The sequence below is a fragment of the Erythranthe guttata genome, chromosome 10 (genome assembly GCF_056151865.1).
Source record: "Erythranthe guttata isolate IM_541 chromosome 10, IM_541, whole genome shotgun sequence".
Classification (NCBI taxonomy): domain Eukaryota; kingdom Viridiplantae; phylum Streptophyta; class Magnoliopsida; order Lamiales; family Phrymaceae; genus Erythranthe; species Erythranthe guttata.
Genome location: NC_142542.1, coordinates 9,860,030 through 9,932,118, shown reverse-complemented (window position 1 = coordinate 9,932,118; position 72,089 = coordinate 9,860,030). Strand labels below are relative to the sequence as shown.

Below are 72,089 nucleotides of genomic sequence, written 5' to 3'. Positions count from 1 at the left end.
AGGACATGGGGTTGTCCCGCTTACGTGAAGCGGCTAGTGGGAGATAAGTTGGATAGAAAATCCGACTTATGCTATTTTGTGGGGTATCCCGAGGATTCCATGGGATACGAATTCTACTATGTTTCCGAGGCAAAGGTATTCGCCTCGAGAAATGCTGTGTTCCTTGAGAAGGAATTTCTATCGGATAGAAAGGGCAGTGTAGTTGATCTCGAAGAAGTTTGAGAACCACAATCTGAAGTTCAAGCACAACAATCAGATAATGAACCAATTCAACAAACCACTAATATACCGCCTGAACCGTCGCTGCGTAGATCAGAAAGAATTCGGAGAGCGCCCGATAGGTTATTCCTCGTTGATGAAGTTGGCCAAGGCTGTGATCCTAGAACTTTCAACGAAGCTGTATCGGATACAGACAAGGGACATTGGCTTAATGCCATGAAATCCGAAATGGACTCTATGTACTTGAAATCCGAAATGGACTCTATGTACTCCAACAAGGTATGGACCTTGGTAGATCCACCTGAGGGAATCGTTCCCATTGGCTGCAAGTGGATCTATAAGAAGAAAATATGGAGTAGATGGAAAGGTATCGACCCACAAGGCTAGATTGGTAGCGAAGGGTTATACTCGAAATCAAGGAGTTGACTATGAGGAAACCTTCTCTCCAGTTGCTATGCTTAAGTCCATTAGGATTTTGCTGGCCATCTCTGCGTGGTATGACTACGAGATATGGCAAATGGATGTGAAGACCGCTTTCCTTAATGGGGACATTGAGGAAGAAATTTACATGGCGCAGCCGGAAGGCTTCATAACTTCTGGAAATGAGCAACAGGTTTGCAAACTCCAGCGATCCATTTACGGATTGAAACAAGCATCTTGTAGTTGGAACAAAAGGTTCGACACAACTATCAAAGAGTTTGAATTTGTGAAAAACCCGGAGGAACCTTGTGTCTACAAGAAGGTTAATGGGAGTGCAGTGACTTTCCCTGTACTTTATGTTGATGACATACTACTCATGGGGAATGATGTTGGGATGTTACAGTCAACTAAAGTATGGTTATCCACACGTTTCTCGATGAAGGATTTTGGAGAACCATCCTACGTATTGGGAATACGGATCTATAGAGATAGATCGAGGACATTACTTGGCTTGTCCCAATCCATGTACATAGACACCGTTCTTAAACGGTTTAGCATGGAAGAATCCAAGAAGGGATTCTTGCCAATGTCCCATGGGGTTCGTCTCTCGAAATCCATACGTCCTCAAACGCAAAAGAAAATCAAGGAGATGAAAAGGAGACCTTATGCATCCGCTATAGGAAGCATAATGTATGGCATGCTATGTACACGACCTGATATTGCGTATGTTGTGAGCGTCACAAGCAGATATCAGTCCGACCCCGGCCCAGCCCATGGGAAGGCTGTGAAGGACATTCTCAAGTACTTGCGAAAAACTCGAGATTTGTTTTTGGTCTATGGGGATACCGAGTTGAAATTAGAAGGCTTCACGGATTCTAGTTTTCAATCGGACGTGGATGACTTGAAGTCAAACTCGGGGTACATATTCAAAGTCAACGGGGGTGCCGTGTGTTGGAAGAGTTCCAAACAAGGCACGACAACTGATTCCACCACCGAGGCTGAATATATTGCAGCATCAGATGCTTCAAAGGAAGGGCCATGGATTAGGAAATTCATCCAAGAGTTGGGTGTATTTCCGAACGCTAGCGATCCAGTACGGCTGTACTGCGATAACAACGGAGCCGTAGCGCAAGCTAAGGAACCAAGAGCTCATCAGAAGTCGAAGCACGTGTTGAGAAAATACCATGTGATCCGAGAGATCATAGAGAGAGGTGAAGTCAGGCTAGACAGAGTCACCTCGGAGGACAATATTGCAGATCTCTTCACCAAGCCATTGTCAGGATCAGTCCACGAGAAACATCGAGAGTCGATGGGACTTAGATTTATGAGTAATTGGCTTTAGGTCAAGTGGGAGATTGTTAGAGTAGGTGACCAACAAGCCAACTTGTGGCTGTGGTTTTTCTTTTTATCTTGTAATAAAACAATCGTTTTTCGTTCGTAATAATAAAATATTTCATTTGGCATTCTATATCTCTTATCCCATGCAAGTAACATAGATATAGTCCTAACGAGTTACTCTATTACTGTGAGTTGATCTAGTAGAATCATGAGATAACTCAGCAATGTAATGTAACTGTTAAACCTTGTTCCTAGTCGATGGGTTACACCAATAATGAGGATACCGGCCTTTCCCTTTTGAGACTAGCACTTAGTGTATGTGTACTGCATCTCATCAGTCCTCGGTGTTGTGACATCGGCATACTTGAGTGGGTACTCATACTAGATGAGTTCACTGAACTCTCTCGCCCTAGAAATCTATAAGTGGTTCTCATTCATCGAGTAATAGGTTTCTAAGATATAGTTGTACACCATTAGTCCTTAAGACCCAGACATCACCGTGACTTCACTAGAGGACCAATTGTATCATGACCTATCCCTGAGTCCCACAGCGGACCACTCCAAGGGCCAACGTTCGTGCAACCCGAAATCTAGTGTGAAGTCTGTGCATTGTAGTAGGGGATTCGACGCTTGAGTAGTCATGGATGTCCTGTGTGTTCTAACGGTTTATAATCCAAGGAATCTCTGGCCAGAGTTGATAGTGGGGTGATTAGGGAAATGTGTTTCCCTAAGTCACACACGAACGGATTTATAATACCTAGAACGTTCGCACGGTTATTGAACTTTATAAGAGGTCTCGGTGAACCAATGCCTCTAGTTCAATCGGGACATGTGCTGCGAAGGGATCGTACTGTACGCTAACTATATCATAAGGTTCTTGCAAGCACTTCACTTGTATCTAGGGAATCATGATGCGTAGTTGCTAGACGCCAATCTTGATTCGTTGGGCACCGATTTGATCGGCGATTAAGTAAAATGAGTTTTACTCTAATCGGGACTCTTGGGAGGAGTTCGTATAAGAACAATGTGTTGTTCGAATCACAAAGAGTTGTGAGCCCACGGCTAGCATACACCTGAACCATTGAGGGTCACACCTCTCGTGTAATACGGATCCTTGATAACAATGAGCATAGGTTAATATGTTAATCTTTGCAAAGTTGGAGGTCAATATGATTGAGTCCAAGATTCGTGATTGTGGATTACGAGTCGGAATGAACGTAGAGAAAGAGACAAGCGGAAATTAGTGAACTTTCTAAATTGGGAAGTTTCCCGATTTAACAGGTCCACTGAAGTGGAAGTTTCCACTTTTGGAAATTGGAAATTTCGAAGAGGCACTCGTATCGACGAGGACTTTAAGCTCTTCACGAATATAATTTTGTTATAATTTTGTGGACGATCGTTTACTAGAAACGAGGCCGACGAGGGAATGGGCTTAATGCATCAGTGGGTCAAGCCCAATGACTTAACCCACAAGGGTTGAGAACCCTAGTATAAATAGACCTCAAACAAGAGTTTGAGATCAGATTTTTACTCCTAAAAACCCTAGCCGTCCTGCCCTAGCTGCCCAACCCTCTCGGCCGCCGCTGCCCCGCCACACTGGCGCCATTCGCCGGGAAACCGCCGGTTTTTCTCTTCTCTTTCTCTCGTATTTCCTTTGTTATCTAACCCCTTTGTATCTAGTGCTACAATAGGGAGAGATCGGTTTATTCGAGGTGAAACATGATTGGAGAGGAGCTGCAGTCCCGAAGGCATCGTTGCACCGCCGCTGCACCGCCCCACGCGCCGCTGCTTCGTCCACGCGCCGCCGCCACTGACTCGCACGCGCCGCCGTCGCCTCACCGTCGGACCAGCTGCCGTTTGGTGGTATTCCTACAGCCCTTAGGTGTGGTATAACGCAGCTTGTACGGGTTTGAGTTCGGATTTCGATTCGTCGAAATCTCACGCTACAAGAGGAAATTAAATCGGAACTTTCGTAAATTTGATTCGAACATGTTTGTGTGAATTTTAATTTACGAGCATGAGTAATATGTGATTACGTGTTTCGATTTTTGTAATATGATGAACAAGCATGTTTTATATTTTTCGGTTTTACATGTTTTAATAAAATCGTAAATTACCATGTGTATGGCGGAAGCGTTAAGGTACGTTGACTATGTGATTAGTTCATGTATGTAATCGAAACTAGTTCGATCTAAAAAAAATTATATTCCGCTGCGTATACATGCTCGATCCCCAACAGTGGTATCAGAGCCACGGGTTAATCGTTTATTTGTCAACGTGTTTATCGCTTTCGAAAGCATGCTTCGATTTGTTGAATTGTTGAATTTTTGGTGTTATCAAATTGGGTGGTTTAATATTAATTAAATATTTTGAATATTTTCAGAAGATATAAATTTTTTTTTTTGAAAAATTCGGATTTTTTCCTGCACTTTTAATGTTGATTTTTTCTGCTGTTTTTATCGGCCTTCAGCTGACCGGTCGGATCGGTCTGACCGGTACGGTTAGCACACACAAAAAAAGAAAAAAAAAATTGATTTTCAAGTATTAATATTAAAATTAATTGATTTTTAATTTTTGAAATTATTTATCAATTGAACCCAATTAGATAATTGATCCATTAATTTAATTTGAATTCAAAGAATAGTGTTGGATTAATTATTTAATTTAATCGTTAAATTAGTTTAATTAATGGAACACAAATTAAATGGTAAATTATTAATGGACTTCATTCTTATTTGATTGATTTATGAATGAAGGGAATCCGTTAATTATATTTGTAATTAATCGTATTAATTAATTAATTCATGAGATGAATGATTGTAATTAAGTACGATGATGATCGTATGTCTCTCTTAGGATCAATATGCGTTTCCACATACCTAGAGAACATAGTTGTAGGAATCACAAACGATCATAACCTAATACTTCCGATGTGCTAATAAGATTTAATAAATAAAATCAATCAAGAATAATTATCAAGCTATAAAGAAAAACCAAATTGTTGAATTTTTCTTTCCTTCTACCAACAATTAAATTATGTGTAGCCTCTCATAATAGTGCAGTAAGCCGTGTTAGCGGGGAGTGCTATTATGGGATAAGCTGTAATTTAATTGACATTAGATGGAGATACGGTCATGGATAAAATTCTATTGGATTAATGTGGTCGGCTAGATTAACTAGGGATTGCATTAATTTGATATAGTTGGATCTATGACATCTCATATCGGTAGGCTAGACTTGACACACGAAGATTTTGATATTCGCTAGATTAACTTAGGTCATTATCAAGTGTGAGGTAAATCAAACTTTAGGGTCACATAGTGATGTGATTGATAGTACTCTACCTTTAGGCTTATGTAATCGGGATAGATTAACTACGGGTTACATTAGCGCTATTGGACCTAAAGCCCATCAAAGAAAAATAAGTTTTCTCGATTGTCTGCTAGAGGGTGGTAGAATTCGATAAAATTAGTGGGAGAACAATTAAAATATAAAAGTCCAAAATTTTAATTGTTATGATTATTACGAAATAAACTCTAATTATTGTCTTCTTAAAATTTTCTCAGCAACAATGTCCAAACATCCCCTTTCCTCTATCCTCGACCAAAACAAACTCACCGGTCCAAACTATTTGGATTGGCTTCGCAATCTGAAACTTGTGCTCCAAGTCGAGGAGCGTCTCTATGTGCTCAATGAACGCCCCCCCCCCCCCCCCCCCCCCCCTACTCTCCCTGCGACTGCTACTGCCGACGAGACTGCCACTTTCGAGGCATGGAAGAAGGACGACCTCCATGCGAGGTGCTACATGCTAGCATACATGGTGCCAAAGCTCGCGAGGAAGTATGAGTCTCACGTGCATGCTTATGATATCAAGCATCATGTTGAAAGCAAGTACAGTGAGAATACTAGGGCATCGAGGTACTCAGCTACCAAGGAGTTGATCACCATGAGGCTGCGTGAAGGGGCTTCGGTCCACGAGCACGGTCTCAAGATGATCACTCTCCTTGAGAAGTTGGTGAGCCTTGATGTCACCCTCCCGGCCGAGCTCTCGGTGGATTTGATCCTACTGTCCCTTCCTAGTTCTTATGAATCGTTCATAGTGAACTTCAACATGAACAAGCTCGATCCACCATTGGATGAGTTGTTGAACATGTTGGTCAGCTATGAGTCCACGATCAAGAAGGAGAAATTTGTTCTCCTAGTTGCTCCTTCTGCGAAGAAAGGTTCTTTCCAGAAGAAAATGAACGAAAGGAGTTTCGGCCCAAGCAAGAAACTTGAGAAGGGCGAGTCGAGCTGAGTGAAGAAGGACAAGGTCACCAAGCAAGTTGATGACGCTTGCCATCATTGTGGAAAGAAAGGCCATTGGCGACACAACTGCAAGGCTTACCTCGATCAGAAATATTCTGAAAAGGGTACGTATTTAGTTGAAGTTAATTTATCCGTTAAATCTTCTTCTTGGGTATTGGATACTGGTTGTGGCTCACATCTTTGTAATGATTTGCAGCTCATGACAAGAAGTAGGAGGCTTAATGTGGGTGAGACCTACCTAAGAATGGGCAACGGAGCAAGGGTTGCTGCTGAAGCCATTGGGACGATTTATCTAATGGTTTTGGATTCTACTTTTTCCGTTGTTCTGAACAATTGTTTATTTGTTCCGTCACTTATTCGAAACCTTATTTCTATTCCTGTTTTGGATAATGAAGGTTTTACTTTTGTTTTTGGAAATTCGATTTGCATTATACAAAAGGATCAAAATATGATTTGTAAGGGACAACTTATAAACAACATATATGAACTAAATCCAAGTGAAATACCAATTAACGTTATATCAGCAAAACGAAAAGATATAAGTCTTAACCCCGCACAACTTTGGCACGCTCGACTGGGTCATATTTCCTTGAGAAGGATGAACGAATTTGTAAGTGAAGGATTGTTCTCTTTGGAGGACGTGAAATCACTTCAAACTTGTGAATCCTGCCTTAAAGGAAAAATGACCAAAACTCCCTTCAAAGGGAAGATGAAACGAGCCGAGGGTCTTTTGGATTTGATCCATTCAGACGTGTGTGGTCCACTAAGCGTTAGTGCTAGGGGTGGTTTTAACTACTTCATTACGTTTACCGACGATTATTCTAGGTATGGTTTCGTGTACTTAATGAAGTATAAATCTGAAACTTTTGGAAAGTTCAAAGATTTTAGACACCAAGTAGAAAACCAACTCGGTAGACGTATTAAGAAACTATGATCCGATCGTGGTGGTGAATACTTAACTACTGACTTTATAGACTATCTTAAAGAGAATGGGATTCTGTCTCAATGGGCTCCTCCTGGAACTCCTCAACTTAATGGAGTTTCCGAACGTCGGAATCGAACACTGTTAGACATGGTTCGATCTATGATGGGGTTCACCGAGCTACCGGCATACCTGTGGGGTCATGCACTCCTAACTGCCGTGTATTTACTGAATAGGGTTAATACCAAATAAGTTAACTCCACACCTTATGAACTTTGGCACTCCAGGAAACCCACGTTTAAACATATTAGGACATGGGGTTTTCCCGCTTACGTGAAGCGGCTAGTGGGAGATAAGTTGGATAGAAAATCCGACTTATGCTATTTTGTGGGGTATCCCGAGGATTCCATGGGATACGAATTCTACTATGTTTCCGAGGCAAAGGTATTCGTCTCGAGAAATGCCGTGTTCCTTGAGAAGGAATTTCTATCGGATAGAAAGGGCAGTGTAGTTGATTTCGAAGAAGTTTGAGAACCACAATCTGAAGTTCAAGCACAACAATCAGATAATGAACCAATTCAACAAACCACTAATATACCTCCTGAACCGTCGCTGCGTAGATCTGAAAGAGTTCGGAGAGCGCCCGATAGGCTATTCCTCGTTGATGAAGTTGACCAAGGCTGTGATCCTAGAACTTTCAACGATGATGTATCGGATACAGACAAGGGACATTGGCTTAATGCCATGAAATCCGAAATGGACTCTATGTACTCCAACAAGGTATGGACCTTGGTAGATCCACCCGAGGGAATCGTTCCCATTGGCTGCAAGTGGATCTATAAGAAGAAAATTGGAGTAGATGGAAAGGTATCGACCCACAAGGCTAGATTGGTAGCGAAGGGTTATACTCAAAATCAAGGAGTTGACTATGAGGAAACCTTCTCTCCAGTTGCTATGCTTAAGTCCATTAGGATTTTGTTGGCCATCTCTGCGTGGTATGACTACGAGATATGGCAAATGGATGTGAAGACCGCTTTCCTTAATGGGGACATTGAGGAAGAAATTTACATGGCGCAGCCGGAAGGCTTCATATCTTCTGGAGATGAGCAAAAGGTTTGCAAACTCCAGCGATCCATTTACGGATTGAAACAAGCATCCCGTAGTTGGAACAAAAGGTTCGACACAACTATCAAAGAGTTTGGATTTGTGAAAAACCCGGAGGAACCTTGTGTCTACAAGAAGGTTAATGGGAGTGCAGTGACTTTCCCTGTACTTTATGTTGATGACATACTACACATGGGGAATGATGTTGGGATGTTACAGTCAACTAAAGTATGGTTATCCACACGTTTCTCGATGAAGGATTTGGGAGAACCATCCTACGTATTGGGAATACGGATCTATAGAGATAGATCGAGGAGATTACTTGGCTTGTCCCAATCCATGTACATAGACACCGTTCTTAAACGGTTTAGCATGGAAGAATCCAAGAAGAGATTCTTGCCAATGTCCCATGGGGTTCGTCTCTCGAAATCCATGCGCTCTCAAATGCAAAAGAAAATCGAGGAGATGAAAAGGACACCTTATGCATCCGCTATAGGAAGCATAATGTATGGCATGCTATGTACACGACCTGATATTGCGTATGTTGTGAGCGTCACAAGCAGATATCAGTCCGACCCCGGCCCAGCCCATGGGAAGCCTGTGAAGGACATTCTCAAGTACTTGCGAAGAACTCGAGATTTTTTTTTGGTCTATGGGGATACCGAGTTGAAATTAAAAGGCTTCACGGATTCTTGTTTTCAATCGGACGTGGATGACTCGAAGTCAAACTCGGGGTACATATTCAAAGTCAACGGGGGTGCCGTGTGTTGGAAGAGTTCCAAACAAGGCACGACGGCTGATTCCACCACCGAGGCTGAATATATTGCAGCATCAGATGCTTCAAAGGAAGGGTCATGGATTAGGAAATTCATCCAAGAGTTGGGTGTATTTCCGAACGCTAGCGATCCAGTACGGCTGTACTGCGATAACAACGGAGCCGTAGCGCAAGCTAAGGAACCAAGAGCTCATCAGAAGTCGAAGCACGTGTTGAGAAAATACCATGTGATCCGAGAGATCATAGAGAGAGGTGAAGTCAGGCTAGACAGAGTCACCTCGGAGGACAATATTGCAGATCTCTTCACCAAGCCATTGTCAGGATCAGTCCACGAGTTTTAAGTAAAATGAGTTTTACTCTAATCGGGACTCTTGGGAGAAGTTCGTATAAGAACAATGTGTTGTTCGAATCACAAAGAGTTGTGAGCCCACGGCTAGCATACACCTGAACCATTGAGGGTCACACTTCTCGTGTAATACGGATCCTTGATAACAATGAGCATAGGTTAATATGTTAATCTTTGCAAAGTTGGAGGTCAATATGATTGAGTCCAAGATTCGTGATTGTGGATTACGAGTCGGAATGAACGTAGAGAAAGAGACATGCGGAAATTAGTGAACTTTCTAAATTGGGAAGTTTCCACTTTTGGAAATTTGAAATTTCGAAGAGGCACTCGTATCGACGAGGACTTTAAGCTCGTCACAAATATAATTTTGTTATAATTTTGTGGACGATCGTTTACTAGAAACGAGGCCGACGAGGGAATGGGCTTAATGCATCAGTGGGTTAAGCCCAATGACTTAAACCCACAAGGGTTGAGAACCCTAGTATAAATAGACCTCAAACAAGAGTTTGAGATCAGATTTTTACTCCTAAAAACCCTAGCCGTCCAGCCCTAGCTGCCCAAGCCTCTCGGCCGCCGCTGCCCCGCCACACTGGCGCCATTCGCCGCCGGAAACCGCCGGTTTTTCTCTTCTCTTTCTCTCGTATTTCGTTTGTTATCTAACCCCTTTGTATCTAGTGCTACAATAGGGGGAGATCGGTTTATTCGAGGTGAAACCTGATTGGAGAGGAGCTGCAGCCCCGAAGGCATCGTTGCACCGCCACTGCACCGCCCCACGCGCCGCTGCTTCGCCCACGCGCCGCCGCCACTGACTCGCACGCGCCGCCGTCGCCTCACCGTTTGACCAGCTGCCGTTTGGTGGTATTCCTACAGCCCTTAGGTGTGGTATAACGCAGCTTGTACGGGTTTGAGTTCGGATTTCGATTCGTCGAAATCTCACGCTACAAGAGGTAATTAAATCGGAACTTCCGTAAATTTGATTCGAACATGTTTGTGTGAATTTTAATTTACGAGCATGAGTAATATGTGATTATGTGTTTCGATTTTTGCAATATGATGAACAAGCATGTTTTATATTTTTCGGTTTTACATGTTTTAATAAAATCGTAAATTACCATATGTATGGCGGAAGCGTTAAGGTACGTTGACTATGTGATTAGTTCATGCATGTAATCGAAACTAGTTCGATCTAAAATTTTATATATTCCGCTGCGTATACATGCTCGATCCCCAACAGTTTTGGTACGCGAGGGGGAGCGAAGGAACCAACCTGTTAACTATGTCAGTCGCGCCCTCCGAGGAACCGAACAACAATGTTCGAGGTTAGAACGGCTCGCCTTAGCACTAGTCACCGCAGCCCGGAAGTTACGACCCTATTTTCAATCCCACCAAGCGGTGGTCTTGACAAATTTTCCTTTGAAACAAGTTTTTCGAAGCGGGATCTCCCTTGAACCTCGCATATGAAATGGAGGCAGTGGTTCCAAGCGAAATATGACAACCTTCATGGCGAATTGCGAACTACTCAATCCAGCATAACGACTCAGCAATCAGACCAGTCTAGACTTCCTTGGGGAAGTGAGGGTGGCCACGTCGACCCGAGCGGCAGCCTAAAGGCCAGGATGGCGCAACCATATAATCAACGGGTGAAGTCAAGAACATTCCAGGTCAGAAACGTAGTACTCCGAAAGGTTTGAATCTCCAAAGTCGTGGGCAAGTTGGATCCAAAATGGGAAAGACCGTACAAAATAACCCAATTTGTCTATGCAGGAGCATACCGCCTCCAACATATTGACGGACGGCACCTGCCGAGTACATGGAACGTCGTTAACTTGAAGAAATATTTTACTTTAAGGTTTCCATTTCCCAAACTTCGGTCCTGCAAGGCCCGCCACTTATTTATTTCCGCTTTTCACGAACAAGTCGGGGGCATGTCGCCCGCCGCAGTTTTCATATTATTAATGAAGCAGTTCCGGGGGGCATACCATCCCTCGTACCTTTCTCCTACTTCACTGTCTACACACACAATAAAAATAAATAAAAACTTGATCCACGGTCAAGTGCTAAAACACGGGGTAGAGGGGGAAATGTCATCGGCCATATACGCTTGGCCAGCTCGGCCCTTATTATTTCCCTCCCATAACATCCGCAATAGCAAAAGAAACAGTGGCTAAAAGTCCAAGGCGCCCCTCCCCGCCATGAATGTTCATATAGAAACTTAAGCAGTCTGATCAGCCACTAAGTAACAAGGGCATGAGAACTGCAAAATTGAAGAGCGATTAAAACAATCCATTCATATAGCAAAAGCGCGCATATTTTTTAGTTCACCTCCTAAAAAACATATATATATATGATGGCGGAGCGAAAAGTAATCCAACGGTATATCCAAGGAAACCCGACAAAATATGAGCTAGACCACGTCTTAGCAATAATACGGCTCTCATACGAGCACGTATATCAAAAATAAAGTTACTACGGCTCTCATACGATCACCTACCTCTGAAAATATAAATATACTAAGCCCTAAGTGGCGGGGTCACCCTCAATCGTAGGCGCGGTGGCATCGAAGAGCTCCTCCTGAGCGTCCACTTCGTCAAGTGCCCCAATCATCTCCCCGACCTCCAAGACACTAGGATCTATGGCCTTCAAAATCTCCTCGGCGATGCCCAAACGACGGCCTTATTGGCGGCAATGCCGGGCGATCTCATTAAAGAACTTGTCCGCATGCTCATTTTGCAAATTTGCAAAATTAGGACTCGCCTTAAATTGCTCAATCACCATGATACCCAACGTGGTCTCCAACACCCCGGCCGACCCACTATGAGCCGACAAGAAAGAGGTAGCCTCCAACTTCTCCTTCTCCAATTCGGCGTATAATTCTTTGCGCCCCGCCTCCGTATTGCGACGCTCTTTCTTCTTGCCCTCCCAAAGGGCCAATAGTTGCTTATGCTTCTTCTCCAACTTGGCCAACTTATTCTTATTTTCTTCAAGAGACCCCTTAAGGCCGCCATTTTCGACTTTAAGAGCCGCATTGTGATCTCGGGCGTCCACGTACAAGGAGTTGGTATAACGCGATTCCTCACGCAACCTTGCACATTCCTCATCAACCCCTTTGCCATGAGTACACACCGTCGTATACCAAGTCAAAGCCTATGAAAAAAGGGTACAAGCACACCAATCAAAAACACATACGGAATAATAGAATGTACATAGCAAGTTGAAATAATGATGTAATAATAAAGCAATAATGAGCCACCAACCCGGGAGAGATCTCCTCCCAATCCACCAATCATTTCATCAAACGACTTCGACGCAAGTCGGGATTTATCAAATTCCGTCGGGAAGCTTAACACCTTCTCCACCGCCAAACTATCATCAAGTGTATCGAAAACCGAGTCGCTGCCAAAGTTTCGATTGGTCCCCGAAAGAAAATACCCTTTCCCGGCTCCCATAGGCAAAGGCACCGGATCTGGGTCAATAACCGCACCCTTGACCGATAACGGAGCAACCACCTCGGCGGCACAAAGCCTTTTCTCTCTTAAGTCCGAGACCGGCCCGCCATCATCCGAAGATCGAACCCTCTTTTCCCTCGAGGAAGTGGAAGGAGTACGAGAAATGACGATGGGAGAGGGTAATATAAACCCCGCCGAATCCGTTCGAGTTCTACCCACCGTCAGCCGCCGCCCACCACCCGCGCGCCCGTCGGCCACCCCGGCCGTCGGCACACTCCGAGATCCACCCACGCAATCGGTCGGCGTCCTTTCCTTAATCCGATGATTAAATGATCCCTTTCGGTTATCATTCTCCCGCCCCGTCGATGGTTAAACAAACTTCGGCCGAGATGTCGGTAATGAGTCCCGCCGACCAACCTTGGCTAATTCTTCATCCCTCATGGCACGGTATTTCTTCAGCTCCGAGTAGCTCATCCTTTAACCTACAAAAACGAGGAAGCTAGAGCATTTTAAACGAAAGATAAATAAATAATAATAATATAATATAATGAATTAATAATAACTAAAAGCAAGGAATTAAAAAAGGGAAGGATGATGTTTCTAAGAAAAATGGTGTCAATTCTACCCCGAGGAATTAGAGTCCATGGGTCGAACAGTTTTTCAAAAAATCCGATTCCTTCGCACATCATTTGATAATCAAGCATCTCTTCCATCACCAAAACGGGGCAACCTCCGTCCTATTTCGGCGAAACCAACCCCTCAACATTTCGAGCATACAAGAACCACATCTTCCAGTCGTCCCATTTATAGCTACATTTTAGCAAAAACTTAGACAACGGCCGGGGGTAAAAATGAAAATACGGCCCTCCCGGTAGTAACGGCCTCACGATAAACAAACTATGGAACAATTTGGTGGAGACGGGAACTTGTGCAACTTCCGCTCGATGGCAAAAACCGAGGAAATATAGGTGGGCATTGGGAAATAGTTGACTAATAAAAATACCGGCGCCTCGGCATATTTCTACAAGAAGGGGATTGAGTGGTAGAGTCCTTCCAACCATGAGAGGGCCGCCACAGAAGGTAAGGAAGCCAACCGATGGAGCATAACACCTATCACCCTTGGCCGGCATTCTAATTTCCACATCTCCAACGACCCCAAGGCAAGCACGAATCTCCGTCAACTTATCCATGGCAAACAAAGTGTCAAAGTCTAACTCCTCCAAGAGCTCCCGAACAAGTCTCTCACTCGGCCCAATGGCCTCATCCGACGTCACCTTTGGCAACTCCAACTCATTCAAACTACTCCCATCATCACTACGCTCTATCCCCACATCAACCAACTCCAATGATTCCACCGACGGTGACCGCGACAGAGTAGGTACGAACAGTGAGCGCCAACCATCCATTCGGATGAAATGTTGTCGAACGATTTTTCCCTTCGAGTAATCTGATCTAAGGACATGAACGCCGTCGCCCTAATATGAGAGAAACGGGCCTATAGGCTCGGGTTCTTTGTTTTACACCGTCACCTTGTGCCTTTTTAATTTTCGCAAGTTGTGATTTGTTCTGAACACATCAATCTTTCAAAACCACGCCCAATGCTCTGGGTCTTCCAAATCAATTTAGGATCAACAACGTTGGCCGCACCACTAGCCTCTGCCGCGGGACCCGAACCCCTTGAACCCGACAGCTCCCGGGCCGGTAAAGTCTCGACCCAACGACTCACGGCCCACGAAGCTAGGAACCGACGGCTCCCGGCCCACGAGGCTTGAAACCGACAGCTCTCGGCCCACGACGCCCAAACCCGACTGCTCCCGGTCCACGACTCTTAGACCCGATGGCTCCCGGCCCACTACTCTCGGACCCGACAGCTCCCGGACCACGACGTCCGGACCCAAGGACTCTCGGCCCACTAAGCTTCGCCCCAAACACCCCCGCCCCGACACCTTTAGACCCGAAGGAGTTCGACTCAACATTCCCCGCCCCGTTGCATTTTGGCCTAAAGGGCTACGAACCGGTTCCCTTCGATATATATATATATATATATATATATATATATATATATATATATATATATATATTAGGGAAAATGAGATTTTTCCTTTGAAGTGTGAATCGAACGAAGATCGAGAAGATGGCTAGCTGTTTTTCCCACTCCTACTGATCCAACCTATTTTCTGATCTGAAATTACAGGCATGTTCCAACTTCAATATCTCCATGGTTATTGACTGCATCACCAATCTGTTGTGTGGTATTCTAGAACAATGACTCTGAAAGCTTCTATCAAAATTTCACATCCATCCGATCATTGTCTGATTTATGACGAATTTTCTCGCTGGACTGTGCAGAAAATTCGAGAGCAGTTTTTTCAGAATTGCCTTCTCACATTATCGGTTCGTGGCGGCGCGTGAAGGCAACCCTAATGGCGGCGTTGGTGGAACAAGAATCTTCCTCGTCTTAATTTCCACCTCGTATATTCAATCTACTATCCACGCAGCACTAGATACGTGATAGGCTAAGTACAACGAAGAAAACGAGGACTCAATGGGATACGAATTCTATTCTGTCAAGTAAGCAAAGACGTTTGTTTCGAGAAATGCCACATTTTTAGAAAGGGAGTTTCTATCCGATAGAAAAGGCAGCATGATAGAACTTGAAGTAGTTCAAGAACCGCAAAGTGAAGTTCAAGCACAAGAACAAGTAATCGAATCAATACAACAATCCACTAATATACCTCATAAACCTTCAGTGCATAGATCCGAAAGAGTTCGGAAAATGCCTGATAGGTTATTCTTCCTCGAAAATGATGAAGATCATGTTGATCTTGGACAAGATCCAAGAACATACAATGAGGCCGTATCGGATGCGGACATGGGACATTGGCTAACTGCCATGAAATCCGAAATGGACTCCATGTACTCCAACAAGGTGTGGACCGTGGTAGATCCACCTAAGGGAATAGGTCTCATAGGCTGCAAGTGGATCTATAAGAAGAAAATTGGAGTAGATAGAAAGGTATCGACCTATAAAGCTAGATTGGTAGCGAAAGGATATACTCAAATGCAAGGTGTTGACTATGAGGAAACCTTTTCACCAGTCGCGATGCTGAAGTCCATTAGGATTTTGCTGGCCATAGCTGCGTGGTACGACTACGAGATATGGCAAATGGATGTGAAGACCGCATTCCTTAATGGAGACATTGAGGAATAAATTTACATGGCGCAGCCGGAAGGCTTCATATCTACTGGAAGTTAGCAAAAGGTTTGCAAACTCCAGCGATCCATTTATGGATTGAAACAAGCATCCCATAGTTGGAACATTAGGTTCGACTCAACTATCAAAGAGTTTGATTTTGAGAAGAACCCGGAGGAACCTTGTGTATACAAGAAGGTTAGTGGGAGGGTAGTGATATTTTTGGTGCTTTATGTTGATGACATTCTTCTCATTGGGAATGACGTTGGAATGTTGCAACAAACGAAAGCATGGTTATCCACAATTTTCTCAATGAAGGATTTAGGAGAAGCATCTTACGTATTAGGAATACGGATCTATAGAGATAGAGCAAGAAAGATGCTTGGCTTATCCCAAAGCCTGTACATAGACACCGTTATGAAACGATTTAGAATGGAAGAATCCAAGAAGGGATTCTTGACAATGTCCCATGGGGTTCGTCTCTCGAAATCCATGTGTCCTCAGACACCTAGTGAAATCGAGGAGATGAAAAGGACGTCTTATGCTTCTGCCATATGAAGCATAATGTATGGCATGCTGTGTACAAGACCCGATACTGCGTATGTTGTGAGTGTCACAAGCCGATATCAATCTAACCCCGGTCCAGCTCACTAGAAGGCCGTGAAAGATATCCTCAAGTACTTGCGAAGGACTAAGGATATATTTTTCGTCTACGGGGGTGCCGAGTTAAAATTAGAGGGCTTTACCGACTCTAGTTTTCAATCAGATGTGGATGACTCAAAGTCGAACTCGGGATTTATATTCACGCTTAATGGTGGTGCCGTGTGTTGGAAGAGTTCCAAGAAAAGCACAATGGCCGATTCCACTACCGAAGCTGAATACATTGCAGCGTCCGAAGCTGCAAAACAAGGGACTTGGATAAGGAAATTCATCCAAGAGTTGGGTGTCATTTCTAATGCTAATGATCCAGTACCGTTGTACTGTGATAACACCGGAGCCGTGGCGCAAGCTAAGGAGCCGAGATCTCATGAGAAGTCCAAGCATATTCAGAGGTAGTATCATGTGATCCGAGAGATCATTGATAGAGGTGAAGTTAAAGTAGAATGAGTCACCTCGGAAGAGAACGTTGTAGACCCCTTCACGAAGCCTTTACCAAGGTCGGTCCATGAGAAACATCGAGAGTCGATGGGATTGCGATTCATAGATAGTTGGCTTTAGGTCAAGTGGGAGATATTTAGAGTAGGTGACCAACAAGCCAACTTGTGGTTGTGGTCTTTCCATTCATTCTTGTAATAAATAAACCTTTTTCGTATTAATGATAAAAACACCTTGGCATTCTATATCTTTGTCCATTTGTCTCAAACATAGATATAGTCCTTACAGTTATTACAAGTACTAGTAATTGATGTTTAGAATCGTGAGATATTTACTTTAGTATTATAACTGTTAAACGTGTTCCTAGTCGAAGGGTTACGCCACCAATGAGGATATCGGCCTTTCCCATTAAGAGACTAGCACTTAGTGTATGTGTACTGCATCTCATCAGTAAACGGTATTGGGATATCGGCATGCATAAGTGTGTGCTCGTAAATTGACGAGTTCACTAAACTCCCTCACCCTAGAAATCTCTAAGTGGTCCTCAATAATCGAGTAGAGATATCTATGGTATAGTTGTACACAATTAGTCCTTATGACCTAGACATCACCGTGACTTCACTAGAGGACCAGCTGTATCGTGACCTGTCCCTGAGTTTGTGGGAGTAGGTGACCAACAAGCCAACTTGTGGCTGTGGTCTTTATCTTATTTTTTGTAATAAAACAATCGTTTTTCGTTCGTAATAATAAAATATTTCATTTGGCATTCTATATTTGTTATCCCATGCAAGCAGCATAGATATAGTCCTAACGAGTTACTCTATTACTGTGAGTTGATCTAGTAGAATCGTGAGATAACTCAGCAATGTAATGTAACTGTTAAACCTTGTTCCTAGTCGATGGGTTACGCCAATAATGAGGATACCGGCCTTTCCCTTTTGAGACTAGCACTTAGTGTATGTGTACTGTGTGTCATCAGTCCTCGGTGTTGTGACATAGACATACTTGAGTGGGTGCTCATACTGGATGAGTTCACTGAAATCCCTCGCCCTAGAAATCTATAAGTGGTTCTCATTCATCGAGTAATAGGTTTCTAAGATATAGTTGTACACCATTAGTCCTTAAGACCCAGACATCACCGTGACTTCACTAGAGGACCGATTGTATCGTGACCTGTCCCTGAGTCCCACAGCGGACCACTCCAAGGGCCAACGTTCGTGCAATCCGAAATCTAGTGTGAAGTCTGTGCATTGTAGTAGGGGATTCGAGCGCTTGAGTAGTCATGGATGTCCTGTGTGTTCTAACGCTTTATAATCCAAGGAATCTCTGGCCAGAGTTGATAGTGGAGTGATTAGGGAAATGTGTTTTCCTAAGTCGCACACGAACGGATTTATAATACCTAGAACGTTCGCACGGTTATTGAAATTTATAAGAGGTCTCGGTGAACCAATGCCTCTAGTTCAATCGGGACATGTGCTGCGAAAGGATCGTACTGTACGCTAACTATATCATAAGGTTCTTGCAGGCACTTCACTTGTATCTAGGGAATCATGATGCGTAGTTGCTAGACGCCAATCTTGATTCGTTGGGCACTGATTTGATCGGGGATTAGGTAAAATGAGTTTTACTCTAATCGGGACTCTTGGGAAGAGTTCGTATAAGAACAATGTGTTGTTCGAATCACAAAGAGTTGTGAGCCCACGGCTAGCATACACCTGAACCATTGAGGGTCACACTTCTCGTGTAATATAGATCCTTGATAACAACAAGCATAGATTAATGTGTTAATCTTTGAACAATTGGATGTCGATATGATTGAATCCAAGATTCGTAATTGTGAATTGCGAATCGGAATAAACGTGGAGAAAGAGAGAAATGTGGAATTTAGTAAACTTTCTAAATTGGGAAGTTTCCCGATTTAGCAAGTCCACTAAAGTGGAAGTTTCCAATTTTGGAAATTGGAAATTTCGAAGAGGCACTCGTATCGACGAGGACTTTGAGCTCGTCACAAATATAATTTTGTTATAATTTTGTGAACGATCGTTTATTAGAAACTAGGCCGACGAGGGAATGGGCTTAATGCATCAGTGGGTCAAGCCCAATGACTTAAACCCACTAGGGTTGAAAACCCTAAGTATAAATAGACCTCAAACAAGAGTTTGAGATCAGATTTTTAGCACCAAACCCTAGCCGCCCAAACCCTAGCCGCTCATCCTCTTCGGCCGTTGCTGCCCCGCCGCGCCACCGCCGATCACCGCCGGAAACCGCCGGTTTTCTCCTCTCGTCTCCTTCGTTTTATTCTTGTTGTTTATCTAACTCGTTTACATCTATTGTTGTAGTTCGAGTGGGTCGAAAATACGAGGTGAAACCTAATTGGAGAGGAGCTGCTGCCCCGACGAATCCACGCACCGCCGCTGCACCGCCGCACGCGCCGTTACGCCGCCGCTGCTGCTGCCACGCGCCGCCGTTCGTCGCTTGCTGGATCAGCTTGTTCCAGCCGTGAGTTGCAGCCCTGAGGATTGGTAATTTGCAGCTTGTACGTGATTGGTTCTAGGTTTCGATTCGTCGAAATCTCACGCTACAAGAGGTAAATAAATCGAAACTTTCGTAAATTAATTCGAGCATGTTTGTATGAATTATAATTTATGATTATGAGTAATATGTGATTACGTGTTTCGATTTTATTGAATGATGAACAAGCATGTTTCGTAATTTTCGGTTTTACGTGTTTTTCAATTAAATCGATAATTACCATATGTATGGCGGAAGCGTTAAGGTACGTTGACTATGTGATTAGTTTATGCATGTAATCGAAACTAGTTCGATCTAAAAATTTTAAATTCCGCTGCGTATACATGCACGATCCCCAACAGTGGTATCAGAGCCACGGGTTAATCGTTTATTTGTCAACGTGTTTATCGTTTTCGAAAGCATGCTTCGATTTGTTGAATTGTTGATTTTTTTGTGTTATCAAATTGGGTGGTTTAATATTAATAAATATTTTGAATATTTCAGAAAATATAAAAAAAAAAATTAATTTATAAAATCGTTTTTTTGCTGCTGCTTTTCAGCTGACCGAACCGGTCCGGTCTGACCGGTCCGACCGGTCCGGTCAGCACACAACAAAAAAAAAATTAATTTAATTTTCTGAGATTAATATTAAAATTAATTGATTTTTAATTTTTGAAATTATTTATCAATTAAACCCAATTAGATAATTGATCCATTAATTTAATTTGAATTCAAAGAATAGTGTTGGATTAATTATTTAATTTAATCGTTAAATTAGTTTAATTAATGGAACACAAATTAGATGGCAAATAATTAATGGACTTCATTCTTATTTGATTGATTTATGAATGAAGGGAGTCCGTTAATTATATTTGCAATTAATCATATTTATTAATTAATTCATGAGATGAATAATTGTGATTAAGAACGATGATGATCGTGTGTCTCTCTTAGGATCAATATGCGTTTCCACATACCTAGAGAACATAGTTGTAGGAATCACAAACGATCATAACCTAAAACTTCCGATGAGCTAATAAGATTTAATAAATAAAATCCCTCATTCTTAATCAAGAATAATTATCAAGCTATAAAGAAAAATCAAATTGTTGAATTTTTTCTTTCCTTCTACCAACAATTAAATTATGTGTAGCCTCTCATAATAGTGCAGTAAGCCATGTTAGCGGGGAGTGCTATTGTGGGATAAGCTGTAATTGAATTGACATTAGATGGAGATACGGTCATAGATAAAATTATATTAGATTAATGTGGTCGGCTAGATTAACTAGGGATTGCATTAGTTTGATATAGTTGGATCTATGACATCTCATATTGGTAGGCTAGACTTGACACACGAAGATTTTGATATTCGCTAGATTAACTTAGGTCATTATCAAGTGTGAGGTAAATCGAACTTTAGGGTCACATAGTGATGTGATTGATAGTACTCTACCTTTAGGCTTATGTAATCGGGATAGATTAACTACGGGTTACATTAGCGCTATTGGACCTAAAGCCCATTAAAGAAAAATAAGTTTTCTCGATTGTCTGCTAGAGGGTGGTGGAATTCGATAAAATTAGTGGGAGAACAGTTAAAACATAAAAGTCCAAAATTTTAATTGTAACGATTATTACGAACTAAACTCTAATTATTGTCTTCTAAAAATTTTCTCAGCAACAATGTCCAAACATCCCCTTTCCTCAATCCTCGACCAAAACAAACTCACCGGTCCAAACTATTTGGATTGGCTTCGCAATCTGAAACTTGTGCTCCAAGTCGAGGAGCGTCTCTATGTGCTCAATGAACGTCCCCCCGCTGCTCTTCCTGCGACTGCTAGTGCTGACGAGACTGCCACTTTCGAGGCATGGAAGAAGGACGACTTCCATGCGAGGTGCTACATGCTAGCATCCATGGTGCCAGAGCTCGCGAGGAAGTATGAGTCTCACGTGCATGCTTACGATATCAAGCATCATCTTGAAAGCATGTACAGTGAGAATACTAGGGCATCGAGGTACTCAGCTACCAAGGAGTTGATCACCATGAGGCTGCGTGAAGGGGCTTCGGTCCACGAGCACGGTCTCAAGATGATCACTCTCCTTAAGAAGTTGGTGAGCCTTGATGTCACCCTCCCGGCCGAGCTCTCGGTGGATTTGATCCTACTGTCCCTTCCTAGTTCATATGAATCGTTCATAGTGAACTTCAACATGAACAAGCTCGATCCACCATTGGATGAGTTGTTAAACATGCTGGTCAGCTATGAGTCCACGATCAAGAAGGAGAAATTTGTTCTCCTAGTTGCTCCTTCTGCGAAGAAAGGTTCTTTCCAGAAGAAAAGGAAAGAAAGAAGTTTCGGCCCGAGCAAGAAACTTGAGAAGGGCGAGTCGAGCGGAGTGAAGAATGACAAGGTCACCAAGCAAGTTGATGACGCTTGCCATCATTGTGGAAAGAAGGGCCATTGGCGACACAACTGCAAGGCTTACCTCGATCAGAAACGTTCTGAAAAGGGTACGTATTTAGTTGAAGTTAATTTGTCCGTTAAATCTTCTGCTTGGGTATTGGATACCGGTTGTGGCTCATATCTTTGTAATGATTTGCAGCTCATGACAAGAAGTAGGAAGCTTAATGTGGGTGAGACCTACCTAAGAATGGGCAACGGAGCAAGGGTTGCTGCTGAAGCCATTGGGACAATTTATCTTTCTGTTTTGAATTCTAGTTTTTCCATTGTTTTGAACAATTGTTTATTTGTTCCGTCACTTATTCGAAACCTTATTTCTATTCCTGTTTTGGATAATGAAGGTTTTACTTTTGTTTTTGGAAATTCGATTTGCATTATACAAAAGGATCAAAATATGATTTGTAAGGGACAACTTATAAACAACTTATATGAACTAGATCCAAATGAAATACCTATTAACGTTATATCAGCAAAACGAAAAGATATAAGTCTTAACCCCGCACAAACTTTGGCACGCTCGACTGGGTCATATTTCCTTGAGAAGGATGAACGAGTTTGTAAGTGAAGGATTGTTCTCCTTGGAGGACGTGAAATCACTTCAAACTTGTGTGTCCTGCCTTAAAGGAAAAATGACCAAGACTCCCTTCAAAGGGAAGATGGAACGAGTCGAGGGTCTTTTGGATTTGATCCATTCAGACGTGTATGGTTCACTAAGCGTTGGTGCTAGGGGTGGTTTTAACTACTTCGTTACCTTTACCGATGATTATTCTAGGTATGGTTTCGTGTACTTAATGAAGTATAAGTCTGAAACTTTTGAAAAGTTCAAAGATTTTAGACACCAAGTAGAAAACCAACTCGGTAGACTTATTAAGAAACTACGATCCGATCGTGGTGGCGAATACTTAAGTACTGAGTTTATAGACTATCTTAAAGAGAATGGGATTCTGTCTCAGTGGACTCCTCCTGGAACTCCTCAACTTAATGGAGTTTCCGAACATCGGAATCGAACACTGTTAGACATGGTTCGATCTATGATGGGGTTCACCGAGCTACCGGCATACCTGTGGGGTCATGCACTCCTAACTGTCGTGTATTTGCTGAATAGGGTTAATACCAAAGCAGTTAACTCCACACCTTATGAACTTTGGCACTCCAAGAAACCCACGTTTAAACATATAAGGATATGGGGTTGTCCCGCTTACGTGAAGTGGCTAGTGGGAGATAAGTTGGATAGGAAATCCGACCTATGCTATTTTGTGGGGTATCCCGAGGATTCCATGGGGATACGAATTCTACTATGTTTCCGAGGCAAAGGTGTTCGTCTCGAGAAATGCCGTGTTCCTTGAGAAGGAATTTCTATCGGATAGAAAGGGCAGTGTAGTTGATCTCGAAGAAGTTCGAGAACCACAATCTGAAGTTCAAGCACAACAATCAGATAATGAACCAATTCAACAAACCACTAATATACTTCCTGAACCGTCGCTGCGTAGATCCGAAAGAGTTCGGAGAGCGCCCGATAGGTTATTCCTCGTTGATGAAGTTGACCAAGGATGTGATCCTAGAACTTTCAACGAAGCTGTATCGGATACAGACAAGGGACATTGGCTTAATGCCATGAAATCCGAAATGGACTCTATGTACTCCAACAAGGTATGGACCTTGGTAGATCCACCCGAAGGAATTGTTCCAATAGGCTGCAAGTGGATCTATAAGAAGAAAATTGGAGTAGATGGAAAGGTATGGACCTACAAGGCTAGATTGGTAGCGAAGGGTTATACTCAAAAGCAAGGAGTTGACTATGAGGAAACCTTCTCTCCAGTTGCTATGCTTAAGTCCATTAGGATTTTGCTGGCCATCTCTGCGTGGTATGACTACAAGATATGGCAAATGGATGTGAAGAACGCTTTCCTTAATGGGGACATTGAGGAAGAAATTTACATGGCGCAGCCGGAAGGCTTCATATCTTCTGGAGATGAGCAAAAGGTTTGCAAACTCCAGCGATCCATTTACGGATTGAAACAAGCATCCCGTAGTTGGAACAAAAGGTTCGACACAACTATCAAAGAGTTTGAATTTGTGAAAAACCCGGAGGAACCTTGTGTCTACAAGAAGGTTAATGGGAGTGCAGTGACTTTCCCTGTACTTTATGTTGATGACATACTACACATGGGGAATGATGTTGGGATGTTACAGTCAACTAAAGTATGGTTATCCACACGTTTCTCGATGAAGGATTTGGGAGAACCATCCTACGTATTGGGAATACGGATCTATAGAGATAGATCGAGGAGATTACTTGGCTTGTCCCAATCCATGTACATAGACACCGTTCTTAAACGGTTTAGCATGGAAGAATCCAAGAAGAGATTCTTGCCAATGTCCCATGGGGTTCGTCTCTCGAAATCCATGCGTCCTCAAATGCAAAAGAAAATCGAGGAGATGAAAAGGACACCTTATGCATCCGCTATAGGAAGCATAATGTATGGCATGCTGTGTACACGACCTGATATTGCGTATGATGTGAGCGTCACAAGCAGATATCAGTCCGACCCCGGCCCAGCCCATTGGAAGGCTGTGAAGGACATTCTCAAGTACTTGCGAAGAACTCGAGATTTGTTTTTGGTCTATGGGGATACCGAGTTGAAATTAGAAGGCTTCACGGATTCTAGTTTTCAATCGGACGTGGATGACTCGAAGTCAAACTCGGGGTATATATTCAAAGTCAACGGGGGTGCCGTGTGTTGGAAGAGTTCCAAACAAGGCACGACGGCTAATTCCACCACCAAGGCTGAATATATTGCAGCATCAGATGCTTCAAAGGAAGGGTCATGGATTAGGAAATTCATCCAAGAGTTGGGTGTATTTTCAAACGCTAGCGATCCAGTACGGTTGTACTGCGATAACAACGGAGCCGTAGCGCAAGCTAAGGAACCAAGAGCTCATCAGAAGTCGAAGCACATGTTGAGAAAATACCATGTGATCCGAGAGATCATAGAGAGAGGTAAAGTCAAGCTAGACAGAGTCACCTCGGAGGACAATATTGCGGATCCCTTCACCAAGCCATTGTCAGGATCAGTCCACGAGAAACATCGAGAGTCGATGGGACTTAGATTTATGAGTAGTTGGCTTTAGGTCAAGTGGGAGATTGTTGGAGTAGGTGACCAACAAGCCAACTTGTGGCTGTGGTCTTTATCTTATTTCTTGTAATAAAACAATCGTTTTTCGTTCATAATAATAAAATATTTCATTTGGCATTCTATATCTGTTATCCCATGCAAGCAGCATAGATATAGTCCTAACGAGTTACACTATTACTGTGAGTTGATCTAGTAGAATCGTGAGATAACTCAGCAATGTAATGTAACTGTTAAACCTTGTTCCTAGTCGATGGGTTACGCCAATAATGAGGATACCGGCCTTTCCCTTTTGAGACTAGCACTTAGTGTATGTGTACTGCATCTCATCAGTCCTCGGTGTTGTGACATCGTCATACTTGAGTGGGTGCTCATACTGGATGAGTTCACTGAACTCCCTCGCCCTAGAAATCTATAAGTGGTTCTCATTCATCGAGTAATAGGTTTCTAAGATATAGTTGTACACCATTAGTCCTTAAGACCCAGACATCACCGTGACTTCACTAGAAGACCGATTGTATCGTGACCTGTCCCTGAGTCCCACAGCGGACCACTCCAAGGGCCAACGTTCGTGCAATCCGAAATCTAGTGTGAAGTCTGTGCATTGTAGTAGGGGATTCGAGCGCTTGAGTAGTCATGGATGTCCTCTGTGTTCTGACGCTTTATAATCCAAGGAATCTCTGGCCAGAGTTGATAGTGGGGTGATTAGGGAAATGTGTTTCCCTAAGTCGCACACGAACGGATTTATAATACCTAGAACGTTCGCACGGTTATTGAACTTTATAAGAGGTCTCGGTGAACCAATAACTCTAGTTCAATCGGGACATGTGCTGCGAAAGGATCGTACTGTACGCTAACTATATCATAAGGTTCTTGCAGGCACTTCACTTGTATCTAGGGAATCATGATGCGTAGTTGCTAGACGCCAATCTTGATTCGTTGGGCACCGATTTGATCGGGGATTAGGTAAAATGAGTTTTACTCTAATCGGGACTCTTGGGAAGAGTTCGTATAAGAACAATGTGTTGTTCGAATCACAAAGAGTTGTGAGCCCACGGCTAGCATACACCTGAACCATTGAGGGTCACACTTCTCGTGTAATATAGATCCTTGATAACAACAAGCATAGATTAATGTGTTAATCTTTGAACGACTGGATGTCGATATGTTTTAATCCAAGATTCGTAATTGTGAATTGCGAATCGGAATAAACGTGGAGAAAGAGAGAAATGCGGAATTTTGTAAACTTTCTAAATTGGGAAGTTTCCCGATTTAGCAAGTCCACTAAAGTGGAAGTTTCTAATTTTGGAAATTGGAAATTTCGAAGAGGCACTCGTATCGACGAGGACTTTGAGCTCGTCACAAATATAATTTTGTTATAATTTTGTGAACGATCGTTTATTAGAAACGAGGCCGACGAGGGAATGGGCTTAATGCATCAGTGGGTCAAGCCCAATGACTTAAACCCACTAGGGTTGAAAACCCTAAGTATAAATAGACCTCAAACAAGAGTTTGAGATCAGATTTTTAGCACCAAACCCTAGCCGCTCATCCTCTTCGGCCGTTGCTGCCCCGCCGCGCCACCGCCGATCACCGCCGGAAACCGCCGGTTTTCTCCTCTCGTCTCCTTCGTTTTATTCTTGTTGTTTATCTAACTCGTTTACATCTAGTGTTGTAGTTCGAGTGGGTCGAAAATACGAGGTGAAACCTAATTGGAGAGGAGTTGCTGCCCCGACGAATCCACGCACCGCCGCTGCACCGCCGCACGCGCCGTTACGCCGCTCACGCACCGCCGCTGCTGCTGCCACGCGCCGCCGTTCGTCGCTTGCTCGATCAGCTTGCTCCAGCTGTAAGTTGCAGCCCCGAGGATTGGTAATTTGCAGCTTGTACGTGATTGGTTCTAGGTTTCGATTCGTCGAAATCTCACGCTACAAGAGGTAAATAAATTGAAACTTTCGTAAATTAATTCGAGCATGTTTGTATGAATTATAATTTATGATTATGAGTAATATGTGATTACGTGTTTCGATTTTATTGAATGATGAACAAGCATGTTTCGTAATTTTCGGTTTTACGTGTTTTTCAATTAAATCGATAATTACCATATGTATGGCGGAAGCGTTAAGGTACGTTGACTATGTGATTAGTTTATGCATGTAATCGAAACTAGTTCGATCTAAAAATTTTAAATTCCGCTGCGTATACATGCACGATCCCCAACAGAGTTCCACCGAGGACCGCCCCAAGGGCCAGTGTTCGTGCAGTCCGAAATATAGTGGGAGGTCTGTGCATTGTAGTCGGGGATTCGATCGCTAGAATAGTCTTGGATGTCCTGTGTGTTCTCATAGTTTGTAATCTCTAAGTCTCTGGCCAGAGCTGACTAAGTGATGATTAGAGAATTCGATTCTCTAATTCATGCACGTACCGGTTACAACACTTAGAACGATCGCACAGTCATTGAACTAATAAGGAGGTCTCGATGAACCAATGCCTCTAATTCGATCTGGACATATGAATCGAAGGGATCGTACTGTACGTTAACTATATCAAAAGGTTCTTACAGGCACTTCATTTGTATTTAGGGAATCATGACGCGTAGTTGCTAGACGCCAATCTTGATTCGTTGGGTGATTAAGGTGAAACGAGCTTCATCTTAATCGTAACTCTAAGGGACGAGTTTAGACCACAAAGGGTTGTGGACCCACGGCTAGCTTACAGCTGAATCATCGAGGGTCAGAGAAAAAAATATTTTATCTTTGCATGATTGGAAGTCAATATGATTGGGTCCAACATTCGTAATTTAGAATTATGAATGAGAACAAGAAAAGGAAAAGAATAGGCGAACATCTTAGTGAACTTTCTAAATCGGGAAGTTTCCAAATTTAGAAAGTGCACTGAATTAGGGTTTCCCCTTTTAGAAATTGGAAATCGAGAATTGGCACTCGTAACGACGAGGACATTACAATGAATCCGAAAATGTAATCGTTACAATTTTCCGATCATTGAGTTGTGAGAGACGAGTGAGTAAATAACTAACGAACTTAAGTTGTTGGGTCCGGTCCAACTTAAGCCCGTTAGGGCTTTTATACAAGACACTATAAATACATGATTTATAGGTCTTGCACAAAATACAACACATCTCACAAACCCTAGCCGCTCGTCTCTGTCTCTCTCGGCCGATATCACCCACGGCCACTACCGCCGTTGCCGTCGTTTTGTCGCCGGAATCGGCCTCCTTTGGCCGATCTCTTGGTAGTTATTTTCTTCTTTTCTTTTCTTCCGTATATTCTAACTTTTGCGTGTCTAGTGCCACGTATTTAGTAGATCGAAGTATACGAGGTGAAATCCGAGAGGAGGAAGATCAAAGATTCGAATAACAGAGGAGCAGCCCCGATCCGACGACGCACATGCTCTCACGCGCCACCCGAAGACAGCGCGTGAGGATCACGCGCTGGCCATCGCTTGCACCGCCGCCGCCGCTGCTTCGCCGTCGCCGCTCCCCGATTGCACGGATTGGTTTCCGTGGCAGTCTTGCTTCGATTCGTCCGCAACCTCATGCTTCAAGAGGTAAATTCTCGAATCCGGTATTCGTTAGGTTTTTAATTTAATTAGATTAAATTATCCATGTTCGTAGTATGTTTCGTGAAGTAATATGTATTTTATATTTATATGAAATTCATTATTTACTGCGAGCATGCTAAATGATTTACTGCGAGCATGCTAATTGATTTATTGTCGATTAAATTAATTCGCATGATTGTCGTTTTTAATTTTCGCTGGAACCGCAAAGGTACGCAATTAATTGTTTAATAAATGTCGGGCATGTGATTATGTGATTTAAATTCGTTTAATTCGCATAAAATTTTTGTTTTCCGCTGCGTACACGTGCCTGATTCCCAACATATAAATTCTATTTATATGGTCCTTTTAAAAACCGTAACATGCCTTAAGTTAGGCTAGACCCAACAGCTTAAGTCCACTCTCTTTCTCGGCACGTTTTTAACAAACGAATGCTCGCAAAAATATAACAATTATATTTTGATGACGAGCACAAATTCTCGTCGATACGAGCACCACTTTGCAATTTACTATTTTTGAAATTGGAAACCCTAATTTAGGACTTGCCTAATCGGGAAACTTCCCAATGTAGAAAGTTCACAAACTTTCCGTTGAATTCTTTTCGTCTACTTATTCTTATCCGTAATTACAATTACGAATGTTGGACTCAATCACATTGACTTCCAATTACACTAAGATTAGCTAATTAATCTTAGCTCGTTGCATTAAGGATCTCAAGTACACGAGCAGTGTGACCCTCAATGGTTCAGGTGTAAGCTAGCCGTGGGCCCGCAACCCATTGTGGTTTAAGTTGAAGCTAGTTTCAACTTAACTACCCAATGAATCAAGATTGGCGTCTAGCAACTACGCGTCATGATTCCCTAAATACAAATGAATTGCCTGCAAGAACCATGTGATATAGTTAACGTACAGTACGATCCCTTCGATACATATATCCCGATTGAACTAGAGGCTTTGGTTCATCAAGACCTCTTTATGAGTTCAATAACTGTGTACATTCTCGATTATATAATCCGTTCGTGTTTGATTAGAGAAACATATTTCTCTAATCACGACACTTTCAGCTATGATCGCAGACTTCATGGAGTATAAATCGCAAGAACACACAGGATATCCATGACTAATCAAGTGATCGAATCTCCTACTACAATGCACAGACCTCCCACTAGATTTCGGACTGCACGAACACTGGCCCTTGGGGCGATCTTCGGTAGAACTCAGGGACAGGTCACAATACAGTTGGTCCTCTAGTGAAGTCACGGTGATGTCTGGGTCTTTAAGCATTAATGGTGTACAACTATATGATAGAAACCTCTACTCGATTATTGGGAACCACTTAGAGATCTCTAGATTGAGGGAGTTCGGTGAACCCATCAACTTATGAGCACCCACTTATGTATGCTGATATCACAACACCGTTTACTGATGAGACGCAATACACATAAACGAAGCACTAGTCTCGAATGGGAAAGGCCGATATCCTCATTAGTGGCGTAGCCCGTTGACTAGGAACTATGTTTAACAGTTACTATCTTAAATAAATAATCTCACGATTCTACTAGATCTATTTACAGTAATTAAGTAACTGTAAGGACTACATCTATGCTTATGCAAAGGACAAAGATATAGAATGCCAAATGGGGTATTTATCATTAATACGAAATAGATTATTTTCGAGTAGCGTGAGAAAACACAACAATTAGTTGTCTCTTCGGTCACCTACTCTAACACTACCTCCACCAACTCATCACTTGGCTCGCCAACAACGTCCAACCCATTCAACTCCAAAAAAAATTAAAAAAAAAATAAAAGGATATATAGCAAGAGGGGAGGGGAAAGTGTGAAGAACTAAAAAAAGAAAAAGATGAGAAGAGAGGAGAGAGATGAGGGAAAAGAATAATTAAAGAAAGAAAGGAGATTTTCTCTTACCTTAGTCAAAGTCTTCAAAGTGAAAAATTATCTACTTACAAATATGCTCTCCTTCAAAACTCAAGTCAAATGCTACTTAATGCAAGTGCACCAACCACTTCTATTTATACTACTCCCAATATTATTACGTTACTCCGTGAATAACTCAAACAAACAAAAAAATCCAAACAAAATAATAATATTGATGTGGTTGACAGCAATATTACTGTAACAACAGTAATATTACCGTCAACCACAGTAATATTATTGTGTTTACAATAATATTAAAATAATAGACAGTAATATTATTACGTTACTCCGTGAATAACTCAAACAAAACAAAAAACTCAAAATAATAATAATATTGATGTTGTTGACAGTAATATTATTGTGTTTACAGTTATTTTACTGTCAACGACAGTAATATAATTACGTTAACTTGTCAACAAATCAAACAAAATTAAAAAAATAGCAAAAAATAAAAAATGATAATAGTACGTTAATTTACTGTCAACGGCAGAACAATTACATAAATGTATTGTCAACGGCAGTACAATTACGTTAATTAACTGTCATTAACAGTATAATTACGTTAATTTACTGTCAGTGACAGCACAATTACGGTCAACGTTTAGCGGCGGACGTAAAAAAAACGAAAAAAAAATAAATAAATAAATAAACCTTAAAAAAACACTAAAAAAAAATCAACGCCAGAAACCGGCAAAAAAATCCTAAAGAAAAAAAATAAAAATAAAAATAAAATTCAAAAAGTCAACGCCGGAGACCGGCGGCAAAAAAAGTTTGAAAAAAAAAAGTCGAAATTGGATTTTTATGGTCAAAATTGATTAAATTGGGGTTACAATTAAGAATTGTGTATAAAAGATTGGGGGTAATATTGTCATATACACGAATGTTTCATTTATTTATAATAAATATTAAAGGGATGGGCTTATTGGTGAAAGAGATATAGCCCATAAATCTAGAATAATAAAGATGTTTGGTTAGGGACTTGGGCACAAAAATCCCTCAATTATTCACGTTCAACGCACATGTCCCTTTCTAGTTTTTTGAAAACGCTATATACCTCATTTTGGGAGGCTCGTTTTGGTAGGGTGATAGATAGGTATACTTTCCGATTTTATTTTCATTTTGCGGGGTACTCTTTCATTGTGAAGACCCATAAGATTTTTAACGAGGCCCGTGTAATCATTTTATGGAATAAAAATCGGACTTTGGCCTAAAAAAATTTAAAACTTTTTTTAAAAATTTAAAAAAAAAATAATAAAATTAAATAAAAATAAAGTTTAAAAAAACACATTACTAAATCACCTATAATACACAAATATATAAAAAATGGGTCTTCCTATCCTAACACATGAGAGGTTGTAACCTCCATATTCCACTATAGATTCTCAACTTCTCACTATCCCATTATCCTCACACTTTGTAGTGGTTGTAACTCCTTTGTAACTTCCAGTGGATTACACCAATATAAATGAGAATTTCCATTCCCCTAAACATCCACAATTATCTCTCTACAGAGCTTGTTCACTTGTGTTCTCTCATTCTCTCTCTATTATTGTTATTACGTTGTTATGTATGTCCACAATCACAAACCAAAGAGCTATTTTAAATAAGTCATTTTACAACACGTTATTAGCACAAAGTGCTCGCCGTTATCGTGGAAAGACAATCGTTCGTGTGGAGAGGATACTCGAAGAATTCGAGGTGCTCGTGGAAAGGTAATTGTTCGTAGGACAAGGTTACTTGGAGAACTTGTGATCCGGGTTTGTATGTGAAACGTTAATCTCGGAAGAATGCATAATATAATATCCTTCGTAATATTTGGATTTAAGTGTTTCAAATAAACTTTAATCGCCTTGCAATTTTGATTTCGTAAGATATGCATGATAGATCTATTTAATGGCATGAAATATATGAAGTATATATTTATGTTCAAGTCATTACTTCATTTATACCCTGGATAATTTGAAAATATGATCTGATTGGTAATCTTTATTCTATAGTGTGATTAAAATGTCTTCATATTTCGTATATTAATTGCTCTGAGCATGTGAAATGATATCTTATTATTGGGCAAAAGTATTGCATGTTCAAGTATGAAATATTGTCATTAATTTGGCCGTCTCAATCACGTTATATGATTCTCTGTTTGCTATACATGATGATGTCAATGTTTGAGATTCAAAGTGATGAAATCTGGTGACATATATATTCTTTTATCTCATGCTCTTTACGTATTATCACTTATTCTCAATGTGATTGTATGAATTTCACATTATGAATCTATTTAGTTAATAGTAACTAACTATCTCAGTCATTTCAAATTGGTTCATAGCATTTGTATTAGTTATATATACATGATAATTATGATTTATATCATGACAAGCTATACGGTTTTGATTATCTTTTATACCAATACTATTGAGCATCATGATATGTCTTTGATGTTTGACAAATTTTCATTGTTTTAATTGGATGAAGACATTGATCCATCTCTAATTGAGAATTCTATTCAATTGATCCATTGTTTATCTGTTATATGTAATTTTGTGACATAAGTGCGATTTTGGTTCTTCGTTATGGTTTATCTTATGAAGTTCATGAATGTGTATGAACATGTGGTGTATGAATTATTAAACCGAAAGTTCTAATAAGTTGAAATATTCATGAAATTATCTATGGAGGTTATATTCCCATAAAACACTAATATTCCATACAATATTTGATTCAAGACGAAACACATCAGCAAACTCGAGTTCACCTATCTCAATGTATCTGATGAAAATTGTATTAGGTGAAAAATGGATGTTAAGGTCTATCTACTCAGTATGAAATTAAGAAAACATGTTTAAAGTACTCCAACTTTTAGACTAAGTTTTGTTTAAAGTCAACTTTTGAAAACATGTTAGGTCATTGACTTCAGTAGATTATCCGAGCTTACTCCCTTGTACGTATCTGGGAGAGTTAACTTGTGGGGGAGTACCGTGTAGATACTCAGTTCAGAATAATCGGGTGCTTTGTTGTGCTCTTTTTCCTTCGTTCGTTACTCGCCAAGGTTTTAACGAGGTGACACATGCAGATTGGAAAGATTGTGCGTTTTACTCTTTTCCTAACCGATTTTATTTTTTCCCACTGAATTTTTATTAATCGAACAGTTTGAACGAGACAGCATGAACAACACAGTAGTATTTTGATAGGAATACCCAAGGGAGGTGTTGTAAATAACATGTAAAAATGGGTCTTCCTATCCTACCACATGAGAGGTTGTAACCTCCAAATTCCACTATGAATTCGCAACTTTTCACTACCCCATTATCCCCACACTTTGTAGTAGTTGTAACTCTTTTGTAACTTCCGGTGAATTACACCTCTATAAATAAGAATTTTCCCTCCCCTAAACACCCACAATTATCTCTCTACGGATCTTGTTCACTTGTGTTCTCTCATTCTCTCTCTATTATTGTTATTACGTTCTTATGTATTTCCACAATCACAAACCAAAGAGTTAGATTAAATAGGGCATTTTACAAAAATAACTAAACAAAAGAACACATATTTCCTGTCAAATCCAAACATATGCGGCTATATGCGACTTGAACGAAGGTATCAACTCGGGAACTTTTGGCCCACCCGGCCAAGCTCCATCCAAGGTTTCTGGCCCGAGAAAGTCTGGAATTTTACGGCAGGACTGTGATAAGAAACACCCTCAACCTCAGCCACTATCCGCCTAGCATCATCATTGCCCATAAAATCCTCAGCACCATGATTTCCGACAAAATGATCATAATCACCACCAATATCAACGAGAACATATGGTCCTATCTCGGTTGCCATGGCTTCCTGTCGCGTCCTCTCCCTCTCCAAACATCCCCTTTCCTCTATCCTCGACCAAAACAAACTCACCGGTCCAAACTATTTGGATTGGCTTCGCAATCTGAAACTTGTGCTCCAAGTCGAGGAGCGTCTCTATGTGCTCAATGAACGCCCCCCCCCCCCCCCCCCCCCCCCCCCCCCCCCCGCTACTCTCCCTGCGACTGCTACTGCCGACGAGACTGCCACTTTCGAGGCATGGAAGAAGGACGACCTCCATGCGAGGTGCTACATGCTAGCATACATGGTGCCAAAGCTCGCGAGGAAGTATGAGTCTCACGTGCATGCTTATGATATCAAGCATCATGTTGAAAGCAAGTACAGTGAGAATACTAGGGCATCGAGGTACTCAGCTACCAAGGAGTTGATCACCATGAGGCTGCGTGAAGGGGCTTCGGTCCACGAGCACGGTCTCAAGATGATCACTCTCCTTGAGAAGTTGGTGAGCCTTGATGTCACCCTCCCGGCCGAGCTCTCGGTGGATTTGATCCTACTGTCCCTTCCTAGTTCTTATGAATCGTTCATAGTGAACTTCAACATGAACAAGCTCGATCCACCATTGGATGAGTTGTTGAACATGTTGGTCAGCTATGAGTCCACGATCAAGAAGGAGAAATTTGTTCTCCTAGTTGCTCCTTCTGCGAAGAAAGGTTCTTTCCAGAAGAAAATGAACGAAAGGAGTTTCGGCCCAAGCAAGAAACTTGAGAAGGGCGAGTCGAGCTGGGTGAAGAAGGACAAGGTCACCAAGCAAGTTGATGACGCTTGCCATCATTGTGGAAAGAAAGGCCATTGGCGACACAACTGCAAGGCTTACCTCGATCAGAAATATTCTGAAAAGGGTACGTATTTAGTTGAAGTTAATTTATCCGTTAAATCTTCTTCTTGGGTATTGGATACTGGTTGTGGCTCACATCTTTGTAATGATTTGCAGCTCATGACAAGAAGTAGGAGGCTTAATGTGGGTGAGACCTACCTAAGAATGGGCAACGGAGCAAGGGTTGCTGCTGAAGCCATTGGGATGATTTATCTAATGGTTTTGGATTCTACTTTTTCCGTTGTTTTGAACAATTGTTTATTTGTTCCGTCACTTATTCGAAACCTTATTTCTATTCCTGTTTTGGATAATGAAGGTTTTACTTTTGTTTTTGGAAATTCGATTTGCATTATACAAAAGGATCAAAATATGATTTGTAAGGGACAACTTATAAACAACATATATGAACTAAATCCAAGTGAAATACCAATTAACGTTATATCAGCAAAACGAAAAGATATAAGTCTTAACCCCGCACAACTTTGGCACGCTCGACTGGGTCATATTTCCTTGAGAAGGATGAACGAATTTGTAAGTGAAGGATTGTTCTCTTTGGAGGACGTGAAATCACTTCAAACTTGTGAATCCTGCCTTAAAGGAAAAATGACCAAAACTCCCTTCAAAGGGAAGATGAAACGAGCCGAGGGTCTTTTGGATTTGATCCATTCAGACGTGTGTGGTCCACTAAGCGTTAGTGCTAGGGGTGGTTTTAACTACTTCATTACGTTTACCGACGATTATTCTAGGTATGGTTTCGTGTACTTAATGAAGTATAAATCTGAAACTTTTGGAAAGTTCAAAGATTTTAGACACCAAGTAGAAAACCAACTCGGTAGACGTATTAAGAAACTATGATCCGATCGTGGTGGTGAATACTTAACTACTGACTTTATAGACTATCTTAAAGAGAATGGGATTCTGTCTCAATGGGCTCCTCCTGGAACTCCTCAACTTAATGGAGTTTCCGAACGTCGGAATCGAACACTGTTAGACATGGTTCGATCTATGATGGGGTTCACCGAGCTACCGGCATACCTGTGGGGTCATGCACTCCTAACTGCCGTGTATTTACTGAATAGGGTTAATACCAAATAAGTTAACTCCACACCTTATGAACTTTGGCACTCCAGGAAACCCACGTTTAAACATATTAGGACATGGGGTTTTCCCGCTTACGTGAAGCGGCTAATGGGAGATAAGTTGGATAGAAAATCCGACTTATGCTATTTTGTGGGGTATCCCGAGGATTCCATGGGATACGAATTCTACTATGTTTCCGAGGCAAAGGTATTCGTCTCGAGAAATGCCGTGTTCCTTGAGAAGGAATTTCTATCGGATAGAAAGGGCAGTGTAGTTGATTTCGAAGAAGTTTGAGAACCACAATCTGAAGTTCAAGCACAACAATCAGATAATGAACCAATTCAACAAACCACTAATATACCTCCTGAACCGTCGCTGCGTAGATCCGAAAGAGTTCGGAGAGCGCCCGATAGGCTATTCCTCGTTGATGAAGTTGACCAAGGCTGTGATCCTAGAACTTTCAACGATGATGTATCGGATACAGACAAGGGACATTGGCTTAATGCCATGAAATCCGAAATGGACTCTATGTACTCCAACAAGGTATGGACCTTGGTAGATCCACCCGAGGGAATCGTTCCCATTGGCTGCAAGTGGATCTATAAGAAGAAAATTGGAGTAGATGGAAAGGTATCGACCCACAAGGCTAGATTGGTAGCGAAGGGTTATACTCAAAATCAAGGAGTTGACTATGAGGAAACCTTCTCTCCAGTTGCTATGCTTAAGTCCATTAGGATTTTGTTGGCCATCTCTGCGTGGTATGACTACGAGATATGGCAAATGGATGTGAAGACCGCTTTCCTTAATGGGGACATTGAGGAAGAAATTTACATGGCGCAGCCGGAAGGCTTCATATCTTCTGGAGATGAGCAAAAGGTTTGCAAACTCCAGCGATCCATTTACGGATTGAAACAAGCATCCCGTAGTTGGAACAAAAGGTTCGACACAACTATCAAAGAGTTTGGATTTGTGAAAAACCCGGAGGAACCTTGTGTCTACAAGAAGGTTAATGGGAGTGCAGTGACTTTCCCTGTACTTTATGTTGATGACATACTACACATGGGGAATGATGTTGGGATGTTACAGTCAACTAAAGTATGGTTATCCACACGTTTCTCGATGAAGGATTTGGGAGAACCATCCTACGTATTGGGAATACGGATCTATAGAGATAGATCGAGGAGATTACTTGGCTTGTCCCAATCCATGTACATAGACACCGTTCTTAAACGGTTTAGCATGGAAGAATCCAAGAAGAGATTCTTGCCAATGTCCCATGGGGTTCGTCTCTCGAAATCCATGCGCTCTCAAATGCAAAAGAAAATCGAGGAGATGAAAAGGACACCTTATGCATCCGCTATAGGAAGCATAATGTATGGCATGCTATGTACACGACCTGATATTGCGTATGTTGTGAGCGTCACAAGCAGATATCAGTCCGACCCCGGCCCAGCCCATGGGAAGGCTGTGAAGGACATTCTCAAGTACTTGCGAAGAACTCGAGATTTTTTTTTGGTCTATGGGGATACCGAGTTGAAATTAAAAGGCTTCACGGATTCTTGTTTTCAATCGGACGTGGATGACTCGAAGTCAAACTCGGGGTACATATTCAAAGTCAACGGGGGTGCCGTGTGTTGGAAGAGTTCCAAACAAGGCACGACGGCTGATTCCACCACCGAGGCTGAATATATTGCAGCATCAGATGCTTCAAAGGAAGGGTCATGGATTAGGAAATTCATCCAAGAGTTGGGTGTATTTCCGAACGCTAGCGATCCAGTACGGCTGTACTGCGATAACAACGGAGCCGTAGCGCAAGCTAAGGAACCAAGAGCTCATCAGAAGTCGAAGCACGTGTTGAGAAAATACCATGTGATCCGAGAGATCATAGAGAGAGGTGAAGTCAGGCTAGACAGAGTCACCTCGGAGGACAATATTGCAGATCTCTTCACCAAGCCATTGTCAGGATCAGTCCACGAGTTTTAAGTAAAATGAGTTTTACTCTAATCGGGACTCTTGGGAGAAGTTCGTATAAGAACAATGTGTTGTTCGAATCACAAAGAGTTGTGAGCCCACGGCTAGCATACACCTGAACCATTGAGGGTCACACTTCTCGTGTAATACGGATCCTTGATAACAATGAGCATAGGTTAATATGTTAATCTTTGCAAAGTTGGAGGTCAATATGATTGAGTCCAAGATTCGTGATTGTGGATTACGAGTCGGAATGAACGTAGAGAAAGAGACATGCGGAAATTAGTGAACTTTCTAAATTGGGAAGTTTCCACTTTTGGAAATTTGAAATTTCGAAGAGGCACTCGTATCGACGAGGACTTTAAGCTCGTCACAAATATAATTTTGTTATAATTTTGTGGACGATCGTTTACTAGAAACGAGGCCGACGAGGGAATGGGCTTAATGCATCAGTGGGTTAAGCCCAATGACTTAAACCCACAAGGGTTGAGAACCCTAGTATAAATAGACCTCAAACAAGAGTTTGAGATCAGATTTTTACTCCTAAAAACCCTAGCCGTCCAGCCCTAGCTGCCCAAGCCTCTCGGCCGCCGCTGCCCCGCCACACTGGCGCCATTCGCCGCCGGAAACCGCCGGTTTTTCTCTTCTCTTTCTCTCGTATTTCGTTTGTTATCTAACCCCTTTGTATCTAGTGCTACAATAGGGGGAGATCGGTTTATTCGAGGTGAAACCTGATTGGAGAGGAGCTGCAGCCCCGAAGGCATCGTTGCACCGCCACTGCACCGCCCCACGCGCCGCTGCTTCGCCCACGCGCCGCCGCCACTGACTCGCACGCGCCGCCGTCGCCTCACCGTCGGACCAGCTGCCGTTTGGTGGTATTCCTACAGCCCTTAGGTGTGGTATAACGCAGCTTGTACGGGTTTGAGTTCGGATTTCGATTCGTCGAAATCTCACGCTACAAGAGGTAATTAAATCGGAACTTCCGTAAATTTGATTCGAACATGTTTGTGTGAATTTTAATTTACGAGCATGAGTAATATGTGATTATGTGTTTCGATTTTTGCAATATGATGAACAAGCATGTTTTATATTTTTCGGTTTTACATGTTTTAATAAAATCGTAAATTACCATATGTATGGCGGAAGCGTTAAGGTACGTTGACTATGTGATTAGTTCATGCATGTAATCGAAACTAGTTCGATCTAAAATTTTATATATTCCGCTGCGTATACATGCTCGATCCCCAACAGTTTTGGTACGCGAGGGGGAGCGAAGGAACCAACCTGTTAACTATGTCAGTCGCGCCCTCCGAGGAACCGAACAACAATGTTCGAGGTTAGAACGGCTCGCCTTAGCACTAGTCACCGCAGCCCGGAAGTTACGACCCTATTTTCAATCCCACCAAGCGGTGGTCTTGACAAATTTTCCTTTGAAACAAGTTTTTCGAAGCGGGATCTCCCTTGAACCTCGCATATGAAATGGAGGCAGTGGTTCCAAGCGAAATATGACAACCTTCATGGCGAATTGCGAACTACTCAATCCAGCATAACGACTCAGCAATCAGACCAGTCTAGACTTCCTTGGGGAAGTGAGGGTGGCCACGTCGACCCGGGCGGCAGCCTAAAGGCCAGGATGGCGCAACCATATAATCAACGGGTGAAGTCAAGAACATTCCAGGTCAGAAACGTAGTACTCCGAAAGGTTTGAATCTCCAAAGTCGTGGGCAAGTTGGATCCAAAATGGGAAAGACCGTACAAAATAACCCAATTTGTCTATGCAGGAGCATACCGCCTCCAACATATTGACGGACGGCACCTGCCGAGTACATGGAACGTCGTTAACTTGAAGAAATATTTTACTTTAAGGTTTCCATTTCCCAAACTTCGGTCCTGCGAGGCCCGCCACTTATTTATTTCCGCTTTTCACGAACAAGTCGGGGGCATGTCGCCCGCCGCAGTTTTCATATTATTAATGAAGCAGTTCCGGGGGGCATACCATCCCTCGTACCTTTCTCCTACTTCACTGTCTACACACACAATAAAAATAAATAAAAACTTTATCCACGGTCAAGTGCTAAAACACGGGGTAGAGGGGGAAATGTCATCGGCCATATACGCTTGGCCAGCTCGGCCCTTATTATTTCCCTCCCATAACATCCGCAATAGCAAAAGAAACAGTGGCTAAAAGTCCAAGGCGCCCCTCCCCGCCATGAATGTTCATATAGAAACTTAAGCAGTCTGATCAGCCACTAAGTAACAAGGGCATGAGAACTGCAAAATTGAAGAGCGATTAAAACAATCCATTCATATAGCAAAAGCGCGCATATTTTTTAGTTCACCTCCTAAAAAACACATATATATATGATGGCGGAGCGAAAAGTAATCCAACGGTATATCCAAGGAAACCCGACAAAATATGAGCTAGACCACGTCTTAGCAATAATACGGCTCTCATACGAGCACGTATATCAAAAATAAAGTTACTACAGCTCTCATACGATCACCTACCTCTGAAAATATAAATATACTAAGCCCTAAGTGGCGGGGTCACCCTCAATCGTAGGCGCGGTGGCATCGAAGAGCTCCTCCTGAGCGTCCACTTCGTCAAGTGCCCCAATCATCTCCCCGACCTCCAAGACACTAGGATCTATGGCCTTCAAAATCTCCTCGGCGATGCCCAAACGACGGCCTTATTGGCGGCAATGCCGGGCGATCTCATTAAAGAACTTGTCCGCATGCTCATTTTGCAAATTTGCAAAATTAGGACTCGCCTTAAATTGCTCAATCACCATGATACCCAACGTGGTCTCCAACACCCCGGCCGACCCACTATGAGCCGACAAGAAAGAGGTAGCCTCCAACTTCTCCTTCTCCAATTCGGCGTATAATTCTTTGCGCCCCGCCTCCGTATTGCGACGCTCTTTCTTCTTGCCCTCCCAAAGGGCCAATAGTTGCTTATGCTTCTTCTCCAACTTGGCCAACTTATTCTTATTTTCTTCAAGAGACCCCTTAAGGCCGCCATTTTCGACTTTAAGAGCCGCATTGTGATCTCGGGCGTCCACGTACAAGGAGTTGGTATAACGCGATTCCTCACGCAACCTTGCACATTCCTCATCAACCCCTTTGCCATGAGTACACACCGTCGTATACCAAGTCAAAGCCTATGAAAAAAGGGTACAAGCACACCAATCAAAAACACATACGGAATAATAGAATGTACATAGCAAGTTGAAATAATGATGTAATAATAAAGCAATAATGAGCCACCAACCCGGGAGAGATCTCCTCCCAATCCACCAATCATTTCATCAAACGACTTCGACGCAAGTCGGGATTTATCAAATTCCGTCGGGAAGCTTAACACCTTCTCCACCGCCAAACTATCATCAAGTGTATCGAAAACCGAGTCGCTGCCAAAGTTTCGATTGGTCCCCGAAAGAAAATACCCTTTCCCGGCTCCCATAGGCAAAGGCACCGGATCTGGGTCAATAACCGCACCCTTGACCGATAACGGAGCAACCACCTCGGCGGCACAAAGCCTTTTCTCTCTTAAGTCCGAGACCGGCCCGCCATCATCCGAAGATCGAACCCTCTTTTCCCTCGAGGAAGTGGAAGGAGTACGAGAAATGACGATGGGAGAGGGTAATATAAACCCCGCCGAATCCGTTCGAGTTCTACCCACCGTCAGCCGCCGCCCACCACCCGCGCGCCCGTCGGCCACCCCGGCCGTCGGCACACTCCGAGATCCACCCACGCAATCGGTCGGCGTCCTTTCCTTAATCCGATGATTAAATGATCCCTTTCGGTTATCATTCTCCCGCCCCGTCGATGGTTAAACAAACTTCGGCCGAGATGTCGGTAATGAGTCCCGCCGACCAACCTTGGCTAATTCTTCATCCCTCATGGCACGGTATTTCTTCAGCTCCGAGTAGCTCATCCTTTAACCTACAAAAACGAGGAAGCTAGAGCATTTTAAACGAAAGATAAATAAATAATAATAATATAATATAATGAATTAATAATAACTAAAAGCAAGGAATTAAAAAAGGGAAGGATGATGTTTCTAAGAAAAATGGTGTCAATTCTACCCCGAGGAATTAGAGTCCATGGGTCGAACAGTTTTTCAAAAAATCCGATTCCTTCGCACATCATTTGATAATCAAGCATCTCTTCCATCACCAAAACGGGGCAACCTCCGTCCTATTTCGGCGAAACCAACCCCTCAACATTTCGAGCATACAAGAACCACATCTTCCAGTCGTCCCATTTATAGCTACATTTTAGCAAAAACTTAGACAACGGCCGGGGGTAAAAATGAAAATACGGCCCTCCCGGTAGTAACGGCCTCACGATAAACAAACTATGGAACAATTTGGTGGAGACGGGAACTTGTGCAACTTCCGCTCGATGGCAAAAACCGAGGAAATATAGGTGGGCATTGGGAAATAGTTGACTAATAAAAATACCGGCGCCTCGGCATATTTCTACAAGAAGGGGATTGAGTGGTAGAGTCCTTCCAACCATGAGAGGGCCGCCACAGAAGGTAAAGAAGCCAACCGATGGAGCATAACACCTATCACCCTTGGCCGGCATTCTAATTTCCACATCTCCAACGACCCCAAGGCAAGCACGAATCTCCGTCAACTTATCCATGGCAAACAAAGTGTCAAAGTCTAACTCCTCCAAGAGCTCCCGAACAAGTCTCTCACTCGGCCCAATGGCCTCATCCGACGTCACCTTTGGCAACTCCAACTCATTCAAACTACTCCCATCATCACTACGCTCTATCCCCACATCAACCAACTCCAATGATTCCACCGACGGTGACCGCGACAGAGTAGGTACGAACAGTGAGCGCCAACCATCCATTCGGATGAAATGTTGTCCAACGATTTTTCCCTTCGAGTAATCTGATCTAAGGACATGAACGCCGTCGCCCTAATATGAGAGAAACGGGCCTATAGGCTCGGGTTCTTTGTTTTACACCGTCACCTTGTGCCTTTTTAATTTTCGCAAGTTGTGATTTGTTCTGAACACATCAATCTTTCAAAACCACGCCCAATGCTCTGGGTCTTCCAAATCAATTTAGGATCAACAACGTTGGCCGCACCACTAGCCTCGGCCGCGGGACCCGAACCCCTTGAACCCGACAGCTCCCGGGCCGGTAAAGTCTCGACCCAACGACTCACGGCCCACGAAGCTAGGAACCGACGGCTCCCGGCCCACGAGGCTTGAAACCGACAGCTCTCGGCCCACGACGCCCAAACCCGACTGCTCCCGGTCCACGACTCTTAGACCCGATGGCTCCCGGCCCACTACTCTCGGACCCGACAGCTCCCGGACCACGACGTCCGGACCCAAGGACTCTCGGCCCACTAAGCTTCGCCCCAAACACCCCCGCCCCGACACCTTTAGACCCGAAGGAGTTCGACTCAACATTCCCCGCCCCGTTGCATTTTGGCCTAAAGGGCTACGAACCGGTTCCCTTCGATATATATATATATATATTAGGGAAAATGAGATTTTTCCTTTGAAGTGTGAATCGAACGAAGATCGAGAAGATGGCTAGCTGTTTTTCCCACTCCTACTGATCCAACCTATTTTCTGATCTGAAATTACAGGCATGTTCCAACTTCAATATCTCCATGGTTATTGACTGCATCACCAATTTGTTGTGTGGTATTCTAGAACAATGACTCTGAAAGCTTCTATCAAAATTTCACATCCATCCGATCATTGTCTGATTTATGACGAATTTTCTCGCTGGACTGTGCAGAAAATTCGAGAGCAGTTTTTTCAGAATTGCCTTCTCACATTATCGGTTTGTGGCGGCGCGTGAAGGCAACCCTAATGGCGGCGTTGGTGGAACAAGAATCTTCCTCGTCTTAATTTCCACCTCGTATATTCAATCTACTATCCACGCAGCACTAGATACGTGATAGGCTAAGTACAACGAAGAAAACGAGGACTCAATGGGATACGAATTCTATTCTGTCAAGTAAGCAAAGACGTTTGTTTCGAGAAATGCCACATTTTTAGAAAGGGAGTTTCTATCCGATAGAAAAGGCAGCATGATAGAACTTGAAGTAGTTCAAGAACCGCAAAGTGAAGTTCAAGCACAAGAACAAGTAATCGAATCAATACAACAATCCACTAATATACCTCATAAACCTTCAGTGCATAGATCCGAAAGAGTTCGGAAAATGCCTGATAGGTTATTCTTCCTCGAAAATGATGAAGATCATGTTGATCTTGGACAAGATCCAAGAACATACAATGAGGCCGTATCGGATGCGGACATGGGACATTGGCTAACTGCCATGAAATCCGAAATGGACTCCATGTACTCCAACAAGGTGTGGACCGTGGTAGATCCACCTAAGGGAATAGGTCTCATAGGCTGCAAGTGGATCTATAAGAAGAAAATTGGAGTAGATAGAAAGGTATCGACCTATAAAGCTAGATTGGTAGCGAAAGGATATACTCAAATGCAAGGTGTTGACTATGAGGAAACCTTTTCACCAGTCGCGATGCTGAAGTCCATTAGGATTTTGCTGGCCATAGCTGCGTGGTACGACTACGAGATATGGCAAATGGATGTGAAGACCGCATTCCTTAATGGAGACATTGAGGAATAAATTTACATGGCGCAGCCGGAAGGCTTCATATCTACTGGAAGTTAGCAAAAGGTTTGCAAACTCCAGCGATCCATTTATGGATTGAAACAAGCATCCCATAGTTGGAACATTAGGTTCGACTCAACTATCAAAGAGTTTGATTTTGAGAAGAACCCGGAGGAACCTTGTGTATACAAGAAGGTTAGTGGGAGGGTAGTGATATTTTTGGTGCTTTATGTTGATGACATTCTTCTCATTGGGAATGACGTTGGAATGTTGCAACAAACGAAAGCATGGTTATCCACAATTTTCTCAATGAAGGATTTAGGAGAAGCATCTTACGTATTAGGAATACGGATCTATAGAGATAGAGCAAGAAAGATGCATGGCTTATCCCAAAGCCTGTACATAGACACCGTTATGAAACGATTTAGAATGGAAGAATCCAAGAAGGGATTCTTGACAATGTCCCATGGGGTTCGTCTCTCGAAATCCATGTGTCCTCAGACACCTAGTGAAATCGAGGAGATGAAAAGGACGTCTTATGCTTCTGCCATATGAAGCATAATGTATGGCATGCTGTGTACAAGACCCGATACTGCGTATGTTGTGAGTGTCACAAGCCGATATCAATCTAACCCCGGTCCAGCTCACTAGAAGGCCGTGAAAGATATCCTCAAGTACTTGCGAAGGACTAAGGATATATTTTTCGTCTACGGGGGTGCCGAGTTAAAATTAGAGGGCTTTACCGACTCTAGTTTTCAATCAGATGTGGATGACTCAAAGTCGAACTCGGGATTTATATTCACGCTTAATGGTGGTGCCGTGTGTTGGAAGAGTTCCAAGAAAAGCACAATGGCCGATTCCACTACCGAAGCTGAATACATTGCAGCGTCCGAAGCTGCAAAACAAGGGACTTGGATAAGGAAATTCATCCAAGAGTTGGGTGTCATTTCTAATGCTAATGATCCAGTACCGTTGTACTGTGATAACACCGGAGCCGTGGCGCAAGCTAAGGAGCCGAGATCTCATGAGAAGTCCAAGCATATTCAGAGGTAGTATCATGTGATCCGAGAGATCATTGATAGAGGTGAAGTTAAAGTAGAATGAGTCACCTCGGAAGAGAACGTTGTAGACCCCTTCACGAAGCCTTTACCAAGGTCGGTCCATGAGAAACATCGAGAGTCGATGGGATTGCGATTCATAGATAGTTGGCTTTAGGTCAAGTGGGAGATATTTAGAGTAGGTGACCAACAAGCCAACTTGTGGTTGTGGTCTTTCCATTCATTCTTGTAATAAATAAACCTTTTTCGTATTAATGATAAAAACACCTTGGCATTCTATATCTTTGTCCATTTGTCTCAAACATAGATATAGTCCTTACAGTTATTACAAGTACTAGTAATTGATGTTTAGAATCGTGAGATATTTACTTTAGTATTATAACTGTTAAACGTGTTCCTAGTCGAAGGGTTACGCCACCAATGAGGATATCGGCCTTTCCCATTAAGAGACTAGCACTTAGTGTATGTGTACTGCATCTCATCAGTAAACGGTATTGGGATATCGGCATGCATAAGTGTGTGCTCGTAAATTGACGAGTTCACTAAACTCCCTCACCCTAGAAATCTCTAAGTGGTCCTCAATAATCGAGTAGAGATATCTATGGTATAGTTGTACACAATTAGTCCTTATGACCTAGACATCACCGTGACTTCACTAGAGGACCAGCTGTATCGTGACCTGTCCCTGAGTTTGTGGGAGTAGGTGACCAACAAGCCAACTTGTGGCTGTGGTCTTTATCTTATTTTTTGTAATAAAACAATCGTATTTCGTTAGTAATAATAAAATATTTCATTTGGCATTCTATATTTGTTATCCCATGCAAGCAGCATAGATATAGTCCTAACGAGTTACTCTATTACTGTGAGTTGATCTAGTAGAATCGTGAGATAACTCAGCAATGTAATGTAACTGTTAAACCTTGTTCCTAGTCGATGGGTTACGCCAATAATGAGGATACCGGCCTTTCCCTTTTGAGACTAGCACTTAGTGTATGTGTACTGTGTGTCATCAGTCCTCGGTGTTGTGACATAGACATACTTGAGTGGGTGCTCATACTGGATGAGTTCACTGAAATCCCTCGCCCTAGAAATCTATAAGTGGTTCTCATTCATCGAGTAATAGGTTTCTAAGATATCGTTGTACACCATTAGTCCTTAAGACCCAGACATCACCGTGACTTCACTAGAGGACCGATTGTATCGTGACCTGTCCCTGAGTCCCACAGCGGACCACTCCAAGGGCCAACGTTCGTGCAATCCGAAATCTAGTGTGAAGTCTGTGCATTGTAGTAGGGGATTCGAGCGCTTGAGTAGTCATGGATGTCCTGTGTGTTCTAACGCTTTATAATCCAAGGAATCTCTGGCCAGAGTTGATAGTGGAGTGATTAGGGAAATGTGTTTTCCTAAGTCGCACACGAACGGATTTATAATACCTAGAACGTTCGCACGGTTATTGAAATTTATAAGAGGTCTCGGTGAACCAATGCCTCTAGTTCAATCGGGACATGTGCTGCGAAAGGATCGTACTGTACGCTAACTATATCATAAGGTTCTTGCAGGCACTTCACTTGTATCTAGGGAATCATGATGCGTAGTTGCTAGACGCCAATCTTGATTCGTTGGGCACTGATTTGATCGGGGATTAGGTAAAATGAGTTTTACTCTAATCGGGACTCTTGGGAAGAGTTCGTATAAGAACAATGTGTTGTTCGAATCACAAAGAGTTGTGAGCCCACGGCTAGCATACACCTGAACCATTGAGGGTCACACTTCTCGTGTAATATAGATCCTTGATAACAACAAGCATAGATTAATGTGTTAATCTTTGAACGATTGGATGTCGATATGATTGAATCCAAGATTCGTAATTGTGAATTGCGAATCGGAATAAACGTGGAGAAAGAGAGAAATGTGGAATTTAGTAAACTTTCTAAATTGGGAAGTTTCCCGATTTAGCAAGTCCACTAAAGTGGAAGTTTCCAATTTTGGAAATTGGAAATTTCGAAGAGGCACTCGTATCGACGAGGACTTTGAGCTCGTCACAAATATAATTTTGTTATAATTTTGTGAACGATCGTTTATTAGAAACTAGGCCGACGAGGGAATGGGCTTAATGCATCAGTGGGTCAAGCCCAATGACTTAAACCCACTAGGGTTGAAAACCCTAAGTATAAATAGACCTCAAACAAGAGTTTGAGATCAGATTTTTAGCACCAAACCCTAGCCGCCCAAACCCTAGCCGCTCATCCTCTTCGGCCGTTGCTGCCCCGCCGCGCCACCGCCGATCACCGCCGGAAACCGCCGGTTTTCTCCTCTCGTCTCCTTCGTTTTATTCTTGTTGTTTATCTAACTCGTTTACATCTATTGTTGTAGTTCGAGTGGGTCAAAAATACGAGGTGAAACCTAATTGGAGAGGAGCTGCTGCCCCGACGAATCCACGCACCGCCGCTGCACCGCCGCACGCGCCGTTACGCCGCTCACGCGCCGCCGCTGCTGCTGCCACGCGCCGCCGTTCGTCGCTTGCTGGATCAGCTTGTTCCAGCCGTGAGTTGCAGCCCTGAGGATTGGTAATTTGCAGCTTGTACGTGATTGGTTCTAGGTTTCGATTCGTCGAAATCTCACGCTACAAGAGGTAAATAAATCGAAACTTTCGTAAATTAATTCGAGCATGTTTGTATGAATTATAATTTATGATTATGAGTAATATGTGATTACGTGTTTCGATTTTATTGAATGATGAACAAGCATGTTTCGTAATTTTCGGTTTTACGTGTTTTTCAATTAAATCGATAATTACCATATGTATGGCGGAAGCGTTAAGGTACGTTGACTATGTGATTAGTTTATGCATGTAATCGAAACTAGTTCGATCTAAAAATTTTAAATTCCGCTGCGTATACATGCACGATCCCCAACAGTGGTATCAGAGCCACGGGTTAATCGTTTATTTGTCAACGTGTTTATCGTTTTCGAAAGCATGCTTCGATTTGTTGAATTGTTGATTTTTTTGTGTTATCAAATTGGGTGGTTTAATATTAATTAAATATTTTGAATATTTCAGAAAATATAAAAAAAAAATTAATTTATAAAATCGTTTTTTTGCTGCTGCTTTTCAGCTGACCGAACCGGTCCGGTCTGACCGGTCCGACCGGTCCGGTCAGCACACAACAACAAAAAAAATTAATTTAATTTTCTGAGATTAATATTAAAATTAATTGATTTTTAATTTTTGAAATTATTTATCAATTAAACCCAATTAGATAATTGATCCATTAATTTAATTTGAATTCAAAGAATAGTGTTGGATTAATTATTTAATTTAATCGTTAAATTAGTTTAATTAATGGAACACAAATTAGATGGCAAATAATTAATGGACTTCATTCTTATTTGATTGATTTATGAATGAAGGGAGTCCGTTAATTATATTTGCAATTAATCATATTTATTAATTAATTCATGAGATGAATAATTGTGATTAAGAACGATGATGATCGTGTGTCTCTCTTAGGATCAATATGCGTTTCCACATACCTAGAGAACATAGTTGTAGGAATCACAAACGATCATAACCTAAAACTTCCGATGAGCTAATAAGATTTAATAAATAAAATCCCTCATTCTTAATCAAGAATAATTATCAAGCTATAAAGAAAAATCAAATTGTTGAATTTTTTCTTTCCTTCTACCAACAATTAAATTATGTGTAGCCTCTCATAATAGTGCAGTAAGCCATGTTAGCGGGGAGTGCTATTGTGGGATAAGCTGTAATTGAATTGACATTAGATGGAGATACGGTCATAGATAAAATTATATTAGATTAATGTGGTCGGCTAGATTAACTAGGGATTGCATTAGTTTGATATAGTTGGATCTATGACATCTCATATTGGTAGGCTAGACTTGACACACGAAGATTTTGATATTCGCTAGATTAACTTAGGTCATTATCAAGTGTGAGGTAAATCGAACTTTAGGGTCACATAGTGATGTGATTGATAGTACTCTACCTTTAGGCTTATGTAATCGGGATAGATTAACTACGGGTTACATTAGCGCTATTGGACCTAAAGCCCATTAAAGAAAAATAAGTTTTCTCGATTGTCTGCTAGAGGGTGGTGGAATTCGATAAAATTAGTGGGAGAACAGTTAAAACATAAAAGTCCAAAATTTTAATTGTAACGATTATTACGAACTAAACTCTAATTATTGTCTTCTAAAAATTTTCTCAGCAACAATGTCCAAACATCCCCTTTCCTCAATCCTCGACCAAAACAAACTCACCGGTCCAAACTATTTGGATTGGCTTCGCAATCTGAAACTTGTGCTCCAAGTCGAGGAGCGTCTCTATGTGCTCAATGAACGTCCCCCCGCTGCTCTTCCTGCGACTGCTAGTGCTGACGAGACTGCCACTTTCGAGGCATGGAAGAAGGACGACTTCCATGCGAGGTGCTACATGCTAGCATCCATGGTGCCAGAGCTCGCGAGGAAGTATGAGTCTCACGTGCATGCTTACGATATCAAGCATCATCTTGAAAGCATGTACAGTGAGAATACTAGGGCATCGAGGTACTCAGCTACCAAGGAGTTGATCACCATGAGGCTGCGTGAAGGGGCTTCGGTCCACGAGCACGGTCTCAAGATGATCACTCTCCTTAAGAAGTTGGTGAGCCTTGATGTCACCCTCCCGGCCGAGCTCTCGGTGGATTTGATCCTACTGTCCCTTCCTAGTTCATATGAATCGTTCATAGTGAACTTCAACATGAACAAGCTCGATCCACCATTGGATGAGTTGTTAAACATGCTGGTCAGCTATGAGTCCACGATCAAGAAGGAGAAATTTGTTCTCCTAGTTGCTCCTTCTGCGAAGAAAGGTTCTTTCCAGAAGAAAAGGAAAGAAAGAAGTTTCGGCCCGAGCAAGAAACTTGAGAAGGGCGAGTCGAGCGGAGTGAAGAATGACAAGGTCACCAAGCAAGTTGATGACGCTTGCCATCATTGTGGAAAGAACGGCCATTGGCGACACAACTGCAAGGCTTACCTCGATCAGAAACGTTCTGAAAAGGGTACGTATTTAGTTGAAGTTAATTTGTCCGTTAAATCTTCTGCTTGGGTATTGGATACTGGTTGTGGCTCATATCTTTGTAATGATTTGCAGCTCATGACAAGAAGTAGGAAGCTTAATGTGGGTGAGACCTACCTAAGAATGGGCAACGGAGCAAGGGTTGCTGCTGAAGCCATTGGGACAATTTATCTTTCTGTTTTGAATTCTAGTTTTTCCATTGTTTTGAACAATTGTTTATTTGTTCCGTCACTTATTCGAAACCTTATTTCTATTCCTGTTTTGGATAATGAAGGTTTTACTTTTGTTTTTGGAAATTCGATTTGCATTATACAAAAGGATCAAAATATGATTTGTAAGGGACAACTTATAAACAACTTATATGAACTAGATCCAAATGAAATACCTATTAACGTTATATCAGCAAAACGAAAAGATATAAGTCTTAACCCCGCACAAACTTTGGCACGCTCGACTGGGTCATATTTCCTTGAGAAGGATGAACGAGTTTGTAAGTGAAGGATTGTTCTCCTTGGAGGACGTGAAATCACTTCAAACTTGTGTGTCCTGCCTTAAAGGAAAAATGACCAAGACTCCCTTCAAAGGGAAGATGGAACGAGCCGAGGGTCTTTTGGATTTGATCCATTCAGACGTGTATGGTTCACTAAGCGTTGGTGCTAGGGGTGGTTTTAACTACTTCGTTACCTTTACCGATGATTATTCTAGGTATGGTTTCGTGTACTTAATGAAGTATAAGTCTGAAACTTTTGAAAAGTTCAAAGATTTTAGACACCAAGTAGAAAACCAACTCGGTAGACTTATTAAGAAACTACGATCCGATCGTGGTGGCGAATACTTAAGTACTGAGTTTATAGACTATCTTAAAGAGAATGGGATTCTGTCTCAGTGGACTCCTCCTGGAACTCCTCAACTTAATGGAGTTTCCGAACATCGGAATCGAACACTGTTAGACATGGTTCGATCTATGATGGGGTTCACCGAGCTACCGGCATACCTGTGGGGTCATGCACTCCTAACTGTCGTGTATTTGCTGAATAGGGTTAATACCAAAGCAGTTAACTCCACACCTTATGAACTTTGGCACTCCAAGAAACCCACGTTTAAACATATAAGGATATGGGGTTGTCCCGCTTACGTGAAGTGGCTAGTGGGAGATAAGTTGGATAGGAAATCCGACCTATGCTATTTTGTGGGGTATCCCGAGGATTCCATGGGGATACGAATTCTACTATGTTTCCGAGGCAAAGGTGTTCGTCTCGAGAAATGCCGTGTTCCTTGAGAAGGAATTTCTATCGGATAGAAAGGGCAGTGTAGTTGATCTCGAAGAAGTTCGAGAACCACAATCTGAAGTTCAAGCACAACAATCAGATAATGAACCAATTCAACAAACCACTAATATACTTCCTGAACCGTCGCTGCGTAGATCCGAAAGAGTTCGGAGAGCGCCCGATAGGTTATTCCTCGTTGATGAAGTTGACCAAGGATGTGATCCTAGAACTTTCAACGAAGCTGTATCGGATACAGACAAGGGACATTGGCTTAATGCCATGAAATCCGAAATGGACTCTATGTACTCCAACAAGGTATGGACCTTGGTAGATCCACCCGAAGGAATTGTTCCAATAGGCTGCAAGTGGATCTATAAGAAGAAAATTGGAGTAGATGGAAAGGTATGGACCTACAAGGCTAGATTGGTAGTGAAGGGTTATACTCAAAAGCAAGGAGTTGACTATGAGGAAACCTTCTCTCCAGTTGCTATGCTTAAGTCCATTAGGATTTTGCTGGCCATCTCTGCGTGGTATGACTACAAGATATGGCAAATGGATGTGAAGAACGCTTTGCTTAATGGGGACATTGAGGAAGAAATTTACATGGCGCAGCCGGAAGGCTTCATATCTTCTGGAGATGAGCAAAAGGTTTGCAAACTCCAGCGATCCATTTACGGATTGAAACAAGCATCCCGTAGTTGGAACAAAAGGTTCGACACAACTATCAAAGAGTTTGAATTTGTGAAAAACCCGGAGGAACCTTGTGTCTACAAGAAGGTTAATGGGAGTGCAGTGACTTTCCCTGTACTTTATGTTGATGACATACTACACATGGGGAATGATGTTGGGATGTTACAGTCAACTAAAGTATGGTTATCCACACGTTTCTCGATGAAGGATTTGGGAGAACCATCCTACGTATTGGGAATACGGATCTATAGAGATAGATCGAGGAGATTACTTGGCTTGTCCCAATCCATGTACATAGACACCGTTCTTAAACGGTTTAGCATGGAAGAATCCAAGAAGAGATTCTTGCCAATGTCCCATGGGGTTCGTCTTTCGAAATCCATGCGTCCTCAAATGCAAAAGAAAATCGAGGAGATGAAAAGGACACCTTATGCATCCGCTATAGGAAGCATAATGTATGGCATGCTGTGTACACGACCTGATATTGCGTATGATGTGAGCGTCACAAGCAGATATCAGTCCGACCCCGGCCCAGCCCATTGGAAGGCTGTGAAGGACATTCTCAAGTACTTGCGAAGAACTCGAGATTTGTTTTTGGTCTATGGGGATACCGAGTTGAAATTAGAAGGCTTCACGGATTCTAGTTTTCAATCGGACGTGGATGACTCGAAGTCAAACTCGGGGTATATATTCAAAGTCAACGGGGGTGCCGTGTGTTGGAAGAGTTCCAAACAAGGCACGACGGCTAATTCCACCACCGAGGCTGAATATATTGCAGCATCAGATGCTTCAAAGGAAGGGTCATGGATTAGGAAATTCATCCAAGAGTTGGGTGTATTTTCAAACGCTAGCGATCCAGTACGGTTGTACTGCGATAACAACGGAGCCGTAGCGCAAGCTAAGGAACCAAGAGCTCATCAGAAGTCGAAGCACATGTTGAGAAAATACCATGTGATCCGAGAGATCATAGAGAGAGGTAAAGTCAAGCTAGACAGAGTCACCTCGGAGGACAATATTGCGGATCCCTTCACCAAGCCATTGTCAGGATCAGTCCACGAGAAACATCGAGAGTCGATGGGACTTAGATTTATGAGTAGTTGGCTTTAGGTCAAGTGGGAGATTGTTGGAGTAGGTGACCAACAAGCCAACTTGTGGCTGTGGTCTTTATCTTATTTCTTGTAATAAAACAATCGTTTTTCGTTCATAATAATAAAATATTTCATTTGGCATTCTATATCTGTTATCCCATGCAAGCAGCATAGATATAGTCCTAACGAGTTACTCTATTACTGTGAGTTGATCTAGTAGAATCGTGAGATAACTCAGCAATGTAATGTAACTGTTAAACCTTGTTCCTAGTCGATGGGTTACGCCAATAATGAGGATACCGGCCTTTCCCTTTTGAGACTAGCACTTAGTGTATGTGTACTGCATCTCATAAGTCCTCGGTGTTGTGACATCGTCATACTTGAGTGGGTGCTCATACTGGATGAGTTCACTGAACTCCCTCGCCCTAGAAATCTATAAGTGGTTCTCATTCATCGAGTAATAGGTTTCTAAGATATAGTTGTACACCATTAGTCCTTAAGACCCAGACATCACCGTGACTTCACTAGAAGACCGATTGTATCGTGACCTGTCCCTGAGTCCCACAGCGGACCACTCCAAGGGCCAACCTTCGTGCAATCCGAAATCTAGTGTGAAGTCTGTGCATTGTAGTAGGGGATTCGAGCGCTTGAGTAGTCATGGATGTCCTGTGTGTTCTGACGCTTTATAATCCAAGGAATCTCTGGCCAGAGTTGATAGTGGGGTGATTAGGGAAATGTGTTTCCCTAAGTCGCACACGAACGGATTTATAATACCTAGAACGTTCGCACGGTTATTGAACTTTATAAGAGGTCTCGGTGAACCAATAACTCTAGTTCAATCGGGACATGTGCTGCGAAAGGATCGTACTGTACGCTAACTATATCATAAGGTTCTTGCAGGCACTTCACTTGTATCTAGGGAATCATGATGCGTAGTTGCTAGACGCCAATCTTGATTCGTTGGGCACCGATTTGATCGGGGATTAGGTAAAATGAGTTTTACTCTAATCGGGACTCTTGGGAGGAGTTCGTATAAGAACAATGTGTTGTTCGAATCACAAAGAGTTGTGAGCCCACGGCTAGCATACACCTGAACCATTGAGGGTCACACTTCTCGTGTAATATAGATCCTTGATAACAACAAGCATAGATTAATGTGTTAATCTTTGAACGACTGGATGTCGATATGTTTTAATCCAAGATTCGTAATTGTGAATTGCGAATCGGAATAAACGTGGAGAAAGAGAGAAATGCGGAATTTTGTAAACTTTCTAAATTGGGAAGTTTCCCGATTTAGCAAGTCCACTAAAGTGGAAGTTTCTAATTTTGGAAATTGGAAATTTCGAAGAGGCACTCGTATCGACGAGGACTTTGAGCTCGTCACAAATATAATTTTGTTATAATTTTGTGAACGATCGTTTATTAGAAACTAGGCCGACGAGGGAATGGGCTTAATGCATCAGTGGGTCAAGCCCAATGACTTAAACCCACTAGGGTTGAAAACCCTAAGTATAAATAGACCTCAAACAAGAGTTTGAGATCAGATTTTTAGCACCAAACCCTAGCCGCTCATCCTCTTCGGCCGTTGCTGCCCCGCCGCGCCACCGCCGATCACCGCCGGAAACCGCCGGTTTTCTCCTCTCGTCTCCTTCGTTTTATTCTTGTTGTTTATCTAACTCGTTTACATCTAGTGTTGTAGTTCGAGTGGGTCGAAAATACGAGGTGAAACCTAATTGGAGAGGAGTTGCTGCCCCGACGAATCCACGCACCGCCGCTGCACCGCCGCACGCGCCGTTACGCCGCTCACGCACCGCCGCTGCTGCTGCCACGCGCCGCCGTTCGTCGCTTGCTCGATCAGCTTGCTCCAGCTGTAAGTTGCAGCCCCGAGGATTGGTAATTTGCAGCTTGTACGTGATTGGTTCTAGGTTTTGATTCGTCGAAATCTCACGCTACAAGAGGTAAATAAATTGAAACTTTCGTAAATTAATTCGAGCATGTTTGTATGAATTATAATTTATGATTATGAGTAATATGTGATTACGTGTTTCGATTTTATTGAATGATGAACAAGCATGTTTCGTAATTTTCGGTTTTACGTGTTTTTCAATTAAATCGATAATTACCATATGTATGGCGGAAGCGTTAAGGTACGTTGACTATGTGATTAGTTTATGCATGTAATCGAAACTAGTTCGATCTAAAATTTTTAAATTCCGCTGCGTATACATGCACGATCCCCAACAGAGTTCCACCGAGGACCGCCCCAAGGGCCAGTGTTCGTGCAGTCCGAAATATAGTGGGAGGTCTGTGCATTGTAGTCGGGGATTCGATCGCTAGAATAGTCTTGGATGTCCTGTGTGTTCTCATAGTTTGTAATCTCTAAGTCTCTGGCCAGAGCTGACTAAGTGATGATTAGAGAATTCGATTCTCTAATTCATGCACGTACCGGTTACAACACTTAGAACGATCGCACAGTCATTGAACTAATAAGGAGGTCTCGATGAACCAATGCCTCTAATTCGATCTGGACATATGAATCGAAGGGATCGTACTGTACGTTAACTATATCAAAAGGTTCTTACAGGCACTTCATTTGTATGTAGGGAATCATGACGCGTAGTTGCTAGACGCCAATCTTGATTCGTTGGGTGATTAAGGTGAAACGAGCTTCATCTTAATCGTAACTCTAAGGGACGAGTTTAGACCACAAAGGGTTGTGGACCCACGGCTAGCTTACAGCTGAATCATCGAGGGTCAGAGAAAAAAATATTTTATCTTTGCATGATTGGAAGTCAATATGATTGGGTCCAACATTCGTAATTTAGAATTATGAATGAGAACAAGAAAAGGAAAAGAATAGGCGAACATCTTAGTGAACTTTCTAAATCGGGAAGTTTCCAAATTTAGAAAGTGCACTGAATTAGGGTTTCCCCTTTTAGAAATTGGAAATCGAGAATTGGCACTCGTAACGACGAGGACATTACAATGAATCCGAAAATGTAATCGTTACAATTTTCCGATCATTGAGTTGTGAGAGACGAGTGAGTAAATAACTAACGAACTTAAGTTGTTGGGTCCGGTCCAACTTAAGCCCGTTAGGGCTTTTATACAAGACACTATAAATACATGATTTATAGGTCTTGCACAAAATACAACACATCTCACAAACCCTAGCCGCTCGTCTCTGTCTCTCTCGGCCGATATCACCCACGGCCACTACCGCCGTTGCCGTCGTTTTGTCGCCGGAATCGGCCTCCTTTGGCCGATCTCTTGGTAGTTATTTTCTTCTTTTCTTTTCTTCCGTATATTCTAACTTTTGCGTGTCTAGTGCCACGTATTTAGTAGATCGAAGTATACGAGGTGAAATCCGAGAGGAGGAAGATCAAAGATTCGAATAACAGAGGAGCAGCCCCGATCCGACGACGCACATGCTCTCACGCGCCACCCGAAGACAGCGCGTGAGGATCACGCGCTGGCCATCGCTTGCACCGCCGCCGCCGCTGCTTCGCCGTCGCCGCTCCCCGATTGCACGGATTGGTTTCCGTGGCAGTCTTGCTTCGATTCGTCCGCAACCTCATGCTTCAAGAGGTAAATTCTCGAATCCGGTATTCGTTAGGTTTTTAATTTAATTAGATTAAATTATCCATGTTCGTAGTATGTTTCGTGAAGTAATATGTATTTTATATTTATATGAAATTCATTATTTACTGCGAGCATGCTAAATGATTTACTGCGAGCATGCTAATTGATTTATTGTCGATTAAATTAATTCGCATGATTGTCGTTTTTAATTTTCGCTGGAACCGCAAAGGTACGCAATTAATTGTTTAATAAATGTCGGGCATGTGATTATGTGATTTAAATTCGTTTAATTCGCATAAAATTTTTGTTTTCCGCTGCGTACACGTGCCTGATTCCCAACATATAAATTCTATTTATATGGTCCTTTTAAAAACCGTAACATGCCTTAAGTTAGGCTAGACCCAACAGCTTAAGTCCACTCTCTTTCTCGGCACGTTTTTAACAAACGAATGCTCGCAAAAATATAACAATTATATTTTGATGACGAGCACAAATTCTCGTCGATACGAGCACCACTTTGCAATTTACTATTTTTGAAATTGGAAACCCTAATTTAGGACTTGCCTAATCGGGAAACTTCCCAATGTAGAAAGTTCACAAACTTTCCGTTGAATTCTTTTCGTCTACTTATTCTCATCCGTAATTACAATTACGAATGTTGGACTCAATCACATTGACTTCCAATTACACTAAGATTAGCTAATTAATCTTAGCTCGTTGCATTAAGGATCTCAAGTACACGAGCAGTGTGACCCTCAATGGTTCAGGTGTAAGCTAGCCGTGGGCCCGCAACCCATTGTGGTTTAAGTTGAAGCTAGTTTCAACTTAACTACCCAATGAATCAAGATTGGCGTCTAGCAACTACGCGTCATGATTCCCTAAATACAAATGAATTGCCTGCAAGAACCATGTGATATAGTTAACGTACAGTACGATCCCTTCGATACATATATCCCGATTGAACTAGAGGCTTTGGTTCATCAAGACCTCTTTATGAGTTCAATAACTGTGTACATTCTCGATTATATAATCCGTTCGTGTTTGATTAGAGAAACATATTTCTCTAATCACGACACTTTCAGCTATGATCGCAGACTTCATGGAGTATAAATCGCAAGAACACACAGGATATCCATGACTAATCAAGTGATCGAATCTCCTACTACAATGCACAGACCTCCCACTAGATTTCGGACTACACGAACACTGGCCCTTGGGGCGATCTTCGGTAGAACTCAGGGACAGGTCACAATACAGTTGGTCCTCTAGTGAAGTCACGGTGATGTCTGGGTCTTTAAGCATTAATGGTGTACAACTATATGATAGAAACCTCTACTCGATTATTGGGAACCACTTAGAGATCTCTAGATTGAGGGAGTTCGGTGAACCCATCAACTTATGAGCACCCACTTATGTATGCTGATATCACAACACCGTTTACTGATGAGACGCAATACACATAAACGAAGCACTAGTCTCGAATGGGAAAGGCCGATATCCTCATTAGTGGCGTAGCCCGTTGACTAGGAACTATGTTTAACAGTTACTATCTTAAATAAATAATCTCACGATTCTACTAGATCTATTTACAGTAATTAAGTAACTGTAAGGACTACATCTATGCTTATGCAAAGGACAAAGATATAGAATGCCAAATGGGGTATTTATCATTAATACGAAATAGATTATTTTCGAGTAGCGTGAGAAAACACAACAATTAGTTGTCTCTTCGGTCACCTACTCTAACACTACCTCCACCAACTCATCACTTGGCTCGCCAACAACGTCCAACCCATTCAACTCCAAAAAAAATTAAAAAAAAAATAAAAGGATATATAGCAAGAGGGGAGGGGAAAGTGTGAAGAACTAAAAAAAGAAAAAGATGAGAAGAGAGGAGAGAGATGAGGGAAAAGAATAATTAAAGAAAGAAAGGAGATTTTCTCTTACCTTAGTCAAAGTCTTCAAAGTGAAAAATTATCTACTTACAAATATGCTCTCCTTCAAAACTCAAGTCAAATGCTACTTAATGCAAGTGCACCAACCACTTCTATTTATACTACTCCCAATATTATTACGTTACTCCGTGAATAACTCAAACAAACAAAAAAATCCAAACAAAATAATAATATTGATGTGGTTGACAGCAATATTACTGTAACAACAGTAATATTACCGTCAACCACAGTAATATTATTGTGTTTACAATAATATTAAAATAATAGACAGTAATATTATTACGTTACTCCGTGAATAACTCAAACAAAACAAAAAACTCAAAATAATAATAATATTGATGTTGTTGACAGTAATATTATTGTGTTTACAGTTATTTTACTGTCAACGACAGTAATATAATTACGTTAACTTGTCAACAAATCAAACAAAATTAAAAAAATAGCAAAAAATAAAAAATGATAATAGTACGTTAATTTACTGTCAACGGCAGAACAATTACATAAATGTATTGTCAACGGCAGTACAATTACGTTAATTAACTGTCATTAACAGTATAATTACGTTAATTTACTGTCAGTGACAGCACAATTACGGTCAACGTTTAGCGGCGGACGTAAAAAAAACGAAAAAAAAATAAATAAATAAATAAACCTTAAAAAAACACTAAAAAAAAATCAACGCCAGAAACCGGCAAAAAAATCCTAAAGAAAAAAAATAAAAATAAAAATAAAATTCAAAAAGTCAACGCCGGAGACCGGCGGCAAAAAAAGTTTGAAAAAAAAAAGTCGAAATTGGATTTTTATGGTCAAAATTGATTAAATTGGGGTTACAATTAAGAATTGTGTATAAAAGATTGGGGGTAATATTGTCATATACACGAATGTTTCATTTATTTATAATAAATATTAAAGGGATGGGCTTATTGGTGAAAGAGATATAGCCCATAAATCTAGAATAATAAAGATGTTTGGTTAGGGACTTGGGCACAAAAATCCCTCAATTATTCACGTTCAACGCACATGTCCCTTTCTAGTTTTTTGAAAACGCTATATACCTCATTTTGGGAGGCTCGTTTTGGTAGGGTGATAGATAGGTATACTTTCCGATTTTATTTTCATTTTGCGGGGTACTCTTTCATTGTGAAGACCCATAAGATTTTTAACGAGGCCCGTGTAATCATTTTATGGAATAAAAATCGGACTTTGGCCTAAAAAAATTTAAAACTTTTTTTAAAAATTTAAAAAAAAAATAATAAAATTAAATAAAAATAAAGTTTAAAAAAACACATTACTAAATCACCTATAATACACAAATATATAAAAAATGGGTCTTCCTATCCTAACACATGAGAGGTTGTAACCTCCATATTCCACTATAGATTCTCAACTTCTCACTATCCCATTATCCTCACACTTTGTAGTGGTTGTAACTCCTTTGTAACTTCCAGTGGATTACACCAATATAAATGAGAATTTCCATTCCCCTAAACATCCACAATTATCTCTCTATAGAGCTTGTTCACTTGTGTTCTCTCATTCTCTCTCTATTATTGTTATTACGTTGTTATGTATGTCCACAATCACAAACCAAAGAGCTATTTTAAATAAGTCATTTTACAACACGTTATTAGCACAAAGTGCTCGCCGTTATCGTGGAAAGACAATCGTTCGTGTGGAGAGGATACTCGAAGAATTCGAGGTGCTCGTGGAAAGGTAATTGTTCGTAGGACAAGGTTACTTGGAGAACTTGTGATCCGGGTTTGTATGTGAAACGTTAATCTCGGAAGAATGCATAATATAATATCCTTCGTAATATTTGGATTTAAGTGTTTCAAATAAACTTTAATCGCCTTGCAATTTTGATTTCGTAAGATATGCATGATAGATCTATTTAATGGCATGAAATATATGAAGTATATATTTATGTTCAAGTCATTACTTCATTTATACCCTGGATAATTTGAAAATATGATCTGATTGGTAATCTTTATTCTATAGTGTGATTAAAATGTCTTCATATTTCGTATATTAATTGCTCTGAGCATGTGAAATGATATCTTATTATTGGGCAAAAGTATTGCATGTTCAAGTATGAAATATTGTCATTAATTTGGCCGTCTCAATCACGTTATATGATTCTCTGTTTGCTATACATGATGATGTCAATGTTTGAGATTCAAAGTGATGAAATCTGGTGACATATATATTCTTTTATCTCATGCTCTTTACGTATTATCACTTATTCTCAATGTGATTGTATGAATTTCACATTATGAATCTATTTAGTTAATAGTAACTAACTATCTCAGTCATTTCAAATTGGTTCATAGCATTTGTATTAGTTATATATACATGATAATTATGATTTATATCATGACAAGCTATACGGTTTTGATTATCTTTTATACCAATACTATTGAGCATCATGATATGTCTTTGATGTTTGACAAATTTTCATTGTTTTAATTGGATGAAGACATTGATCCATCTCTAATTGAGAATTCTATTCAATTGATCCATTGTTTATCTGTTATATGTAATTTTGTGACATAAGTGCGATTTTGGTTCTTCGTTATGGTTTATCTTATGAAGTTCATGAATGTGTATGAACATGTGGTGTATGAATTATTAAACCGAAAGTTCTAATAAGTTGAAATATTCATGAAATTATCTATGGAGGTTATATTCCCATAAAACACTAATATTCCATACAATATTTGATTCAAGACGAAACACATCAGCAAACTCGAGTTCACCTATCTCAATGTATCTGATGAAAATTGTATTAGGTGAAAAATGGATGTTAAGGTCTATCTACTCAGTATGAAATTAAGAAAACATGTTTAAAGTACTCCAACTTTTAGACTAAGTTTTGTTTAAAGTCAACTTTTGAAAACATGTTAGGTCATTGACTTCAGTAGATTATCCGAGCTTACTCCCTTGTACGTATCTGGGAGAGTTAACTTGTGGGGGAGTACCGTGTAGATACTCAGTTCAGAATAATCGGGTGCTTTGTTGTGCTCTTTTTCCTTCGTTCGTTACTCGCCAAGGTTTTAACGAGGTGACACATGCAGATTGGAAAGATTGTGCGTTTTACTCTTTTCCTAACCGATTTTATTTTTTCCCACTGAATTTTTATTAATCGAACAGTTTGAACGAGACAGCATGAACAACACAGTAGTATTTTGATAGGAATACCCAAGGGAGGTGTTGTAAATAACATGTAAAAATGGGTCTTCCTATCCTACCACATGAGAGGTTGTAACCTCCAAATTCCACTATGAATTCGCAACTTTTCACTACCCCATTATCCCCACACTTTGTAGTAGTTGTAACTCTTTTGTAACTTCCGGTGAATTACACCTCTATAAATAAGAATTTTCCCTCCCCTAAACACCCACAATTATCTCTCTACGGATCTTGTTCACTTGTGTTCTCTCATTCTCTCTCTATTATTGTTATTACGTTCTTATGTATTTCCACAATCACAAACCAAAGAGTTAGATTAAATAGGGCATTTTACAAAAATAACTAAACAAAAGAACACATATTTCCTGTCTAATCCAAACATATGCGGCTATATGCGACTTGAACGAAGGTATCAACTCGGGAACTTTTGGCCCACCCGGCCAAGCTCCATCCAAGGTTTCTGGCCCGAGAAAGTCTGGAATTTTACGGCAGGACTGTGATAAGAAACACCCTCAACCTCAGCCACTATCCGCCTAGCATCATCATTGCCCATAAAATCCTCAGCACCATGATTTCCGACAAAATGATCATAATCACCACCAATATCAACGAGAACATATGGTCCTATCTCGGTTGCCATGGCTTCCTGTCGCGTCCTCTCCCTCTCCAAACCCAGCCTTTTACGAGCAGATGAGAGAATCAACCGGTCCCATATGCGATCCAAAACCTCGGTCACTTTGGAGCTCTTTCCCCACCGAAATTTAAATATCACTTTTTTCTTTACCTGCCATCTATAGTTTTTCACATCCAAAAATATTTATGTTATTATTTAAACAAAACAGTTATATATAAAAAAATGGAAAAATTAATATAATTAGTTCATAATTTATTCGTTAGTAATTTTTTTTTTTTTTTTTTTTTTTTTGCATAAGATAAAGACATGAAGAAATTAAAACACAAATTCTGATTTTTCTATTAATTTTGCTTTTTCCGTTTCCAAAATAAAAAAATAAAAATAAAAACAAAAAAAAACAATAAGGAAATATCTTCAAAATTCTATTTTTTGAAGATTTCAACAACAAAAGAAAAATCATCTGCGAAATTCCAGGCTGATATTTCAGCTGCAATTTTTTTTTTTTTTTTATGGATTCTCGAATTTTGAAGAATCAATAAAAATGTTTTTGCGGGTTCTTTGTTTGTTTATCCAGAATTAGAGGTAGTTTTTTATTTTTTAAGAATCGTAATCTACGAATTACTAACCTGAAATATGTTGACGTATGTCCCGCCGGAAAATTTGAGAATTTGTGAGAGTTTCAAAGAATTGATTTTGACGTTTTAATAATGAATTAAAAAGTTCATGCAAGGTGAATTATTTGCCTATCAATCATTCCAGGTCAACTAATTAAAATGATTTAACAAATCCAGTCGTAGATCTTAAGATTTAACAAGTCTTGGTAGGCACTAAATTCTTTTTGGCCAAATTTTCTTTTCAAAAAACAGTATGTAATATTTTGATATTAAAATCTATTTAAAAAAATTTAAATCCATGAGGAGATAAATCGAATCAAATAGTAAAATTTGAATCATAAATCCAATGGATTTTAGCGACGACGGCATTGCTCATCATGTATTGTTCTTGGCAAGGCAAAGCCAAAGTCGATCAATGAAAATCTGCAGACGGTGCAACAAATGCATAAGCTCTTCATTTCAGAACATGAACAACAAACTGTATGATCATAAAATATGTCCAAAATGTCCAACAAAAGGATTTTAAAAAAAAAGTAAACACTTATCTTCTCTATCTAAAACCTATCAGTTACAACTTACAACACTAAAATCATAAACCTGTGACAACAAAGGCAGGGCATTAGGTACAAATTTTGCTAAAAATGTCAAACTATTTTCCATATCACCTGTCGCTTGTCCTGTCTCCCTCCTCGGGCCAAGAAAAAAAACACGAGAATTGCCATGACCAGATATATAACCCACCCTCCCTCCTCAAGCTTGAAGAACCTGACAGTGAACAACGCGATTTTTGAAGCGGTTTCTGCCAGCAAGGTTTGACAAAAGGTTTGTAAATAAAGTTTTCAAGTGCCCTTTCTCCGATATATTCTCCCATAAATGGTCAGCAGCAGCGTTGCCATGGTCATATTTAGAGACATCAACAAGAGAAATACTCATATTATTTCTGATAATGCACAATTTCCCATTAAGAGGGAGAACCGCTGCTGCCTCAAAAGCCTTCGAGTTCCCTAAATGCATTATTTTACTTTCAAGATGTTTGGTCCAAGAGCCACTAGTTTCATCGTATATTCTAAGTTTGCATCCATCTTTGCAATCTAAACCGTATAAATTGCCATCGATTGTAGCACAAGGATGCCTCCAACCAGCAACCATTCCATCATAAACATTATTCCACCGATCGGTTTCAGGTTCATAAACCTCACTAAGTACCTGCCTGTGAGAACCGATCCCCTTCAAGAACCACTTCCCTTGATATACAACCCCTATGTAAGGCACCATTGCAGTTTTCATATCTGAAATAAACGACCATCTATTTTTATTTGGATCATAAACCTCAGCTGATTTTAATGACCTATGAGTCCCTTCATTCTCTCCACCAGCTACGTACAAACAGTTGTTTATTACGCAACAACCAAAGAAATGTCTCCTCCTAAGCATATCTGGTGCACGGTGCCATTTGTTCGTCCTAGCACTGTAGAACACAACTCTTCTCATTGAACCCTTAATCGGATCTTTCCCGCCAAACAAGTAAAGGTGACAACCACTAAGAACAGCTGACCCAAAATCGAGGGCTTCGGAATATTCTCTCGGTAAAGGAGGTAACGGTTGCCAAAGGTGATGCATGGGGTCATACGCATGCCATGATAGTTTTCCGTCTCGGTCTCTCTTCATGATGTATATCCACTCCTCTGCGATTCCGATGTTTTTCCGAAGAGAGTAGAAGAAATTACCGGCCAAAAGACGATACCATCTTTTGCAGACGAGACGGAGCTTGAAATGTTCGATTCTTGGTACGCGGATTAAGCATGCGATTGCCAGGTCATCTGGGAGACCAGGTAGAAGAGGGGATTGACTCCTGTTTTTGTCACGTGGTGGTTTCTGTCTGGTTGGGTGAATTGAAGGTTTAATGTCAGGCTGTAGACATAGCTTTGTACCCGGTACGTACCTTTTAGCCCCAGCAACAGTTTTCAGGCCTGCATCAACTCTACAAAGGCATGCTGTTGTATCTACCTGTTACCAATATCATTATTACTTTTTGCCGTCTATATGAAAAGAACTATGATTATCAGACACATTAAGCTACACTACAACATTAGTACTTTCTACAGTAAGACAAAGTAATATCATTGTTTTTTTTTTTTTTGAGAACGAACGATTGCCATGATAATAGACACAGCACTTATTTCCATGTCGGAGTACCATTTCAGGTCATAGGCCTCGAACCTTCGAGGTTCATATTGTTGTACCCCACAATTTCTTTGTGTTCTCCTTTCACCTCTAAAAGCATTTCTGGTACGATTGAGGTTTTAGCCCCAGAAAAAAAATAAGTTCATGCAACTCTTATAGAAAATAAATCAGTTTGAAACAACATTTAGTTGCAGTGGACTATAAAATAAGAACTAGCAGGCATATCTTATAATTGTAATAGTAGAAGCAGTTTTATCATAGTTCCTATGCAACCAAACAACTGAAATGTTGTTCCTTAATGTTTCTTCACTAAATATAAGATCGAAGGATACTATAAAGACAAGAAGTTGTTTCCCAGCGCAATAGATAGTTACTATAATTTTTGCTCTTTTTATTTGTCATTATCAGAAGCTGATAACCAATTAACAGGAAGAACAAATAAAACATTCTCAGTCATCCCAGAAACCATTTACAATTAACTTTGGCATGTTTGTTTTCAATACATATGCCATTAGGCTTAAATGGAAGCAATTGAACCCAGCCTTCTAAGTTAATAATTCTTAGTAACATTGTACGTCATTCATCCAGTTTAGGCACTTTGGTATCTCAGATGCCATAATTCCAATAATCTCTTTCGAGAGATATTATGGTCGATTTGGATGGATTGAGGGATTTGGAGGATAGATTTCAAATCCATAATAAGAAATCTCTTGCACTTGCATGGATTGAGGGATTTGGGGGTGGATTTCAAATCCCCACCCCTCCTTTTTAGTTATAAATGGAGCATTGATATGGAATTCAAATTACTCCAAATTGGAGTTATTTCAAATCCTTCCTCCAAATCCCTTCCCCAAATCAAATCCCTCTATCCAAATGGAGCCTTAGAGAATACTAGATTACTAAGACAAAAAAAAAAATACGAGAGAACAGTGAAAACAACCAAGATATCGATAGTAAAAGTTTTAGAGGAATTTATTCTGATCAACTAGTATCATCCATAAGAGGGAAAACAATGACAGCATGAAAATGACATAGCATATACCATTGTCAAGTAAATTATGCATTGGTATCTCAAAAAGCTCAATGGTGAAAATTTATACTTTTACTGAGATTCTTGAACGGGCTGCGATAAACTTAAGCTAGTATCATGCATAGGAGGAAGAACAATGACATCTGTGTAAATGAATATGCACTGTCAAGTAAATTATGCATTGCTTTATAAGAGCTTAGTGGACAGCTTATTATTCTTTTACTGAGATTCTTGCACGAGTTGTAGTACCGTCTAGAATTTAAAGTTATGGACAAGACCAAAAAATATAAAGATTACAAGAATCCAACATTTGTAGGTATTCAACTCAAAGAAGAGCTTCCATAAGCATACAAATGTTTTCTTTCCTGTCCTTTTAGTTACAAAATTATCAATCAAACTCGTAAATTCAAGTTTCCCTGCATTATATTTCACAAAGGATACAATAGCTAATTTTTTTAGACTTTCTTGGGACATGGTTAATTAATTGTAAAATTTAAGCAATTTCAACTTTGAGATGCTTCTTTTTGGAGAAACAACGCTAGCTAGTAAAGTAAGTAGCATTCGGTAAGCAACTCATGCATTCGAAAAACATGCATCCAGTTTTTTCAAGTACCATCATACTCCAATTATCTTTCCAATCTATTTTGGTAAAAAATTTCTCAACATTGTAAATTCTAAAAATAATTCTGAAATCGCATGAAAAGTTAAATTTATCTTCAAACTTCTGAAAATGTTGAAATCATATCTTTCATGAAGTAAGAGTTTGTGCAAAACACTGCACCATAAAAATCTTTTGTTATAAGAGATTCATTGGAGAATTGAATTTGGAGAAGCTATTTAACAAATAATATTTTAAAAAAATGGAGTACCTAAAAGTGTGAGGACCTAAAAGTCATTAGAATATGGAGCCCTAGTTGGGGGGCTATCCTGCCTATAGCTTAAGCTGATCCTGCTTATCAGTCTTGAATATCATTATCATTTTTTTTCTGTTATAGTTGTAGTAATATGATTTTAAAAGCAAAAAGTTTTTTTGTTAGTTCACTGAAACCTATTACCTAATCTCTTTTTATTTTTGAACCCTTACAAAGTAACCATATAGCATATTGCCAAGTCTTAGGGAACACTTCATAATATAATTATAAGTGTTATAACCTGCTCATGGAACTGGATGTCCAACAACATATACCTAAATTATTAAAATATTTAGGCAGTATAGCACTTCCACTTTATTAACCTTAATAATACTCATTCAATTACTTGTGAGCATGAATAAAGTGATGAATATTCTTGCAGGCAAAGAGAATTGAAAGCTTCCATTGGTATTTATGAACAAAAAGGAGAGACAAAATGTAAACTTATTAAGTAAGAGTAGCAGATTGTCAGAGGGTGCCGATAATAGATACTCGATACCTATTTGTATAAGTGATTGTGGGCAAAAAGAATGAAATTCAAAATTAAATTAGAAAAAAAGGAAGAATAACAATTGTGAGTGGAAAAGCAGAAAATGGAAGAGATTTATTTACCAGGGGAGGCTGAATTCTTCTATCCATTCGCAGCTGAGAAATTATAGTTTTGCCGTTCAAGCTTATTTAAATGCTATGCTACCTAAAATGGGAAACAGCATGAATAATTAATTAGAAATTGCTATTAGGTAGACTGAATCTCCACAGCAACAAAATTATTAAAAATAAATAAATAAAATTCGAAATCCTTACCACATAACGAATCGTCAAGTGAAGGCATAAATCAAAGTGATCGACGGAGCAAATTGATGTGCAAAATCAAAACGACCCAGATTGGGAAAATGAATTGAAATCGATTATGTGAAGAAAAACAAATGTGTAATCCTCCAAAAAAAAAAGGAACCCTAAAATGTGCGAAGAAGAAAATGGAGGGCAAGAGAGAAACTCAGTGAAGAACGATGGTAAGATTGAAAACTCTGCGACTCTGGATTTTAATTTGTGATTAATTATGTCTGTGTTTCACACCATAGGCATAGGCATAGATAGAGAGAGAGAGAGAGCATTAACTCAAATATGAGTGCAAAATTGGGCCCATACAAAACAACCTAACACGCACTACTACACTCTTGTTTGCTTGTTTGCTCGCCAAAAGGACCAAACAATGAGAGCAAAAGCCCCCAAAACTTGTAATTTAGACTTTCAAAGTAAAAGAAGATGATAGTGGGGGAACATCAAAATTGGAAATTATGAGTTGACTATTTAGTCAAACCGTAAATATGGGTTTGTTTCTTTTCTTAGTGTACACATCAAATTTTATGGTTGGAGACAATGTTTTTTAAATCGAACCCTATCACTAAGAGCCTGTTTGGCTAAGCTTATAAGCTCCTAAAAACATCTTATAAGATTAGGGGTGGAAATCGGAACGGAATTTCCGATTTCCGCCGACTCCGATCCGATTATTTCCGATTATGGAATGAATTTTTGTACTCCGATTTCCGAAATTCCGATTTCCGATTTTTTCCGAAAAAATCGGATCGGAATCGGAATTAACTATAAAATCTCCGGAATTTCCGAATTCCGATCCGAAAATGATTCCGAAATATTTCCGAAATATTCCGATTTTTCATATATATTAAGTAAGTTATATATACATATTTTTATATTAAACTAATGCAGCAACTTGGGCTGGACTGTAGAATTATTTTTATAAATATATTAAACATTTGGCCCATATTTTTTGGCCCATTTGACAAACTTACAATTACCCTACCTGATTGCAACCTAAAAACCTAAATTCATTTTTCTTTGTTGCGCCGCCGTACTGCTTATGTTTCTTCTTTGCTTCGATCCCCTTTCTTCGTTCTTGTTCTTCTTTGGTTTCCTCAATCTGATATCTTCATTGTTATTTTTTCAAGTTATCCGCTTCGTTATCCTCTTCGTCACTACAGTTCTACTACCAGTCGAAATATTGAACCGATAATGCTCAACTCCTTTTTTTTTTTTTTGAATTTCAATGTTTTCTTGTTATTCCACGAGTTATACCATTTGTTCACCCTGTGGAGGAATTATTCGTTGCTGCTTTTCGGTTTATGGTTTTTTTTTCCGATCTGCACGACTTTTTTCTTATTCTTCCCTTCAATCCAGAAAAAAATCGGAAATTTGGAAATTCCGAAATTCCGAAAATTCCGAAGAAATCGGAATCGGATGTGATTTTCAGATTCCGAAATTTTCGGAATCGGAATCGGAATCAAGATTGGTGTTCCGAAAAAAATCGGAATTATTCCGAAAAGCCCTTATCCGATCCGATCCGTCCGATTTACACCCCTATATAAGATGTTTGAGAGCTTATAAGCTGTTAAAAAGTGTTTGGTAAAAAAATTCGAAAAGATCTTATTTTTTTCAAAAAATAAGCTGTTAGGGAGCTTATAAGATGTTTTTAAAAAAGTACCTCCACCCCACCTTTTTTCAATAAGATCTTATTTGCTTCTTTACTAAAACACTTAAAATACAAAATTACCCTCAAATACTTTATTATATTACATGAATACTAATAACATTTATATTTTATCAAAACAACATAATCTTGTAATCAAGATTAATAATTAGTTAAAATATAATTATCATAATAATTGTAAAAAAAATGTTCTCTATTTATATTTTATATGTATATAAAAATACCCGAATATTCTTATTATCTCAATAATAAATTATATTTCTTTTATCTAGCTATAAAAAAATATACATTTCTTTTACAACCTTTATATTATTATATATTAATATATTAATGGGAGAAAAATTAAAACTTTCACAAATCTGTTTCATTAAAATATTTTATTACACTTCATTTTATTTTAAAAAATTGTCAAATGTCATATCAACGTACATAAAAAAATATTTGGTATGTTTAATATATAATTTTATATTATTATTTTTATTTGAAAAATTAATTTGTAAATATTATTATAATAACATTTTAGGAACAAAATTATTTAAGTCGAATTAGTTTGACAGTTATAATAGCGTCATGTACTTTTTTGTCATTATAGTGATAAACAGACCTTTTATTTCCAAACACCTGATTAACTTATAAAAACTAAAATTAACTTATAAGTTACATATCCAAACACCTTAAAAATTAATTTTTAAAATAAGATCTAACAGCTTATCAGCTCCTAAAACATCTTATCAGATGTAGGAGCTTATAAGATGTTTTAAATAAGCTTAGCCAAACGGGCTCTAAGTGTAGACACGGCCACGACCGGGTTTGACCCGGATCCAAGCCCGGACCCGCCCAGTTGACCACGGACATGGACCCGAACAAGCATGGGTCGGTTTCGGGTCCAGATATTTTGGACCCGAGACCCGATGGCTCTACCCGCCGGAGGACCCAGTCCGAGGACCCGTCGGGTCAATCCGGAATATCCGGTTTTTTTGTCCAAAAATTAGGCATTGGGGGATTTGAACTCGGAAAAATGGGCAAAGTTGGGCAACTATAACCACTGAGACAACTAACATACTTAAATAAATGTAGACAATATATATATATATATATATATATATATATATATATATATATATATATATATATATATATATATATATATATATATATATATAT

General features: G+C 40.7%; 1 protein-coding gene, 1 long non-coding RNA gene and 2 pseudogenes across 2 annotated transcripts; 2 read left to right on the top strand and 2 right to left on the bottom strand.

The window, feature by feature from the left end:
- The first annotated feature begins 45,625 nt into the window (after positions 1 to 45,625).
- LOC148767491 (secreted RxLR effector protein 161 pseudogene) lies at positions 45,626 to 46,351 on the top strand (annotated as a pseudogene).
- Positions 46,352 to 53,646: 7,295 nt separating this feature from the next.
- Positions 53,647 to 54,563, top strand: LOC148767490 (secreted RxLR effector protein 161 pseudogene; annotated as a pseudogene).
- An 8,779-nt stretch (positions 54,564 to 63,342) lies between these two features.
- LOC148767489 (uncharacterized) lies at positions 63,343 to 64,539 on the bottom strand. Its single transcript, XR_016034010.1, has 2 exons — positions 64,307 to 64,539; positions 63,343 to 63,837 (listed from the first exon to the last, which is right to left on the bottom strand). It is a non-coding gene; the product is annotated as an uncharacterized LOC148767489 (long non-coding RNA).
- Positions 64,540 to 64,726: 187 nt separating this feature from the next.
- LOC105966464 (F-box/kelch-repeat protein At1g55270) lies at positions 64,727 to 69,842 on the bottom strand. Its single transcript, XM_012991019.2, has 3 exons — positions 69,224 to 69,842; positions 69,032 to 69,113; positions 64,727 to 66,301 (listed from the first exon to the last, which is right to left on the bottom strand). The coding sequence occupies exons 2-3, from the start codon at positions 69,056 to 69,058 to the stop codon at positions 65,045 to 65,047; spliced, it is 1,284 nt and encodes a 427-aa protein (XP_012846473.2). The 5' UTR covers positions 69,059 to 69,113; positions 69,224 to 69,842; the 3' UTR covers positions 64,727 to 65,044.
- Between the last annotated feature and the right edge of the window lie 2,247 nt (positions 69,843 to 72,089).

What these genes read in the sequence shown, in the direction of transcription:
- LOC105966464 (XM_012991019.2), bottom strand. Translation starts at nt 69,058, where the DNA reads ATGGATAGAAGAATTCAGCCTCCCCTG. An exon ending in GAAGAATTCAGCCTCCCCTG is followed by an intron (nt 66,302 to 69,031) that starts GTAAATAAATCT and finishes TATTGGTAACAG; the next exon opens with GTAGATACAACAGCATGCCT.